Genomic DNA, 72,089 nt, shown 5'->3' on the forward strand with positions numbered 1-72,089 from the left:
GGGGGGGGGGGGGGATGACTTAAATTATGAGAAATTAAACGTCGGTTATTTTGATACATTAAAGTTGTAAGTATTTTATAAAATGATGCTACAGTAAGTTCAGAAGACTTTTAATGAGAAAAATGGTCCTAAACCACTATTTTGCGATACAGTAAATTTTTCTTCAATAAGAATCACTCGCAATGTTATATTTGCCAGAAAGTCTTCTGCCCCATTACAAGACTAAGATTCTACAGTGATTATGCTAAAGAACTTGCCCCCTTTCTATCAGCAATTTATCGTAGATCGCTGGAAGAACGTAAAGTACCTAGCGACTGGAAGAAAGCGCAGGTCGTTCCCATTTTCAAGAAGGGTCATAAATCAGATGCGAATAATTATAGGCTTACTTCGCTTACGTCAATCTGTTGTAGAATAATGGAACATGTTTTGTGTTCTCGTATTATGACGTTCTTAGATAATACAAATCTCCTTCATCATAACCAACATGGATTCCGCAAACAGAGATCATGTGAAACTCAGCTCACCCTATTTGCCCAAGAAATTCACAGTGCCGTAGACACTGGCGAGCAGATTGATGCCGTATTCCTGGACTTCAGGAAGGCATTTGATACGGTTCCGCACTTACGTTTAGTGAAAAAAATACGAGCTTACGGAATATCGGACCAGGTTTGTGATTGGATTCAGGATTTCCTAGAAGAAAGAACACAACATGTCATTCTTAACGGTTCAAAATCTGCAGATGTAGAGGTAATTTCGGGAGTACCGCAGGGAAGCGTGATAGGATCTTTATTGTTTACAATATACATAAATGACTTAGTTGACAACATCGGTAACTCCGTGAGGCTATTTGCAGATGACACGGTTGTCTACAAGAAAGTAGCAACATCGGAAGACTCGTACGTACTCCAGGAGGACCTGCAGAGGATTAATGCATGGTGCGACAGCTGGCAGCTTTCCCTAAACGTAGATAAATGTAATATAATGCGCATACATAGGGGCAGAAATCCATTCCAGTACGATTATGCCATAGGTGGTAAATCATTGGAAGCGGTAACGACCGTAAAATACTTAGGAGTTACTATCCGGAGCGATCTGAAGTGGAATGATCACATAAAACAAATAGTGGGAAAAGCAGGCGCCAGGTTGAGATTCATAGGAAGAATTCTAAGAAAATGTGACTCATCGACGAAAGAAGTAGCTTACAAAACGCTTGTTCGTCCGATTCTTGAGTATTGCTCATCAGTATGGGACCCTTACCAGGTTGGATTAATAGAAGAGATAGACATGATCCAGCGAAAAGCAGCGCGATTCGTCATGGGGACATTTAGTCAGCGCGAGAGCGTTACGGAGATGCTGAACAAGCTCCAGTGGCGGACACTTCAAGAAAGGCGTTACGCAATACGGAGAGGTTTATTATCGAAATTACGAGAGAGCACATTCCGGGAAGAGATGGGCAACATATTACTACCGCCCACATATATCTCGCGTAATGATCACAACGAAAAGATCCGAGAAATTAGAGCAAATACGGAGACTTACAAGCAGTCGTTCTTCCCACGCACAATTCGTGAATGGAACAGGGAAGGGGGGATCAGATAGTGGTACAATAAGTACCCTCCGCCACACACCGTAAGGTGGCTCGCGGAGTATAGATGTAGATGTAGATGTTGTGTACGCTCGTATTTCAGTGATTAGGCTACCGTATATACCTGCATGTAACGCCTTCGGCAAGTCAGGTCACCACATCAACGTGCGTGCTTCCAACTACTGCCTCCTGCTTCGCGTGGACGAACGGAGGATGGATTTTTTCACCGTAGTTATTTGCACATTCCATGTTGATTCATTATGAGGACATTTTCTATCTCCATAAATGACGCAAAATGATATGTAAAAGTGAAACGTGTTCTACAATTATACAGGACATCTAGCCATATTGCTCTGTAATTGTACTCTTCTGTTCGACGTCCATTCATGAAAAGGGTAGTGACGGTACACCTTTTTACAATCACTTGGAAAGCTTCACCGCTCGAGTGAACTACGATAGACTGCTATTAGAATAGGAGCAAGTTCCTTCGTATACTCTCTGTAGAACCATATGCCATCAGGTCAAGTCGGCGTTCCCTCTGCTGAGCTGTTTTAGTTGATTTTATATCCAACAGCCCCTTATTTCGATATGTATTTTAACCGTACGATGCCTGACAGAATGAACCGTAGTACGATCTTTCTCAGTGAAACGACCTTGGAAAACGGGATTTACTATTTTTGTCTTCCATTTCGGAGCCTGTGCGATCTTTCAGACACTAGACAGGAGGCTTTATCCGTTTACTGATTTACTTAGAACCAAAACTTCATAGGTACTTATGTCAGATTAGTAGGCACAATTTTACTTTTGAATTCGGTGAACGCTTCACCCATACGTTCGTTTAAGATTTTTCCAGTTGTTGTTGATCTACATTTTTCCAGCTGCATCACTGATGATGCTTTGTTTGCTTTTGGTCCGTAATTCTGATGGGCCTGCTAAACCACGGCGTGTATTCCCTCTTTTCGCGGCTTTTCTCGGCACGTATTTTCTTAAGGGCTATTGTACAATACTCTTGAACCTCCTTCATTTATATTCAACAGTTTCAATCGCAAAGATGAACACTTCAGTTTATCTATTCAGTTAATTCTTTAGTTTTCTATGTCGTAGGGGAATGTGTTGTATCTTCGAGCCGGCCGAAGTGGCCGTGCGGTTCTAGGCGCTAAAATCTGGAACCGAGCGACCGCTCCGGTCGCAGGTTCGAATCCTGCCTCGGGCATGGATGTGTGTGATGTCCTCAGATTAGTTAGGTTTCATTAGTTCTAAGTTCTAGGCGACTGATGACCTCAGAAGTTAAGTCGCATAGTGCTCAGAGCCATTTGAACCATTTTGTATCTTAGAACACTTTTCAGACTTTGACCTCTAGCCACCCCTGCAACACGAGGACGTACTGAGAAGTAATACCTTCGAATGTTTTATGTCAAAAGGCATAAAGATTTTTAAATAAAACGAATTTTATTAACATTTTACATCCTTATTCTTGATGTATACATATTTATTTCTCAACAGTCACTCTCGCGCGGAACACATTTTTCGCAACAAGAAACCAGTTTGTTGGTAGCGTTACAGTAAAATGTTTGACTTGGTTGATGGAATCCGATCATAGTGATCCTCGAAGGTGTTTTTTAAGTTTTGAAAAGCCATAAAAAATCCGGTGAAGCCAACCTGACTACATGGACGATGATCGATAACAATGAATCGAGGGCCTGTTGCAGGTGTTGCAGCGCTCGTGTGTAGTTAGGTATTGTCATGATGAAGGCGTGGGTTCTCCATGTGTGGACGAAATTTTCTGCTGTTAGAAAGTCGATCACGGCGAGACAAAACGTTAAGACTACCTACTTAAAGGCGTGTTGGTCCACTTCCAGGACGCCCATTAGCAGTGGTTCTGTGTGGCATGGATTCGACAAATATGTGATAAGTCTGGGCACCAGATGCCTACGGACACGTCTCACACTTCCCGTAATATACGGGCCGATGGTTTGTGGTGCGGAGCTGGCGCCCGATAGAGTCCCAGTTGGGTTTCATCGGAATCTGACGCCCAATACAACAACATGAGTTCACTATCATGCTCGTCAAACCATTGCAGCACGATTCTGGCCTTGCGACATGGATAGTTATCCTGCTGGAAGATGCCATCGCTGTTGGGAAAAAATCAAGCATAAGTGGTTAGTGGTGGTCCCCAATAATGACCATCGACCTGGTTTTACAATAAATGGAATTCATCCAACCAGGTGACACGATTCTATTGATCTGTGGACCAATCTCGATGATTCCAGCAAGCCCACTGTAATCATAACTGATGATGTTCTAGGGTCAAAATGCGAACACCTGGGGATCCTCTGCTGCGGAACACACACCCAGAACAGCGTGCCCACAAAGGCTTGTGCTTGCACCAGCACTGTACTCTTTCACCTCGTGCTTTCAGCATTCTTCAACCACTGCACATGGGTGTCCACGACAATAGCACTGAACAGCCGACCAACTTCACCGTTCCCGAGATGGTTGCTCCCACACACTGGGCTACAACGATCTGGCTTTCGTGAAAGTCGCTTAAGTCGACTGATTTCTGCCATTTATCGTCGCTAGAATGATTCTCCATTCGTCTCTGCTCCGCTCATATACTAGTACGATTCCTAATTCGTCTCTGCTCCACGCATATACTTCTCTCGCCACGACACGTGCCCTCAGCGCCAGCAGGCAGCATACGTCCTCGCGATGGGCAGTGGTCGTAATGTTCTGGCTCATGAGTGTGGTTACGTTACGCACTACCAAGTCACACGCTACAACTCGGACCGCTCTAGCGGCAGATGCTTGCAGCTTACGTCAGCGAAGCAGGGAAGTCGACCGTGTAATATGTATGACATGTAATAACCCCACCGTTTATATATTCTCTCTTTCATTTTAGAAACAATAGCATTCACTTTATATGTGTCGCAGTCTTTTTTCCGAAATTACAAAAATTAGTGCGAAAAAGTAAAGTTTTTCCAAATATAAAAAAAGGTTTCAAAGTACGACATGGTCAACACTAGGGAACGTGTACTCTATTCAAAGTTAAATGTGTTACAGTCGAGGAAACCTTGTCGATACTTAACTGTCCATCTTGCACATTATTAATATACGACACAAAGATAGCCAGTAACTGAAATCAAAGTAAGAAGAATCATCATCAAAAACCAGTTGAAAGTTAAAAACCGTTTTGTAATAGAATCTAATACCTCACAACAAGTCACGCCGCTGATCGTGGCTGTTGGAAAGCCCTTAACAATCCATAAGCCTTAATAAAATCCCTTAAGCAATAAAATACACAGTCCCCCCAGATTACAAGAAAAACTGGGAAGGTATACAGTTTAAATGTGACTCCCTGTGGTACACACCAGCAGTAACATTGTAAATGATCCTTAAATAAATATAAAATCCCCCAAAATGCAAGATAAGCTGGGAAGACATGAAATTTAAATGTGACTCCCAACTGGTACACACTAGCAGAAACAATAACAATGACCCTTAAATAAATATCCAGTCCCGCTAAATACAAGAAAATGTGGAAAATTGCAGCAGATGACTATTACAGCCAACAGACAACAAGCAGGTAAGTTTTACAATGAAGCGAATGACTGTGGGCAAAAAAAGGTAAAATCTCAATAGTTCATACACATAATTTAAGGGTTTTGAAACTTAACAATGTCTAGAACTACCAATAAGAGTGCAAGGTTTAAACAGGTAGTTCAAGAGCAAGCATGTGACTACAAAATTCAGCCTTGCAGAACACGCTTAAGACCTTAAGTGCTTGCTGAAGTCACAATATTGTGTAGATCATGAGTTCCGGAGTTAATAGGTGATTCTCCTCCGAGGCACGCATCAAACGATCAAATTTACTCAAGTTGAGCCAACACGAGTCGGCTAGTAGAGGAGCCAGATTGCGGGCCAACCTAGAAGTCGTGCGACGACAGACGTGTCGTCGCAGCAGAAAGAAAAAACGTCTCTGATCCGGGCCCAGGAAACAGGAAAGCGTCGTCCACTGCCAGAACCACCCTACCAACACACATCAGAAGGGAACAGTAATTTTCCCAAATAAACCTACAAACGGGAATGTCTAGGATGTACGCAATATTACCTCGTTACGGAAGTAACTACACATATAAGCTACAAGCCGAACACTCCTTAAAATTGAAAATTAACAAGGTAAAGTATCAACGCTTACAAATCCAGTCACTAGGGCATACGCATTTATAAAAGGTGCTTTGCCTTTGATACAAACTACTGTATGTTACAATTTCAATTTCACCAATTCAATTTACAACAGGGCATTCTTGTACACTTGCACGAAATATGGCCTGGAACAATAACTTCTAATCAGTTACGCTGAGCGATGATCACTCACACAATCACTCGGAGGCGCGTTAATATGAGAGGTCTAATTTCGCATTAACACAGACGTGGCCTTTCGGTAACAAGTACCAACAAAAAAGCAACACCTAACTCCACTCTGGTGTGCTGGAGCCTTGACCTCCAGTATTCCAAGCAGGGGTGTTATTGCCTCCAATCTGTTCAGGTGGTCTTCCGGATGCCGTAAAATTTAAGCTTGCCGAATTGCCCGTGAACTTGTCGACCAGGTTGCACGCGGCGTCCGCTGCTCTTCCTGCAATTCGCCGCGATCAGTCCTTAATCCAGCCGGCAAAGCCTACCTCCGACCAATTTAATCACTCGCTGCTTCTCGAGACCCATACCGGACAGCAGGAGTCCCCCAAAACCAACAACTATCAAGCCACGTGCCCTCCAGCTAACTGGCCTTACCAATGTCCTCCAAAAACCAACAACACACTCCTCGACCAAGGAGCCTATTTACCGACATATGGTAAGGAAGCCCACACGGTTCAGAAGCTATTGCAAGTTGACACAAATTTCCATTTCCTAGCCAGGAAAGAATAAAAGGCATTAAAGAAACTCAGTTCATATGCAAATATCACGAGATCTGTGATAGAAAACCGATTTCCGTTTCAGGGTATAAGATGTTGCACTACCTTCGAAGTATGGCTTAAACACTCACTCATTATGTAACTGGTTTTGGAAGTATACTGAATTTCATATATCTTAAAACTCTGCAGTTAAAGAATAAACAGTACTCTACAAACAACTTAAATATTATATACACTATTTAAACATTATTTATAAATCCTGCACAGAACACATCCTCATTTGTCACAGCTTATGGCTGTTTGTAGCGCGCATTCTTTCACGTGATTCTAAAATTAGTCACTAGATTGAAACACCGACCAGGAAAAATTATTTGTTCTTTTCGTTCACTATCAACGAGGTACAATATTGCCTCCCACTTACTAAGCAGCAGCATATTTTCTCTCTTCCTACACTCCTACTGAAACTCGTAATAAGTGATGCTATGAGGACCTTATGATCATTGATAAGTCTGCTTTAAATGAGGAGGAAATGTCGGCCCTGTTTCTAATCAGAAAGTGTAAGATGTTACCCTACCAAGTCCTTTCTCTCACTGCTCAAGGCTATTTTCGGATAAGGTCTTCGAAACGGATGAATCCTCGTCCACCTCAACATAATTTCGAACATCTTGCACCACTTTTCTCGAACGCTTTTTCCAGGTCGACAAATCGTACGAAAAATCTTCTTTAGTCTTGCTTCCATTATCAACCGCAACGTCAGAATTGCCTCTCTCGTGCCTTTGCCTTTCTACTCCAAAACTGATGGTCATCTAGGACATCCTCAATTTTCTTTTTCATTTTTTTGCATATTATTCTTTTCAGCAGCTTGGATGCATGCGCTGTTAAGCTGATTGTGCGATAATTCTCGCACTTGTCAGCTCTTGCAGTCGTCGGAATTGTGTGGATGATATTTTTCCGAAAGCCAGGTGGTATGTACCCAGACTCATACAGAGTACACATCAACGTGAATAGTCGTTTTATTGCCGCTTCTCCCAATGATTTTAGAAATTCTGATGGAATATTAGCTACCCCTTCTAAATGCGCATTTGTAAGGACACTTTCTGACGAACATTCTGCCGGTTATTATAGAAGAGGTACCAGTGGACTATCGGCAGTGTATGTGGCTGCAGCACGACGGTTTTCTAGCTCAGTCGTCACGTGCTGCAACGCAGATACTGAATGAGAAGTGCCCTGGACTTTGGATAGGACCAAATTCTGTTGTCAATTGGCCTGCGAGGTTAATCGATTTGAATCCTCTTGATTTCTTGTTTGGGGAGCACACAAAGATGCATTCTACGATGAAGCCCCAACTACGTCAGACGATATGTGTCGTCAGATCGCTAGTGCATGCTCTACCATATCGTCCGCTGTAATTACATCTGTTCATCGTTCTTTGGAAGGACGATTGCCAATATGCCTTTCTGTCCATGGTGAACAGCTTGAACACATACTTAAATAAAGGATGAATTTAATTTTTTGGAAGACAAAGTTGATGTTATGTGATTTGAGTGATTACCAAATCATTCTTTGCAAATGTTTATTATATATACATATTTACGAAACTGTGCACTGCAATGTAAAATATTTCGACAGCATGCATTACACGTAACTGGTAAGACAACGTTCAGCATGAAACGTCGATTAGTTAACCAGATTATTTATTTTGTTTGCGGTGCACGGGTGAACACCAAGTATTTTTAGAAAAGTGTTTAGTTCAACGAATGTATTCCGCGTGATATACACTGAAAAGCCAACGAAACTGATACCCTTGCCTAATATCGTGTAGGACCCCCGCGAGCACGCAGAAGCACCGCAACACGACGTGACATCGACTCGACTAATGGAGGGAACTGACACCATGAACCCTGCAGGGCTGTCCATAAGTCCCTACGAGTACGAGTGGGTGTAGATCTCATCTGAAAAGCCGTCGCAAGGCATCCCAGATGCTCAATAATGTTCATGCCTGGGGAGTCTGATGGCCAGCGGAAGTGCTTAAAATCAGAAGTATGTTCCTGGAACAACTCTGTAGCAATTCCGGACGTTCGGGGTGTCACATTGCCCAATTCCGTCGGAAAGCACAATGGAATTAATCGATACAGGTAATCACACATATGCGTACGTACGTGTCGCCTGTCAGAGTCGTATCTAGACATATCATGGGTCCCATATCACTCCAACTACACAAGCCCCACACCATTACAGGGCTTGCACCAGCTTGAAAAGTCCGCTGCTGACACGCAGGGCCCATGGATTCACGAGGCTCTATCCATACCTGTACATGTCCATCCGCTTGATAAATCTGAAACGAGACTCGTTCGACCAGGCAACATGTTTCCAGTCATCAACAGTCCGATGTTGTGGTTAACGGATGCAGGTTAGGCGTAGTGCTTTTTGTCGTGCAGTCATCAAGGGTACACGAGTGGGCCTTCGGCTCCGAAAGCCCATTCTAATGATGTTCCGTTCAATGGTTCGCATGCTGACGCTTGTTGACGGCCTAGCACTGAAATCTGCAGCTGTTTGCGAAGGGGTTGCACTTATGCCACGATTCTCTTCAGTCTTCAGTCGTTTTGGTCCCGTTCTTGCAGTGATGTCGGAGATTTGATGTCTTACCGGATTCCTGATATTCACGGTACACTCGCGAAATAGTCGTACAGGAAAATCGCCACTTCATCGCTACCTCGGAGGTGCTGTGTCCCATCGCTCGTGAGCCGACTGTAACAGCACATTCAAACTCACTTAAATCTTGATAACCTACTCTTGTAGCAGTAGTAACGGATGTAACAGCTGCGCCAGACACTTGTTTTATATAGGCGTTGCTGACCGCAGTGCCGTGTTCTGCATGTTTATCCACCTCTGTATTTCAGTATGCATGCTTTTTACAGTGTAAATGACCTCTTTATTTTGGAAAAATTGTTGATTCCTCTGTTTCAGCTCACGTAAATCTGGGAGGATACACAAACGTGAAATAGTTTTCCTAAGTTCTCTGTGATATGGTACATTCTAGCCCGTGTCGTATTCCCGTATACAACATTGTTAGATAAACCTGCATCTAGATCGTAATTTGGTTCAAGGTCTATCTTACGGTATACAACTTCGCACCATGGTTCGAGATGCCAGCTTGGCAGTGTCTGCACCGCAAATGCCGTTTCCGGTCATAGTGTTCTCGCATTCTAGGACATTTCAACGTCAGCATAAACGAAGACGATATCACTGTAATTGGCTTCTCGAGAGCTGTCAAATGCAGTTACAAAAAGCATCCGGTTCCGTTAAAAAAAAATTCTTACTTTGGTATCTCAGCTGATACCAGCGCTAAGAACATTAACGAGACAGGAACATACACATGTGTGAGTTATGGCTTTGCGTAAAGGTAAATAAATTGTTTTACTTGATTTCAGTGCAGAAATTCCTCCAGCCTTAATTAATCAGTGTGACTGTTGCACGTATGAGGCACTACAGTCACTTTGATAATGCCAGAGGTCTACCAAAGAAACTGTCTACACTACTTCTGGAACATTATGCTACGGTAAGGGATTTGTAACAGATGAGGTCCACACCGGATATCGAAAAAGTACAAAGATGGACAACCTTTTCTGTATTACAGGGAAATGAAAGAGGGAGTATCTCACCCATGGTACGTGAGTTGGGGGGGGGGGGGAGGCTTAAAACAAAGGTAGTTTTCGTTGCGGTGAGATCTTTACACGAAATTTCATACAGCTAACTTTTTCCTCTGAATGCGAAAATATTTCGTTGACCAACCTACATAGAGAGAAATGATCACATTGAAAAAGTAAGAGAAATCAGAGCTCGCACGGAAAGATATAAGTGTTCTTTTTTCCGATGGCTATTCGCTAGTAAAACGGTAGCGAAACAGTCTGAAAGTTGATTCTTCAATTTCTCCAAGCGTATTTCATGACGAAATAAATCTCGGGTGAACAGCCTGGTGTGAGTGTACAAAGGACACAATATTTCGGCAGTCGACCTTGTTGCCATCATCAGGTGCGCTGATGAAGACAACAAGATCGATTGCCGAAATATTGTGTCCATTGTACCCTCACACCAGGTTGTTCGCTCGAGATTTATTTCGTCAGTCTGAAAGTTGTTCAAGGAACCCTCTGTGAGCCACATTAAGTGTAGATTACACATTAGATGTGCAGATGTAGATGAAAGAAGAAAGAAATATTAAAGGTTTCGTCGATAGAGTGGTCATTAGAAACGGAAAATTTCTTTGTAAGCATACTCTGTGGACATTGGTCTTTCTTCCCTACGTACCTTCTACATCATCGATGCAAATGCAAGTATGCAGGCATAGCATCCCTTGTGTAAGTCATGGAGAAGAAGACAATCATGCAACCAACATCCGCATTTGACTTCCAACGAGAGATTCGCACTTCACCACTGCTCGTGTTTAACCCACGGGTGAGTGCGAGCTAGCCAGGTCAGGCGGTGATTGATCCCCAGGCAACACCAGGCAACAAATAAAGGTGACAGTCTTCACCACAGGTGCCTCAACGCTATCGCGACTTAGGGATGCAACCAGAAGCCTGTCGACTGTGACCAACGTAACTTCCGATTGGTTCCGAACAGTGGCTATTTGCCACTTCTGCTTTCGCTGTATTGCTTATACTTCTTGCTGTATTCCATGGAACTATACTGCACTGAATACGCACATTGCAATTACAGAGGCCATTGTTAATTGCTTCAGGGAACTTCCATTTCATCTCACTGTCTCCCCAAATTTTCACTGTTTCCTGTTTCGTTTGATAGCATAGTGTTATACCCTCTTGAATTTCAAACTGCTGTTTCTTACAAAAACTCAGTAACTCGTACTTTTTACAGTTCATCGTTTGAGTTATAGATATTTGTCTACACACGTGTCTCCTCGGTCTTCTTAATTTGTGGAGAGAGGCATTCACCACAACCAGCAAATTCTAAGAGTCTCTGCTCTCTCATCACTATACCCTATTCCATATTCTCCCGTAGACTACCTTCAGTTCCCTCTAGGTGTCCTTCATTAATCTCTTAAAATGTTCGAAATCCTTAAAAGAAGTGACTAACAAGTAGTAAAACCATTTACATACATCACAAACTTTCATCATCCCTTCATATAATCTTAAAGAACTTACGACAGTTCTGGAAGTTAAAGGGGTTTCCAAGAAGCCATTCACGTTGTTTTATACGGAAATAATTATAGATCACACCACTAACGAATTGTAGGTTTTGAAGAAAAGTTATAGCTTTCTTTCTCAATTAAAAGTCAGCTGAATACGTTACTTCAGCGTAATTGCGTATGAAACGACATGACTGATCAGACAGTTGATTTTCATTCACTCAATTAAAAAAAAAAGAATGTCTCCTGTATTTGTTTACTTACGTAATTATTCACGTTGTTGACTCGATGTGTCGGCTACAATACCGCAGAGCACCACTTGGTCTGTTTTTGATAATGTTATGCTTCACTGAAAAATATTTGAGCAAACACAATCGAATCTTGTTTACCAGAGCTGTTTTAAAATGAATCAATGCGAATGCATTTGCCACGTAGAGTAAATGTTTCTGTTTCGTCCACAAGGAAGGCAGGAACAGTGTGTTCACATGACGCGAAATAAATTTATTTGCCAAAATCATGGAAGTGGAGATCACGGAGAGACCACAGCCTTAGTAGGCAGCAGTTCTCCCGTTTCATTCAGAGGATGGTACAAACAGTGCTGATCTTATTTATTAAAGACTAGCTACTCGTGTATTCCCAGGGCTCCACACACTTCACACATATCATTCCATACATAAATCAGTTTCAGATATATTTAACATTTTTCGAAAGTATTTATACTCATTTTTCTTCTGCAGCTGTAGCGAATATTGGCTGGTAATTTTATCTGAATCCTGAAGAAACAGTTATTTTGGCTGGGTAAGAAGTAATCAAAAAGTCAGGGGTGGTAGCTTATGTAACAGTTTTGCTATAAATGTAACCGGGTTTTCTCTTTTGATGCTGTCAATTGTCAGGATAAGCATTCTAAAGCATTCTGTCAGGGTGAAAATATTAAATAAATTAACTTTTCTCTCTTAACAACATGTGGGCAGGGTGGGTTCTTCCTTGGCTCGGGTATGAGGTAGAATGAAACAGCATTTTTACATAAGACAACTTTTATTGAAAGTTTCGTACAACTGTATCTTACTGGATGTTCTGGTTCGGAGAACGGCAGCTGTGTCGTTTGCGTAGCCTTCTGCTGCGGCAGCGGCGGCGGCGGCGGCGTCTGATTACGCGTAGCGGTGTGTATCTCGTGTCGTCGTCTAGCCCAGCTGACTGGAGACGCGCATCGCGCTGTGGCCCGTTCAATTATTGCGAGCGAAGTCGTACATCGGATGGTGATACCTTGGATGTGGCGTCCCAGTGTTTCTCTTCTCTAAGCGGCCTCGTGTGTTGTCCGTCGGCCAGCGGAGCGGCGTGGCGGGGGAAGGCCAGGGTCGCGGACTCGAACCACGGACTCCCGCTTGCCAGTCTTCGGCTGTCAGATCTTCATCCCAGCTCACAGGTGACTGCTGATGTGAGGATGTCTCCTTCCCGTCCTCACGAGTCACCCGGGTACGTAAAAATCAGACTTCAAATACCTGTTAACTTCTTCTGGCGCCGTGGCTGCTGCTTGCTATTCCATTACAGCGGCGGACTTGGTGCGTCTGTGCATGATGTAGTCTCTTCTTGCATGACGGTCTTCAGCACCGAAACTGACTGAAAACTACTGCTATGCTTCTTCACTTCTTCGTCTTCTTCGTCTCTCGTCTTCGTCTCCGTCTCCGTCTGTCGGGCCCACTGCGTCTCGCGTATTTATTCACTTCAGTTTACTGGAGGTGAACGACTTCATGGTCATTGCCTCGTCTGTCACGTTGAAAAGCTTCTCGAAGAATCTTCTTAACGTCGGTCATTGGCTCTTGGAATGTAGGCGAGGGCCTTTGCTCACATGCGACAACTGAGAAACACATGAGCCGGTCGGGCGATGCCCTGACGCCTGAATCGACAGCGCCCGCTTATGTGGAACTTGCTGACTTCACGGTCATTGTCTCTTCTGTTCTGCTGTTTTGCCCGCTGTTTGCCAGTATGTAACTCTCTAAACTAAACCAAGTTTTTCATTTATATTCTAATTTCTACTTCACTTTGATTTCACTAATTTATTTACTTAAGTACCACTCAACACTTAACTTCTTATGTGTGAAACTGAAACAAATCCATGACAACTAAGTACAGAAAAAAAATACGAAGCTTGCAAGGTTCTGCTCCTTCAACTGCCATCAAGAATTTAATAAAATGGCAAAGCTAATGTTAATCAGAACACAGGGAGGAGTTGTGGTCTAAATAACAATAGAGTTTTCATTCTTAACGTCACATGGCAAAAAATATCTAAAGGAATGCCACCACAAACATTTTTATCTGACAAACACTTTCACTAATATGCAGTCTATGGTTAACGAAGTGATCAGCTGGGGATCAACACACCCTACTAACCAGAACTAATCGCTTCGTCTGACTTGATCAATGTGAATCCATGGTATGGCCCAAAAACTATGCTAGTATCAAGCATCTGTACTCTACTATTCCATAAAGAAAAATTTGGTTTCAGAGAACAGGGTGCTGAGAAGCATATATTGGAGCCCTACACCATAGCAGCCAATACGTTACCCTTCAGCAGGTGAGGGCAGCACAGCAATGTCACTTCGCTGACTGCAGTCACGGACAGCGACAATTTGTTATCAAGGGCGAGCCCGGGAAAATATGCAAATACGCGGTCTCGCGTTTGGCTGATTCAGATCGTAGGTCGCAGGTTCGAATCCTGTCTCGGGCATGGATGTGTGTCATGTCCTTAGGTTAGTTGATTTAAGTAGTTCTAAGTTGTAGGTGACTGATGACCTAAGATGTCCCATAGTGCTCAGAGCCATTTGAACCATTTTTTTTTAACGTAGGTACTTCCCTATGAGACTCTGAAACCTCGGTGGATTCCAGTGTGCAGCTGGAGCCGTTTGCTGGTCTGCCAAACCAATTTCACTCCGTGACGCGACTATGCATGACAGAATATCTCAAACGTTTAGACGGCCGACTCATAACATATAAGGACACCCATGCCTCACTCGTGTTCGTGATGCTAGATGCAGTACCTCTGACGATTCAGATGGTGACTAGCAAAGGCTCCAAGTGGTACACTACCAAAGGACACAAGTCTCACCATTTAGGCAAAGAACTGCCGTTCTTTACTTGCGAAGCGCTAGTACAAGAGTGAGTTTTTCTCTACAGCTTCCCTCCCAGCTCGGTAGCATAGCACATATACATGCTTAGACTACACACACTTTAGCACAAGCCAATCACGAACTGGGGCGCGGATTTCGAAGCTGGGTCCCCGCCCCCTGCTCTGCATACAAAGATGTGACCAACCAGTGACTGTACAAATTAATTGGGAGAAAAGGAAAAAGATTCAGCTTCGTGGCCTCTTTCCAAAGCGTTTACGCCGTGTCTTTGCTTAAAGCATGACCTGGATGGAACCATAGCCCTCCATAAAAAGATTGTTACATTTCCTGTTGCGTCCTTTCGAACTTTCCAAAGAACGGCCATGAACTCGCTACAAGCCTCATGCCTTCACAAATTCCACAGGTTCCACTGGCTTGTCCCGCGGAAATTCGCAGAAACTCACAGCTATCTCATCGAATTCCTACCTAACAATGGCCAATCTTCTGATTTATTGCTGGACATCCGTACGCACAAAGCCCTGCTCATAGCTGTAGCGACTCATCAGCGCTAATCAGCCTACTTTGACGTGGCCGCCGACCGACTGGCGCCACCCAATGTGTCTTCACAATGAGACCGAGGTACTCGGCAGTCTGCAAGCGTTTTCATCCGCGTTCCACAGAAGAAACGCTATCCTCGGCCCTCAGCCGCCGTATGCTTTTACTGCAGTCAATTAACTCGGCACCGTTGAAACACGTATGTATTCATTACCAGCGATGGCGAGGCATGACAGAATCTCTGACCAGAGAGTTATTTATCGTTGCTAGTCTGCGCTTGACCGCGCGAGAGTTCAGTTGCGTGTAACGAGTCCGCAGGAACAGTTGCGAGTTGCACTCTGTCTGCAGTAGTAGTCAGTCGGCAGCAGTGTGTGGCGAGTGGGCAGAGAGAGTAGTCAGTTGCATGTAGCGAGTGGACGGTTGTACTGAGCGGGCGTCGGCATGCATCGACGGCGTGCTGTTCTTCCGAATCTGGTCGGGATTGTGGTGGACGATGTGTATTATTGTAGAAGGTAATGAAGCAGCATTGCGCTCAGCTAATAATGTATGGTAATTGTAATTAATTTGTTCAAGAAATGCCCCAATAATAAGTTTTTATAAAGTAAATCTTTTAAAGAAAAGTAATCATTTCAATTTAAAGAATTTTTCCACCCTTTTGAAGAAAAAGCATTCATTTCAATTTAAAGAATATTTCCTATGCATTTCCTCCAAGAATGAAAATTAAATATACAAATTGCACGGAGCTGTGCCGAAAAATAAGAGCAGATATAGATGCAGTTTACTGGGGTAAGAATTTTGGTTTTTGTGTTCAGGTTTAATTATTTCACAGGGCCGAAGGTCAGCGCTGCTGCCCTTATAAAATTTATCAGGTTTAATTATTGCTGTTGAGATGTTACATTCAGTTCATAGATCATTATTTAATTAATATTATTGTGGGTTTAATGATCAATCATCTTAACGTTGATTTTGTGGGGAGTTTACATTTGGGCCTTTGTTATTCTTTAATTTTGCAAGGAGGTTACGTATGGCTCATTTTTTATTATTCAGTTTTGTGCGAAGACAACATCTGGCACATTCTTTTATAATCATTGACTTTCTAATTTCTTGCGGGGACTTTTTAATTTATTGCGGGGAAGTTACACCGTCTTCCTTTGAACACAGGTAAAGCTTACCTCTATTCCTTCACTAGAGCACACAAGCAAGAGCGTTAACTATTGCTAACAATTTCATCGTATGAATGAAGTCAGATTGTATCAGGTATAGCAACCAAGTAATTAAGGTCATCTTCCCTAAGAACATTAAGCAGCATGACACTATACCAAAAGTGAGAGTGCCCTGCAATCTATCAAGCTGTCGGTTTAGAACACATGTAACTCATTGTCATCCTCCCCCAACGCTACAGGAATTTAGGGTATCTTACTTCCACAGTACTTTTTTCATATAATGTCACATACACACTGAAGTAACAAAAGTCATACGATACTTCCTAACATTGTGTCAGACCTCTTTCAGCTGACATAGTGCAGCTCTGTGTGATGTGGACTCGAAAGGTAGTTGGAAGTACCTTTCGGAAATATTAGCCACGCTGACAACGGCCTTGCTGCAGTGGATACACCGGTTCCCGTGAGATCACCGAAGTTAAGCGCTGTCGGGCGTGGTCGGCACTTGGATGGGTGACCATCCAGGCCACCATGCGCTGTTGCCATTGTTCTCCCGGAACCCTTTCCTCTATTCCTTCGCATACAATAGCATTCCATTCTCCCATGACTATTAGATTTCCATCTCCCGTTTCATACTGAAATACCCGTTCTGTATCCCCATATACTTTCTTTGTCTCTTCTTCTTCTGCTTTCGACATCGAAATGTACGCTGGTACCATTGTTGACAGTGTTGGTTTCCTATCGATTATGATTAGAATAGTCCTATCACTGAACTGTTCACAGTAACCAACCTTCTTCCCTACCTTCCTATTCATAACGAATCTTACTTTAGTTATACCGTTTTCTGCTAGTGTTGACGTTGTCCTTTATTCATGTGACCAGAAATCCTTCTTTCCATTTCACTTCACCGTATCACGACTAAGCCTTAGCATTTCGCGTTTCAGATTTTGTATCTTCCCTATCACGTTCAGACTTGTGACATTCTACGCCCATACTCGTAGAACATTACCGTTTCGTTAGTTACTCAATCTTTTTCTCATGGTCAGCTCCCAATTGGCAGTCCCCTTTCGTAGATCGGAGTGAGGGATTAGTTCGGAGTCTTTCGCCAAACAGATCATCATGATACTTTCTCAACTGCACAGCACATCTGCTTTGCATACACGTTATGTGTCTTTACTTGAGTGGTTTCTACTGCCTTTTGAATCCTCATGCCGTTGATCATAGCTGATTCTTCCGCCTTTAACGACCTTCTTTCCACCCAGAAGCAAGAGAGTGCCCGGAACTTCTGTCCGTTCCTCCGCCCTCTTTGATAACGCCGTTGACAGAACAGGTTAAAAAAAGGGAGAAACGAAAGCGCCTTCATACAGAGTTAATTACCGACGATAATAGCTCATCTGTGGAGTGATGAATGGGCTTGTTGTTTTCTATGTCCCAGCATCTTCCTAAGACGATCACCAGGTCCTAAACCAGAACGACTGTAAGTGAGAGCTCTGGAAGAGGATTGCCGTTTCTTAATCACTTCGATCGATGTTAGCAGTTTACTCATGCTAATTCTCGATCACTATCAACACAGTTTTAAATTTTAAAAATTGGTTTAGCAACGGGGCCCATGCTTCGTGAGGTCGGAAAGGCTCTGTGTGCTTGCATCAGCGTAGTGAATGTACTGCAAGAAGTGAAAGTTGCGTGCCAGTAAGGTAAAGGGTCACAGGTATGTCTCTCGGAAACAGGACAGACTCAGTAGAAATAGGGAACATTGTCACACGGAGGCAGCTTGTGAGCCATTCAGTAATATTATTTGCAGTCCGCTCGTAAAGGCGAGCGTTCGATGTACTTAGTTTTAGTTTCTCAGGAAATGTTAGTCGTAAGTTGTTCTCTGTAAAAAGTAAAAGCCTGTTGTTTCACCAGCGTTCCTGACAGTGCGGGTAATCCTAACATTCCGTTATCTCATCTAAACTGGTACTAGCCTGCCAGTAGTCCGAAAGACTCGAAAGAAGAGCCTTTATGCAAATATAAGAGAATTCTAATTAATAAATGAGAAAAAGGCAAAAACTTCACTCCCTGCGAGAATCAGAGATAAGAAATTTCGACAAAGGTAGAACACTCTTTAAGACACTGGTCTACAATTTCGTAGCCCAAGAATGTCTCTTAGTATAACAGTGTTAGAAATTTAATAGCACTGAGGGTTGAGATCCTTTCAAGAGAGCTTCCAGACGGTGGGTCAAAATACATGGCAGTCCCAGAAAAAAATGGAGGAAATTGTTTAAAATGAAACATTCCTGAATCAAGTAAATCGAATGACGATGTAGGTTTTCGTAATAAGCTTCAGGTTTGTTTCTATCCAGAATTGCGATCTCCAGGACTGATTTAATAATATCCAGTATAGGAGAGAGGGCTGCATCGGTCGGAAAAATTATGATCTGCTTAATGCAGATCAATTTCAGCCACTGCATAGCTATCTTCAGTGCAATTATATCCACATCATGACTTGGATATAACAGCTCTGAAGATAGCTGCACAGTAGCTGAAATCGATCTGCATTAAGCAGATTAAAGTTTTTATACCGGTTCCTCTTCCTCCTACCTTTGGAATAAAGACACTGTCAGATTATTTCTCAATCCTTGCGTCATCAGAGTTTGTGCTCCGTGTCTAATGTCCTCGTTGTCTTCTCCGATTTTCTGTGTCGAGCTTCTTTTTTCTTTAGATAATAAGCTCTATAACAACACCTAACGATGATTTTCTATGTGAGGTGCTCAAAATCATGTTCATTATCTCTCTGACGAAAAGTCAATGTGCCATTCTCGTGCAGGGGTGTTTTGTGGAGGAGGTGAGAGAGTGGGGGGGGGGGGGGGGAGGCGGCGGCATGAGTAATTTTGAAGGCTGTACCTACACGTGGAGTAGCTTACAACGCTTGAAGTCCGTCTCCCCTCACCAGCACTTTTGGGATGAGGACTGACAGTTAACAAAATTTCTGACACCCTGTCATTGTCAGTGAGGCTGGATGTCTGATCTCCACTCAAACCGAGGGCTCCTCTAATGTCAGTATAGTAGACTCACATACCGAAAATTTTCTGGACAGAAGGCGGTACACCACAAGCTCCACACTGTCGAATCATCCTGCCGCAGCAGGAAACTGCATGTTAAATGACTATGTCGTACTCGCTTTCTGGTGAGAAGCACTTCCAATAAGGAAGTTGGAATGAAGTCTGCTATGCCCGTGTGATGGATCTGAGTGACCGCATTTTAGTTGCCGCCACCTCCAACCATTTAATTCCCCAGTGACGTGTGATTCGTCTGTCAGATAATGCGATTATGGCATGCAATTGGACGGTACATCAACGTAATACCCCTTCACGACGTAATTCTTTAGCTGCTTTCCCAGCTATGTCGTTTTCTCGTAACCCAACGAGTCCACGTAACCAGAAAAAGATTACTTCCTTGCCTCAGTGTTGGAGGCACTGTATGTAGTCTTGGATGAGCTGAATCAACTGGTCTACCAGGTACATTTGGTGGACTGCTTCTAATATACTGAGTGAGGCAGAACAGACGACAGACTTTGTACTATGATGCCAGTCCATCGCCATCATAACGCGATAAAGTGTCCCGGAAGATGTACTTTGAAAATCTTATCAGGGAAAACAACTGGACTGCCGAAGCACATCCTCCTGTTGGGATCCATGCGTATAGACAAATATAAATCTAAGGCATGTACCTAAAATTCAAGAAAACAGAGCTGTGAAAACCTAATTTGGACTAGGAGTTTTCTTGTACTGCGTCCAGATAAAATCACTTGGGGTCTCTGTAGACCCCAAGGCGTTAATTATTTCATTCTCTGGTTATGTATTCGGAGGTAATATGTCCAGATCCTGAATGGCTTGGTTGTATGAGGCAAATTCATGAACAGCCACTCAAATTTGTGGTGGACTGCTGCACTAAATGGTAATGACTGAGACAACGCTTAGATTTTCAAGACCTGTCGAACCATAAGGAGGAACCGCCGAATCCAAAGTTGTTCTTCACCAGTCTCCTTCTCTAGATTCTCAACAGTGCTCGTCCAGCACGCTCCAGTTGATATCCAAATGCGCTCCTGGTGAACAGCGTATAATTTCTTGAAGAAGGGAATACGGGCTAATCTACACTCCTGGAAATTGAAATAAGAACACCGTGAATTCATTGTCCCAGGAAGGGGAAACATTATTGACACATTCCTGGGGTCAGATACATCACATGATCCCACTGACAGAACCACAGGCACATAGACACAGGCAACAGAGCATGCACAATGTCGGCACTAGTACAGTGTATATCCACCTTTCGCAGCAATGCAGGCTGCTATTCTCCCATGGTGACGATCGTAGAGATGCTGGATGTAGTCCTGCGGAACGGCTTGCCATGCCATTTCCACCTGGCTCCTCAGTTGGACCAGCGTTCGTGCTGGACGTGCAGACCGCGTGAGACGACGCTTCATCCAGTCCCAAACATGCTCAATGGGGGACAGATCCGGAGATCTTGCTGGCCAGGGTAGTTGACTTACACCTTCTAGAGCAGGTTGGGTGGCACGGGATACATGCGGACGTGCATTGTCCTGTTGGAACAGCAAGTTCCCTTGCCGGTCTAGGAATGGTAGAACGATGGGTTCGATGACGGTTTGGATGTACCGTGCACTATTCAGTGTCCCCTCGACGATCACCAGTGGTGTACGGCCAGTGTAGGAGATCGCTCCCCACACCATGATGCCGGGTGTTGGCCCTGTGTGCCTCAGTCGTATGCAGTCCTGATTGTGGCGCTCACCTGCACGGCGCCAAACACGCATACGACCATCATTGGCACCAAGGCAGAAGCGACTCTCATCGCTGAAGACGACACGTCTCCATTCGTCCCTCCATTCACGCCTGTCGCGACACCACTGGAGGCGGGCTGCACGATGTTGGGGCGTGAGCGGAAGACGGCCTAACGGTGTGCGGGACCGTAGCCCAGCTTCATGGAGACGGTTGCGAATGGTCCTCGCCGATACCCCAGGAGCAACTGTGTCCCTAATTTGCTGGGAAGTGGCGGTGTGCTCCCCTACGGCACTGCGTAGGATCCTACGGTCTTGGCGTGCATCCGTGCGTCGCTGCGGTCCAGTCCCAGGTCGACGGGCACGTGCACCTTCCGCCGACCACTGGCGACAACATCGATGTACTGTGGAGACCTCACGCCCCACGTGTTGAGCAATTCGGCGGTACGTCCACCCGGCCTCCCGCATGCCCCTCTATACGCCCTCGCTCAAAGTCCGTCAACTGCACATACGGTTCACGTCCACGCTGTCGCGGCATGCTACCAGTGTTAAAGACTGCGATGGAGCTCCGTATGCCACGGCAAACTGGCTGACACTGACGGCGGCGGTGCACAAATGCTGCGCAGCTAGCGCCATTCGACGGCCAACACCGCGGTTCCTGGTGTGTCCGCTGTGCCGTGCGTGTAATCATTGCTTGTACAGCCCTCTCGCAGTGTCCGGAGCAAGTATGGTGGGTCTGACACACCGGTGTCAATGTGTTCTTTTTTCCATTTCCAGGAGTGTACAAGCATGCTGCTGCAAGTTAACCACGCTCTGGCAGATGCCCTACAAAACTACAATAGGAGGGACGTGTCAGTTCCCCACGCTATTCCGCTGAGACATCAAAAAATAACAAACAATGTGAAGCCACCGCGCGGGATTAGCCGAGCGGTCTCAGGCGCTGCAGTCATGGGCTGTGCGGCTGGGGTCCCGGCGGAGGTTCGAGTCCTCCCTCGGGCATGGGTGTGTGTGTTTGTCATTAGGATAATTTAGGTTAAGTAGTGTGTAAGCTTAGGGACTGATGAACTTAGCAGTTAAGTCCCATCAGATTTGAAACACATCTGAACATTTTTGATGTGAAGCCCACTGCTCGCGGGTCTTTCAGGTGTGGGTAGCAACTTAATTTCGATCCAAATAATGGGCCCTAAAATCTCATAGTGTCCTTAAAATGTAAAATAATTTCCCCCCCCATTGTGAGCTCTGGATGGTTAAACTTCGACGAGCATGGTTAACACCGAAGCACGTAGCCTTTTCTGGTGAGAATCTATGCCATTTTTGTTGGAACAAGCTTCCACCCACCTAATGGTCAGCTGTAATTGACCCGTTGTCTTTGTAAGATGAAATAAAGAGTAGAGGACTGTTAAGTCCTGCATAAAACAAAGAGCTGAGCCATGCACGGCTCATGTTCATGCCGTTTCTTGCTTGACAGCTTCTCTTTACGGAAATGTCGCCTCGTTTCTTATTCGATTTACAGGCGTCGCTAAGTTGCGGGCTTGCCTGCCTGTGAGTGGCAGAAGCAGCACGTTTCGATAAGAGCACGATCGTATTATCTTTGAAGCGATCGCTAGTACTTCCGGCTCGTCGTGTGCCGGGGGTTCAGTCGGGACGCAACGCCAGTGAGACCCGCACAGCCAGTACTCGCCGACCGCTTGAGACACACATGCACTGTCCGACGGAAGGACACTGGAGTGGGTACGACCGTTGGTAAATTTGAAAAGTCACTTGTTTAAAATTTTCTTCTCTGTCTGAAATTCTTGTTATTCATGCCTTAAGCCCTCAGTTGTTTTATCTGCAGTGTGTGGCCTTCAGCCGAGTTTTTATGTACAATTTTGTTACTAAGGCCTTCAACCGTGTGTTTTCCCTAAGGCAATATTAATAAGTGCTTTCAAGGGCATGTGTGATTAAGTGTTGTAGGAAACTAAAGTTTGTGTGTTTTGTGCAACTGACAGTAACTAATTTTGGCCCCTTTCCAGAACTGTAACCTGATCCACTCTGTCCTGTGAACCCAAATTTCAGAGCATTTAACATTGCTACTGACTGAGGAGGAAATGTCATTGATAGCGACTGCACACGATGTGATAGTATACTGCTCTGAGGGACACCTTTCTCTTGAACATAGCAATCAGAAAATGCATCACCAAAGCGATATCGAAAACACCGGTCCTCGAGAAATGTTTAGGTAATAACAGCAGACGACCGCGTAGTCCCCATTTATAAAGCTGGAGAAGGATGTTGCACCTCCCAGTAGTATCATACGCTTTTTCGATGTCAAAAACCACACGTGGTTCTAGCATAAGAAGGAATTCTATATCGTGGTCTCCAGCAGAATTACAACGTCAAGGGGTGAGCGGTAGGGCTTGAAACCTCACTGAGTCATGTACAGGTCACCTCAGGATTCGAGGAGCCAGACGAAGCGAACGGTAGACAATGCGCTCGAGTGTTTTACCCATGCAAATGGTGTGGGTTACACTGATAATTGTTAGGGTACATAGATTCTTGCCCAATCTATGGTGGTCAACACAGGATCCTGAAGAATATTCCAGAAGAGGGGTTGAAACGTCTATTGTTTGAAGAAATATGACGCTGCCTAACAACGCAGAAGATTTTGACTTCAGATCCTTGCGTTCTTTCTATAATGGAATTATTTTACCTCCTCCCAAGCCGTGGGGATGCTGTCCTCCAAACCAGATCTGACTTAAGTTAGAAAGAAGCTTGCCTCTGGCTACAGGCCACAGATGACAAAGGATGGCGTAATGAATCTGATCATGTCCTGAAGCATTGTTACTGGATGCATACAGAGCTGATTCCAATTCCCACAAGTGAAATGGACAATTGTAGACCTCCTCATTACACGAGAAGAAGTGGTGCCTTCTCATCTCCACAGTCCTACAGAACACATGGAATGCAAGTGTTTGTCTGGATGACGCAGTGACGCGAAAAAATTTGCCGGCTAAGACCTGAGCCGCGGTTTGGCGCCTCCAACAAGACTCCATTTCCTAAGAAGGCCACAAGGAGAGATCTACTGCCCTTGCCTGATATCTGCGTTATTGACGAATGTAGCGTATTCCTCTAGAAGTTCTTTTATCACTCTCTTCTCTTATGTTTTTGCTGGTTTGAAGGGTTTCTGTAGTTGGTTGGTGGCTGAATTTCCTCAAAGCTCCCCCCTTGTCATTCCACCAAGGGACAGGCTATCGTCTGTGGTGGTTTGTAGACTAAGCAATGGAATTTGCGGCAGCTGATTGGAGGTCATAGGTATATAATCCACCATCTCCTGGGCACAGCACTAATGTTCGAAACTGGCATGCTGACTGCGTCAAAACCAAATTGCCCTTTGAATCATCCATCTTTCCAGTCTCCTGTCGACCACCGTCCGAGTCACCAGACGAATCCACACCGGGAAAGTGGCCACTAGAATGCAAATCTGTATCCACTTTCCACTGAATCGAGTCTGCAATACCTAGGAAGCAAAATCAATAGTCAGTAGTTCAAAAGACTGATATCCTCTGAATGGACGAGACGCTCGATAATTAGACTCCTGGAGCAAGTGGTAGCCTTGCCGAGCCCCTTAGCACATTATGCGCCTTGAAGTCCCCCACAGGTAGGAACGGTCGTGGGCTGCGCAGAAGTGTTCTGTGAGTGCAACTGCAACGAGCGGATTGTGTGGTGGAAGATATAAAGAACACGCTATGATTTTATCAGGTCTGAAAATTCTATTGCAACTGCTTGTATGACCATTACAGGAGGGATCCTGTCTCCAGCAAGATGTAGGTGTGTTGGAAACTTTAAACTCTAAGCAGATGCAGAACGGTCTCTCGTCGACCAGGAGCTGTGATTCCCCCAAATGAAATCGGGGTCCATTTATGCTGCGCTGTAGAAGCTAGTTATTGGCGATGGTTAGCCTTGTCCTTCTCCCTCGGCAGCGGCGATTTACCCGAGAGGTCGGGGAGAATGTAAAACGGTGCTCGGCTCTCGATTCCTCCTTACGGATATCAATACCATCGACATTTTACTGTCGGAAGGGGAGGGTGCTCGCCGATGCGAATGTTTAGCTGCCACTTTCATAGATTTCGAACGATTTTTTATGTGACTTTTTCCTTACCCGTGGGAGACGTTGCCTGCATAGGAAGAGACGACATCTCAGTTACCTTCTGATGGTGTGCAGCGGTGTGTGGCTGATGTTCGAAAACCGTCGAAGGCTTCCGAATGATTTCTGGTTCAAGTGTTGCTTTTCTCCCAAAAATACACTGACAAATGTACGCACTTGAACGTGTGGTCTGCGTTTGTATGGGGACATCATACTTGGCGACTAGTTTCTTAAGCGTCAATGCAAACGAAGTAGTAAATACCAGAGGTAGCACAGCATTGAAAGCTTTCTGACACCCAAACCTTCAGACGTTACCAAACGTCGTGCGTCGATAGATTATCAACGAAAACACCGATTTATTTCGTGCTATATACTGTCATATAGTAGAACATGTATAATCTATAGTAAAAAGTAACACCAAAACTACGGAGCACATGAAAAGGGTATTTGTGAGCAATTATTTTGTTGATCTCGCTTAGGTGGATTGGTTAAGCTTCAGCTCCTCGTATCAGGGGTTCTCCTTTCAAATTCCACTGGAGACTTTTCTTTAACTTTTTATGCGCAAAACGTACGGGAGAGTACTTTCCTGACATGTAAAAGGACTTTTCGGAGCCTGTAGCGAAGTTCTTTCGAAAGAAAACCACTCCCATATATGCACATGTACTCTACAGGTTTGCTGCTTTCAGGTAACGAAACGAAAGCAGACCGTCAACAGAACATTGCCACAGACTCCGAAATGTCCTTTTGCGTAGGATATTGTTCTCCCGTACGAGAGTTTCACGTATATACAGTCAAAAAAGCCTTCAGTGAGATTTCAACGTGGAACCTCTGATACGATGATCTGGCGTTGTAGCAACCCAACTACGCGGGATCAACAAAGTAATTGCTCAAGGATACCTTTTTTATGTTCGCTGTAGTTCTGGTGTTACTTTTAAATACAGTTTACGCATGTTCTAGTATACGGTAGCACATAGCATGAACTAAATGGGTGTCTTCGTTGATTGTCGACATAGAACGTTTGGTACCGATCTGAGTGTCTGACACCTAAAGGTCCACCGAGCGAGGTGGCGCAGTGGTTAGCACACTGGACTCGCATTCGGGAGGACGACGGTTCAATCCCGCGTCCGGCCATCCTAATTTAGGTTTTCCGTGATTTCCCTAAATCGCTCCAGGCAAATGCCGGGATGGTTCCTTTCAAAGGGCACGGCCGACTTCCTTCCCCATCCGCCCCTAATCCGAAGAGACCGATGACCTGGCTGTCTGGTCTCCTCCCCCAAAAACCAACCAACCAACCTAAAGGTCCGGGTGTGAACTACAAGCTAGCGTACTCATGAATTTTCCTTTCCTCGTTATAAACCCAAAACTTCCTGCTCCATACTGGATGATCCCCAGAGCTGTTTATACTCTTCAGAGAAAGTGTACAAGAATCGTCTGAATCTTGGGCTGAGCCTCCGCAATCTACACATACAGCCATCCCATTATATGACTTCGTGGTATGTCCAAATCTTTGACATTTAAAGCATCTCATTGGTTTGGAAACAAACGGTCGAACCTTAAGACGGGTACAGACTGCGAGATAATTTTCCGATGATTCCAGAATGTTGTATGTCAGAATGAGTATTGCAGTTTTCCAATGTTCCTCTGGTTCTCCTCATATAGTTCTGCACTTTCAAGATACGCATATTTTTCCATTGTTCACGTAACTCCTCAGGGTCTAATTCCATCACATCGGAGTAGGTAACCACGCTTTTACGGGTGTAAAGGGTAATATGGAAGGATTCGAAATCCAGAAGCATAGATACTTGATATGTTATCAATTCCAACTTGAAGTGTTAAATTACGAAGTCTTTTAAGAGTTTTTAATGACCCAGTAACACCCTTGAGTACCTGGTGAATATACACTGAAGCACCAAAGAAACCGGTATAGGAATGCATATTCAAACACAGAGTCATGTAAACAGGCAGAATATTGCGCTGCGGTGGGAACACCTATGTAAGACAACAAGTGTGTGGCGCAGTTGTTAGATGTGTTACTGCTGCTACAATGTCAGGTTACCGAGATCTTATGAGTTTGAACGTGGTGTTATAGTCGGCGCACGAGCGATGACACACAGCGTCTCCGAAGTAGCGAGGATGTGGGGATTTTCCCGTACGACCTTTTCACGAGCGTAGAGTGAATATCATGAATCCGGTAAAGCATCAAATTTCCGACATTGCTGCTGCCGGAAAAAGGTCCTGTAAGAACGGGACCAATGACGACTGAAGAGAATCGTTCAACGTGACAGACGTGCAACCCTGCTGCCGATTTCAATGCTGGGCCATCAACAGGTGTCAGCGTGCGAACCATTCAACGAAACATCATCGATATGGGCTTTCAAATTGTATCGAGCGGATGGATGTGTACAAGTATGGAGACAACCTCATGAATCTATGGACGTTGCATGTCAGCAAGGGGACTGTTCAAACTGGTGGAGGGTCTGTAATGGTGAGGGGAGTTCGCAGTTGGAGTGATACAGGATCCCTGATACGTCTAGATGCGACTCTGACAGCTGACAAGTATGCAAGCATCCTGTCTGATCACCTGCATCCATTCATGGCCGTTGTGCATTCTGAGGGACTTGGGCAAATCCAGCACGACAATGCGACGCCCCACAGGTCCGGAATTGCTACAGAGTGACCCCAGAAACACTCGTCTGAGTTTAAACACTTCCAGGGCCACCACACTCCCCAGACATGAAGGTTATTGAGCATATCTGTGATACCTTGCAAAGTGCTGTTCAGAAGAGATCTCCACCTTCTCACACTCTTACGGATTCATGGACAGTCATGAAGGTTTCATGGTGTCATTTCCCTCCAGCACTGCTTCAAACGTTAGTCTAATCCATGGCACGTCATGTTGCTGCACTTCTGCGTGCTTGTGGAAGCCCTACACGGTAGTAGGCAGGTGTACCCGTTCCTTTGGCTCACCACTGTAAAAAGGCGATACATTCTGAGAGGTTTCCTCTACTCTCAAAATGGTTCAAATGGCTTTGAGCACTATGGGACTTATCATCGCAGGTCATCAGTCCCCTAGAACGTAGAACTACTTAAACCTAACTAACCTAAGGACATGAAACACATCCATGCGCGAGGCAGGATTCGAACCTGCGACCGTAGCGGTCATGCGGTTCCAGACTGAAGAGCCTAGAACCGCACGGCCACACCGGCCGGCTCCTTCTACTTTTCTGATGACATTGAAAGTATTATGGCAGACTAGTGCCCAGTTACTATAATTCTGATTCTGAGACTTATATTCTCAGGAAGACTGTCCCACCGAGCTCTCTTAATTGAGTGGCCGAACGTACTACCCGATGGTACACCCTTAGTGTGAGTATTATAGACGAATTCGGGTCGCCCCGTAGGAAATCAGCGAGCTGCTAGGGAAACAAATGTGACCCAGACAGAGCCGCACGTGCCTGGGAAGGCCTTATAAAGTGAGGGGGGGGGGGGTTGAGCTGGAAGGTACCCTAGAGTTTGCCTGGTAGAGACTGTTTTACACAACGGCCACTCACCTCGGCAGCACGTAGCACGCCATGGGTTGACGCTTTTATATGGGTTTTATATAGGTTGAGTCTTTCAAAGCAGGCGCTATTGATAACAGAACTGGTTTAGAACCCGAAGGTTCATCTTCAGACGACTATTCGTGTCAAGATAGACATAAGTTTTTGGCTCTTCATACCCTCTCCTCTCCCCTCTTCCCTGTGTGAAAGGTTCTTGGGATGATGGTTCCCTGAGGTAAGAACTTGTTAGAAACGATATATATTTCGCAACGATCGAACACAATTAAAACAAATATTTAATACTGAGTAATGCAGCTGTATTTTACTTATGTCAGAAGTCCCACTTAATTTTGTTGGAATGTGGTTGGCTAGTATGATACACGAAATACTGTAAGAGTATATGCAACATTTATATGATTTCCATACAAATACATATCGTAAGGCAACCCCCCCCCCCCTCCCCTCGCCCCCCGCCAAAGACACATACACACGAAATAGTGCGTACTGCACGGGAAATGAACACAAAGGTAGTGTATTACAAATATAACTGCACCGAAGAAATTCTCTTTGAGAGATATTACATTATACCAATTATTTGATAGTAGAACATTGACGTAGAATAACCGTTACAGTACGTGCATTTTACATTCAATGAGCATCAATGACAAACAAAGTCAACACATGTAGCAATCAATTTGCTACGAAACTTTACGTAAACGGTATTATGTAAATATTGTGTGTACACATCGAACAAAATGAGTGGTGTGAAGTAAATAAATATTAAGACGCTGTAAATACTATTATTAGTGATGACTGGGTGAAAAGTTTAAATTAATTTAACAGTTGTATTAATGCGTGGCTGAACATGCTGTAATGTTTTAGTGTAGCGTTTATTTTGAATTGCCGACTGCATGTTGTTTAAAGGAGTACAACTTATGTTTTAAACTGGTGTGTAAATGAGTGAAATTTTGCAGAAAGGTTGCTTCACTTAGCTCTATCCTTTCAATGAGGAGACGATGTGGTGATTTGCTTTTAGGTACAAATATTACTACCTTTTCGGGTAGATTCATAAGGGTATCTTTCTCAGTATGATGCAATATCTGGATGTGGTCTTCAGTGTTTTTTTTACTTTATGTCTGCATACATTGCAAATGCCGATGTTGATGGAAGGTTCAAACCACCCTGGCAGTACCCAGCGTAACACCGTTGGCTATGAGCCTCGCTATGTCGACATGTAGGTTCAAATGGTTCAAATGGTTCAAATGGCTCTGAGCACTATGGAACTTCTGAGGTCATCAGTCCCCTAGAACGTAGAACTACTTAAACCTAACTAACTTAAGGACATCACACACATCCATGCCCGAGGCAGGATTCGAACCTGCGACCGTAGCGGTCGCGCGGTTCCAGACTGTAGCGCCTAGAACCGCTCGACCACCCCGGCCGGCCGACATGTAGGGCACAATAACAGATGAGCAAATGAGTTGTGAAGCTGAGCGCAGAGGTAAACTGCCCCTTGCAGCAAAGAACTAGAGCGAGCCAATTGGTTACGGGCGACGTGACTAGACACAAAGCTTTAGAGAAACAAATGGGCAGTAACGGATTGTAAACGAGGTAGAATTTGAGTACAGGACGTCATTCACTTCGGGCACTTGGTCATCGCTGCACAGCCTCACCACGACGCCGGAGCACCACTAGACCTCGAGACGACTGAACACGGCCAGTGGCAGCCCCAGCGGCAGCCCCCGGTTCGAGACCGTATTGCGTCTGCCAACGCGCTGATTCCTTCACGGGCAGTTGTCCTTCGCCGTCGGGTTGGAACATTTCCGGGCACCGTCGTAGCAGCCTACGTCAGCTACACCGTCCGGCTCTCATTAGGAGTGGCGAGCCTGCCTCATATAGAATTGAAGCTGTAATAAAGCTATGTTGTTAAATTGTCCACAGCGTTTGCATTGGTTCCCCACCGCCTACGGTAACGCCATACAAGCACCACATGTTACAGAGGTACCACTACAGAGTGGTCCATTTAGAATGGCGTCACGAGTGGCATGGTCCTAGAGCAGCTTTTCTGCATCAACATCATGCCATAATTGACCTTTTGTAAGTAGGCTATTTAGGTTTTTATTTTGGTAACGTCACCTACCGCTCTGTATGAAAATCACGGGCTGTGCTGTGTGCAGTCTGTGGCTGGTGGGCATTGTTAAAATAGTCGCTATTGTAGTGTGGGGCTGTTGGCTGTTAACAGCGTGTAGCGTTGCGCAGTTGGAGGTGAGCCACCAGCAGTGGTGGATGTGGGGAGAGAGATTGCGGAGTTTTGACAGCGGATGATCTGGACGTGTGTCCATCACAGACAGTAAATTTGTAATACTGGATATCATGAACTGATATATATATATATATATATATATATATATATATATATATATATATATATATATATATATATATATATATATAATGACTTTTGAACACTATTAAGGTAAATACATTGTTTGTTCTCTATCGAAATCTTTCATTTGCTAACTAGGCCTATCAGTAGTCAATGCCTTCAGTAGTTTGAATCTTTTACTTAGCTGGCAGTAGTGGCGCTCGCTGTACTGCAGTAGTTCGAGTAAGGAAGATTTTTCTGAGGTAAGTGATTTGTGAAAGGTACAGGTTAATGTTAGTCAGGGCCACTCTTTTGTAGGGATTATTGAAAGTCAGACTGCGTTGTGCTAAAAATATTGTGTGTCAGTTTAGTGTTGATCAGAATAGGTAAAGAGCGAAATGTCTGAGTACGTTCAGTTCTGCTCAGCTGTTCGAAAATCAAATAATGTAAGAGATTTAGCAGCACAGTCGTTCGTAAATTTTTTGAAGGAGACGTTTCACTTTGATGACTGTGGCGGAATCGTTTTATGGTATTTCGTGATTTTTATTACTTACAAATGATATTTCAGGTATATTGTCAGCGTAACAAATCGTTTTATCTCAAAAATGATTATCCCGGCTAATGTTTGTCACTCTGCTAAAGAAATCTCCACTTGACGTTATGTAGAAATGTTGTCTGTAAAGCCATGTGAGTGGCACTAAATTACATATCATTTTTCAGATTTTACACAGCTGTTACCTAAGATGGAAGCACTTTTCTCTAGCAAAAGGAACATTTAGTCACAAAATACTACCCGCGCACAACACTGACGTATGTCTCCTATAAAAATATTTCATGTAAATCGTCCGAAATAATTAGGCTTCATACATCAGCAAATAAGAAATTGATATTACGTAACGTGCTGCGAGCATTATTTTTAAAGATTCCATCTGATTTGAATTGTGGCTTTTGAAGCAGATTCGGGACCACCGGTGCACATTTATTTCCATTCATTTATATTTAACTACATTTATGTTTGCGCTGGAGATATTTTTGCTAAGCTGGTGACATACAGACGATAGTCAATTTGTCTATTGATATTCTCGATTCCTTTTATATCAAGTAAATATATTCAGATAAAAGTCTTTAAGCATTTTGTTCTCTATTCTTTACATTTAAAATTATTCTCAATGAAAAATGTTTCATATTTTTTATACCAGCTACTAGTAAGCCCCGCTGTAAGTTACTAGCGCTAATAGCTGCGCTCCTAACTGCTGAGCTGAAAATTAACTCTTAAAAACATTAATTAGATTGGATTACAATTGAAATAAATACAAATCCACGTCTAGACAGTAGCGACTCTATTTTTCAAATAATAATTAACAGTATTGTTACAGGTTTTCTCTTTACAGACCTCAGCCGTCTCACGTCCTAACAGTTCATCCGTTAGCACAGGAAGAACAACTGAACCACAATTATCACAGATAACAATAAGATTATAACTGTCGTTGTCTATGAATGTAGTTCTCTGATAATAGTTTTAATTCACACAGATATTAAATTATTACAGAAATGCCGGTGTGGCCAAGCGGTTCTAGGCGCTCCAGTCTGGAACCGCGCGACTGCTACGGCCGCAAGTTCGAATCCTGCCTCGGACATGGATGTGTGTGCTGTCCTTAGGTTAGTTAGGTTTAAGTAGTTCTAAGTTCTAGGGGACTGATGACCTCAGATGTTGAGTCCCATAGTGCTCAGAGCCATTTTTTATTAGAGAAATAATGAAATAATTATCGTCATTTTTACACGATACAGTCTTTTTTATACGTAGAATCGATAATATTTGTTGAAGTTTGACAGTTCATTTTAACATATTGTGGCTAGACCATAGTGACGTGGACATTACGTGACGTATAGTGGAACTGAGTGGGAAGATATTCGGCCTAGGGGAAACTATCATCAATGTTAATCTGCCGCGAGAAATGCCACTAGACCTCGAGACGGTCCAGTTAAACGGCGAGAAATAGCCTTACAGATTGATTTGCAAGATCGTGAATCGAAAGGCACCGGAAAATCACTACGGGCGAATGTGGAACCGAACTTACCAGTAGGTGTGATACGTGAAATAGAACCACTGGAGGGTGGTGACGTATTGGACGCAACGTGTTGTTCGGTGAAATACAGTACTGTACGTGTACAGGAAAGGGATGGAGGAATGTGGATAATTTTGGCGTTGAAGATGTACAGTAGTTGAAGAGAACGTTATTAGCTAAACTAGTGATTCCAGATGAGGAATATTGCCACACAGGAGGTAGGAGCTATAAGGGGGCAGAGGACGCTGGTAAGTCAGAATTTCGTGAGGTGTTGAAGCATCTGAAAAGAGCAGAAGGAGCACAGTTGGAGGATATGTTGCTAGAATTCTAGGATTTGTTTTTTTCCCGAGAGGGCCGTTGACTGCCATGCCAGTAACACGACACGGGGTCCCAACAGGAAATGGAGCACTGGTATAATGAGGCCATACAACTATCACTGGAAACATTTTCAAAAGAGTTCATAGATCAACAATAAGCTGACGGAATAGTAAAGTAACAGTGCATGGCAACTAGCTCTGGAAAACTCCTTAAACCAAATGGTAGTGGCCCAAGAAGGGCTACAACTGTGGAACACTTGCTATAACACGAAGAGCAGACGTCAATTAAAGTGACTTTAAGTATCACAATTTATAGCAACACTGTGATTCTGATTTTGCTCTGGCCAGAATTTCCTTATATTTGAGGTACCACTACAGAGTGGTCCACAAAAGACTTGTGGCATCTAAATGCTCTAATAGGATCAATTACAGCAAATGAGTTTATTTTTCTTTTGTATGGGCGATTGTTATTCCTTAAGTTATTAATAACTAGCTGCTGCAGTTTGTGTTTGCGTGGAAGCTTATATTTACATTTGACATTTTAAACAAATTATGTATTTTGTAGGATACGCTCCTTAAAACAGAAAGTGAAACACATTTCCTGCTACTTTCTACTGCCCTTTGTGTCAACTGTATATGTGCCAGTGTCTGTTGTCTGATGTTTACTGGACTTTTTGGGATAGTTTTTGAGTCATGCGAGGGCCATATCATATCCGTTGTTTGAAGCTTTGATTTTGATTTTATTGTTTTGTGTGTGTTGTTCAACTGGTTCGAATGGAATTTTACGTAGGCAGTTCATCGTGGACCTAAAATACATCATGTTGTGCTCGTTCGAAGGGCTAGGTGAGCTGTGTGTGCACACATCCGTGGATGTTTACTTTCTTAAACTGAAAACGATGTTTCTTCTTTTTGCTGTAAATTTTCAAGTCTAAGAAGTTGATGCTTAACAGTGAACTTAATGCTATTGTGTATGAAAGTTTCGTTGCCAACCTGTCACTTTGGCGTTAGTGCCGTCAAAAAGAATAGTTCTATCATCCACATACCATTTATAGTAAATGATTTTGCTATTTATGTGACTGTTAGCTTTGAATGATTTTCATTCTAAGTTTATCTAAACAATCTGCACTGCCTGTTAATTAGCTGCAATGGAGTGGTAATCAGACATGCGACGTGGCACGAAGTGAAAACATATTAACAAAAATGTGAGAGTTTGGTGAAGAAGACATCATTTTTGACATGGATGGTAACATTCCGCGTAACGAGCCTGTTCCATCAGACAATGTGATTCGAACTGGATCGGCACCAAGAACTTGAGGCTACAAGACACACACCGAAAAAAATGTCAGTGAATACCCTGAATGCTTTGTTTCCAGGTCCTGATATCTGTTGTAACTGAGATATCCGTTTGCCTTCTCGCTCACTTGATTTAATACACTCTGACTATTCTGATGGAGGTACCTAGGAAAGTGCCATAGTCAGATAAACCCACAGCATCTTGAACCATCAGACAATGTATTGTGTACGACAGTACTGCAATAGTTCCCAATGTGTTGTGAAAGGTCACGCTAAACTTTCGGGCCATCCTCCAGCAAAGTCTTACTTTCAGTTGAGGATATTTACCGGATGTCGCGATTAAAAAATAGTTTTCTATTGTGCCCTTAAAGAATACTCCCTTAGTGTCGATTTACGTAAAACAAAATATTAAAAATAATCCGTCTATACATTTTTTAAAATATTCTTAATGGACCTTTGCATAAAACGGGAAAAAGAAATCTGTCAGTGGAACAAGAAGACTAGAAACTCATTAGATGCAAAGTTATTGGAGTAACGTACTGTGGATCCCTAAAGCGATTTTGGAAAGTAACGCATAACTTTCCGTAGGTCTGAAGCATCCCGCAGCGGGCTGTTGTAACTACTCGTATTGCTAGCTGTGCCTCCAGTGATTTTCTTCTCTTCTCCACACACTTCGATCTCCAATAAGGGATTCCAGGAGGCCCTCTTCCAAAGCTGCGAAGCAGAAATGAACTAATGTATTTTGTGAGAATGGTTTTGTAGCTATCAGAGAGAAAATATTGGATAAGGTGCCATTCATCAGCGCAGAAAAATCTGAGACTGACACAAGACTAGTATCTGTGGAGCAGTGAATTTAATAGATTTAGTGTATTTAGAATGTGGGAAGTGAAAAGTGAAAGATAAACAGTGCAAAGAAGAATAGAAATGCTTTTCATGTGACATTAGACTACCATACGCAACGTTTTAAAAACTTGAATTATACTCTACATACTCTTATACCGTCAGGAATTATCCCACTTGAATGACCCATCCAAATATTGTATTTCACAGCATTTTTTTCAACCACCCTTTCTTTTCTTCAATGTAAATTTTTCGACAGACTTCCTGAATCATCTCTGCCTTGTTCATTTCGTATTTACCATCCTACTCCAGCGTTTCAAACGCTTCCTCTTCACAGCTTTTTGTCTGAATCTCCTTTCTCTATCTCTTCTACCTGACGCCACGTTTTTGTAAATTGTATGTCCACCTAATATTTCTTTACCCAGCTCAACATCGAATTTCATATTCTTTTATTTCGCCCTTTTCCTATCTGTACTTTTTCTATGCTTGTTGCATCTGCAAATGTACAGTTGCAGAAACAGCTTCGTCAGTTTTAGGCTAACAGTGATATCATCAATGTCCACTGCAGATGGAGACCTGATATTGTTTTGCCCTGACAACTTTCTTCTTCCTCCGTTTCTTGTGGCCTTGTTTCATTTAATTATTCTGCTAGAGCCTCTCCTCTTCTGACATTGAGTTCAATCACCTATCATATTGTCTGACGTGTCTTTGGATGTATTAGGTAAACAGCTGATAGATTTGAGATTAAGCGAGGAGGTACCTGCACAAGAGATACTTTTGCCACTGTGGAAATAGTATTAGTAAATATGTAGACTAGTGCTTAAAAACTAAATAAATGGTAGAAAGCGTAAGGTTTTGTCGTAAATGTAATGCTTAACGAAGAGAAGAGATAATTATCATTTAAAATTACAATTAATGATTACTGTAAATGATAATGCTTTCATGAATTCTTTTACACACATCAAAAAAAGTTCTCCGGACATGAACCGTATAGAACATGCCTGGGATAGATTGAAAAGGGCTGTTTATGGGCGGCGTGACCTATCAACTACTTTGAGGGATCTGCACCGAACAGCCGTTGGGGAGTGGGACAGTCTGGACAAACAGTGCCTTGATGAACTTGTGGATTGTATGCCACGACGAATACAGGCGTGCATCAATGCAAGAGGCTATGTTACTGGGTACCAGAGGTACTGGCGTGTACAGCAATCTGGATCACCACCTCTGAAGGTCGCACTGTATGGTGGTATAACATGCAACGTGTGTTTTTCATGAGCAATAAAAGGGGCGGCAATGATGTTTATGTTGGTCTCTATTCCAATTTTCGGTACAGGTTCCGGAACTCTCGGAACCGAGGTGATGCAAAAGATTTTTTTGATGTGTGTATTTCACTTCCTTTCCTGCACTCTAGTTGGAATTTTCAAGTGAATCATTATTATCCTTTAGGAATTAGTGACATTGTAAGTCTTAGTACATGTAAGTGACATATTGTTGTAGTCGTCAGTCTAGGGACTGGTTAAATACATCTTTCCACGTTAGACTATACCCTGCAAGTCTCTTTACCTCTGCTTAGCATCTGAAACCGCTACGCATTTAAGACTGCTTAATCTCCCTCTGCAATTTTAGTCCTTATACTTCGCTACATTGTCACACTGACGAGCCCCTTGACCCCACAGGATGCGTCCCGTTAACCAGTCTACCACCTAATTTTCATTATGTTTCCGCAGCACCAAATGTTCGAAAGCTTCTTATCTGAATTACTTGTGGCCCACGTTTCACTTCCATACAAGCTTACACTCCAAATAACTTAAATCTATATCATATGACAATTTTCTCGGTTTTAGAAATACTTTTCTTGTAAATTATAGATTGCAGCGATCTGTCGTCCTTTTTAAATTTCATTGTGCAGATCCAGATTTCGGCTACAAGCCAGCCCTTCTCAATGCACTATTATTTCCACTCAATGAGTGTAATGCCAGTTGCTCGGGCTTCATCCACAGGTAACCTGAATACTTTACTTGCTTTTTTCAGTCTGAATTTATATTCTCTCTACTTCGAGCATCATGTTAGTTTCCTGTCCCAAAAACGCACTATCATTTTCCCACGTAACCAACTTTGATTCCATAAGGAACTGTTGTGCACAGGGACCTAATGCCACAAGGAAAGAGAGGCACACAGCAATCAGTCGCAATTCCATTAGCTTTTTTTAGCCCTGCATATCTATCTTTCGGCTATAAATGGCCATCTTCAGTGCATTTGACTTACAAACGTGAGGCAGTATATGTCACAATACGATCTCACTGGTGTATAGCATACAACAGTAAGATCGCATAGTGAGATGTAATGCCACAAGTTTGTTGGACAGTAACTCACATCCACTGAAAATGTCTATTTATAGCCGAAATCTAGATATGCTAGAGTAATAAAAACTAATGGGATTGTGACTGATTGGTGCGCCTCTCCTTAGATTCTTTCACTGCAGTTGACGTTCGTTTCATTATTTTTTTAAGATAGTGTCCGTTCCGTTCAACTTTTCTTCCATATTCTTTGCCGTCTCTGACAGAATTGCAGTGTTATTTAGAAATATCAAAGTTTTTATTTCTTCTTCACAATACTACACAGGGATCGTTATGTTAACACCACTTGTGTGGTACGTCACAGTGTAAAATTGTTGACGAAATATATGATACTTTAAATTCGTACAGTGACATATGTATGTGGTATGGTCAAATAATGCATAAGGAGTTCTTGACACAACCTATTACAATAAATGTAACTAATTTCTATAGGACAGGACTGTATCACGATAATCGAATTACTAAATAGTGAGGCGTCTGTAAGTGTTTGTACTAAAATTACTATAATTTCCATAAAATCTTAAAAGAAATTTCTGCATATAAATCAAGGGAAGCTCAAGAATATAAGGTGAACGTACAAGGCAAACGACCTACTACAGTCAGCATTACAAGCACAGTTTGGAAAAAGTGACAGCAGGCTACAGCTGCAGAATCCAGTTACGGAGTTCATTCCAGTATTAGCTTCTAACACATCTTCCTCTTACTTCTTTTTTGTAACTTTGTCACGCCTGACTTTCACATTTCTTAAAGAAGCAAAACTACGCTTTGGGATCGCAACATGTCCTCAGTGGAAGCATATGTCTCTGCTGTAGCTACCATCTTTTTTCTTTTTTTCCGAGTGGATTCGCAGGAGGGGGGGGGGGGGGTTCTTCTCCTGAGGCAGGCAACAAAATTTTAATTTTGTTATTCGATTATGAAAGTAATTTCACGGGTTTTCCTGTCGCGCACAATACTGGGCTAACGAAGTTTCAGAAGAGTTCTGAAGGGTAAAGTGGGGCCGAGCGGCGGCGTCAACTCGCCAACTTGCTGTGCGAGGGGGAGGGATTGGGGGGGGGGGGGGTGCGAGGAGCAGAGCAGGGCAGCGCACTAATTACGCGAGTGTTGCGGGCGATTTCGCAAAGTGCCCGCAGAGCGGCGCGCAGGTCGCCGGCAGCGCCCCTGCCACTGCTGGGGGCGGGGGCGGAGCTAATTGTCGTGAAAGCGCAAAAGGGCTCGCCACACTGGATGAAGGCCTCCACTAGCCCCTAGTAGCCCGGTGTTCTCGCCTTGCCTCAGATCTTGACCAGAGGCCAGAGTTATATGTTGATTTCCAGTGTCCGAGTGAAGGCCTGGTGAAATGTTATCCTCATTTAATTTAGAGATACTTGTCCGTGTCTCAATGCAAAACACTCTCTTTTTTTTCGCAAATTTGTCCGAGAGCGCTTTCCTTTACCCTACGTCATCCCGGAATCTTCTTCTGGAATGTCTTCAGATGCCACTGTTGAATGCTCAGCGTCATCTATGGTGCCAAATAACACTTTTTATATTTTTGCACGAGATTAGTTCTGAGAAGAAGAAAACGTGAAGTTGGTATGTATGCGGAAAGTAAGACTTTGGGTGGAGGATGGTTTTCAGATTACCATAAGCGCTTTGACGATAAACAGACTATGTATCGTCTTGCCATTACCGTGTCTCCTTTTTGCAAAATTTCAAAACACGGCCATATTACTGATAAATCAGTGCTTCACCTTGAGACTAAAATTGGAAACGCACAATTTCATTGATACCGAAAGAAAACAGTGAGGATCACTTACAAGTATTCAACTGTTGCGACCTCCTTTATTTATTTGTTTTTTTTCCCCTCATAAACTTTTCTCCAGCTCACTGTGATGATTTATTTTTGTAGTTGTTTGGCTCCATACCCTACACTTATGTCTTTTAATGATTCTTTGAAGCCATGTGCCGTTATCGTTAGCTTCTAAAAAGGGTTACCTGCGAACTTCAGTATAAATTCTGTTCACCGGTCATTAAACCAGTAAGAAACTTTGCAGCAACTTTCATAATAGCAAGTCATTGAGATCCAAACTATTCTGTATATTCCCCAACAAATGTCGATTCATGATCACCAGATCCTTGATTTTCCGAATGCCAACGCGCCTGCCACTGCTAGAGGTAGGGGCGAAGCTAACTGTCGAGAAAGCGCAAAAGGGTTCGCCACACTGGATGAAGGGCTCCTCAAGCCCACAGTAGCCCGGTGTTCTCGCCTTGCCCTGCAGATCTTCGTCTGAGGCCAGTCAGGTGAATGAAAAACCTTTATAGTCGAGCTTGATATTCAGTTGTTTGGCGGCCGCTTTTGAATACAAATAACCATTTGTATTACCGTTCCCGACAAAGAGAATGGTCTCAGTAGCCTTGCTGAATAAATTATAATGTTCTTGTATTTTTCCCCCAATTTCCAAGCGACATTTCGGGTTTCATCGTCAATCCTGTAAATCGGGCACTGAAAAATTTCGCTCCTAATACTACACAGTTTCATTGTGGAAGTGCAACCTAAAATTGAACTGTTCAAGTCACTTCTGTGGAGTCACGAACAGTGCATTCCGGAGGAATATCAACTGATGACGACCAGCCATGGACCAGAAACGTTCGGTGGGTGGCATGTCAGTGGAAAGTGCGACTGTCGAAGAAGTTTTGCAGGTTCCTTCCCTCATGTGGTACAGCTTTCTTTGACATGAATATGATGTGTATCGGTGCCTGGTGGAGTTCAGATTCTCAGTCCAACAGGATATTTCGCTAGGTGCTGAGATGACTATCACTTGTTAGGAATCGTTGCTATAATCATAAACATGATTTGAGTGACTCACTTGTTCGACCAAATTTACTCTGCTCATTTCTCTAGCTAAACTGTGATTGAGGATAAAAGAAAGGTCTGTGTCAGAAGAGTCCGTATCTACACTACTGGCCATTAAAATTGCTACACCACGAAGATGACGTGCTACAGACGCGAAATTTAACCGACAGGAAGAAGATGCTGTGATATGCAAATGATTCGCTTTTCAGAGCATTCACACAAGGCTGGCACCGGTAGCGAAACTTTCAACGTGCTGACATGAGGAAAGTTTCCAACCGATTTCTCATACACAAACAGCAGTTGACCGGCGTTGCCTGGCGAAACGTTGTTGTGTTGCCTCGTGTAAGGAGAATAAATGCGCATCATCACGTTTCCGACTTTGATGAAGGTCGGATTGTAGCCTATCGCGATTGCGGTTTATCGTATAGCGACATTACTGCTCGCGTTGGTCGAGATCCTATAACCGTTAGCAGAATATAGAATCGGTGGGTTCAGGAGGGTAATACGGAACGCCGTGCTGGATCCCAACGGCGTCGTATCACTAGCAGTCGAGATGACAGGCATCTTATCCGCATGGCTGTAACGGATCGTGCAGCCACGTCTCGATCCCCGAGTCAGCAGATGGGGACGTTTGCAAGACAACAACCATCTGCACGAACAGTTCGACGACGTTTGCAGCAGCATGGACTAACAGCTCGGAGACCATGGCTGCGATTACTCCTGACGCTGCATCACAGACAGGAGCGCCTGCGATGGTGTACTCAACGACGAACCTGGGTGCACGAATGGCAAAACGCCATTTTTGTGGATGAATCCAGGTTCTGTTTACAGCATCATGATGGTCGCATCCATGTTTGGCGACATCGCGGTGAACGCACATGAGATGCGTGTATCCGTCATCGCCATACTGGCGTATCACCCAGCGTGATGGTATGGGGTGCCATTGGTTACACGTCTCAGTCACCTCTTGTTCGCATTGACGGCACTCTGAACAGTGGACGTTACAAAAATGGTTCAAATGGCTCTGAGCACTATGGGACTTAACTGCTGTGGTCATCAGTCCCCTAGAACTTAGAACTACTTAAACCTAACTAACCTAAGGACATCACACACATCCATGCCCGAGGCAGGATTCGAATCTGCGATCGTAGCGGTCACGCGGTTCCAGACTGTAGCGCCTATAACCGCACGGCCACTCCGGCTGGCATGTGGACGTTACATTTCAGACGTGTTACGACACGTGGATCTATCCTTCATTCGATCCCTGCCAAACCCTACATTTCAGCAGGATAATGCACGACCGCATTTTGCTGGTACTGTACGGGCCTTTCTGGATACAGAAAATGTTCGAATGCTGCCCTGGCCAGCACATTCTCCAGATTTCTCACCAACTGAAAACGTCTGGTTGATGGTGGCTGAGCAACTGGCTCGTCACAATACGCCAGTCACTACTCTTGATGAGCTGTGGTACCGTGTCGGAGGTGCATGGGCAGCTGTACCTGTGCACGCCATCCAAGCCCTGTTTGACTCAATGCCCAGGCGTATCAAGGCCGTTATTACGGTTCAAATGGCTCTGAGCACTATGGGACTCAACTGCTGTGGTCATAAGTCCCCTAGAACTTAGAACTACTTAAACCTAACTAACCTAAGGACATCACACACATCCATGCCCGAGGCAAGATTCGAACCTGCGACCGTAGCGGTCGTGCGGTTCCAGACTGTAGCGCCTTTAACCGCTCGGCCACTCCGGCCGGCCTGTTATTACGGCCAGAGGTGGTTGTTCTGGGTACTGATTTCTCAGGATCTATGCACCCAAATTGCGTGAAACTGTAATCACATGTCAGTTCTAGTATAATATATCTGTCCAATGAATACCCGTTAATCATCTATATTTCTTCTTGGTGTAGCAATTGTAATGGCCAGTACTGTACAATCCATAATCCTGTAGTTTTTGTTACATTCTGGTTGGTATTTCGTTTTTCACTGCAAAACTTGTCGAATGTCCACTTGTGCAGTTACCCCACTCGCCAATCTTCTGTTTCCTTCCGACCTGTAGCGGTTCTGAAATACTGTGTGCCGTATTACCTCTACGCAGCTGTGTATGGTTATTCTCGTGAAGCTTACGAACTTTGCCTTTTGAAAGCCAATCAGAAGACTTAGTTAGAGGAAGCCTGATCTGCCAGAAAGGGCTCCGTGTTAAGTTTCGGTGTTTGGGCAGACGCTGGCGTGCCATTTCGCCATGCTGTGCACCTGTCTGAGTGTTATCGCTGTATGCTGTTGCCTTTAACGGAGTTTTGCATGCGTGTCTGAGTTATGTTTCTTGCAGGACGTATTATTTTTTAATTATGTTTCTCAGGGGATTTCTAACGTTGCATATTTATTTTCATTCCAATGGAACACGGAAGCCGTTTGTTTTGGCTTATGTAACGTGAAGCCACGTGTCTAAACATATCCAGTTGTGTTTCTCATACCTGTGAGCCCCCGTAAATATCAGTAAGTATTAGTAAGCACGATTTATTGACCATTTTATTTCTTTGCTTCCGTACAATAGTTAGGAATCTGATGACATTAGTATTACATGTGAGCTTGTTTGCTGTCATTCATTTATGGCTGGCTAATATTACATGAATATAAGACCGCCTTTTTAAAAACTGTCATCATTCGTCTTCTCATTATATTAAAACCTCCCTTCTGTGAACATGAAATCACGTGGGTTTGCTTACTCAGTATTGGCTTTCTCATGGTTTTTTTCATATTTAACGGTTCTTTTGCAGCAAGTAATTCATACGCTTTGTGTATCGCCGCCCACTATGCCACTTCTTACGTAATATTTTCAGCTCCACGACGATTACTGTTTCATTTTGTCGCTGAACGCAATTTCCGACGGACGTCACTGTTCAGGCCCATATTCTCCGTCATTTTGTCGATAACTGTTAGGGCTTAGTATTTCATTTTCTAGGATATTTAAATTCACATCACACAAGCTGCAAAAGCAATTGCACTCCACCGGTCTTCTCTGTAAGATGGGATTCGTTACAGTAAGCATTCATAAGTGTTGCATAATTTGCTGGGTAGATTAATTAAAAAGTGCCTTCAGAAAATATTTATAAAAACTTACGTTGCGTTTGCAGAAGTTTAACCATTAATCGCTCAACTTTCCGAGCTATGTAACATTATCACAGCGTCCTGTCAGAAAAATGCGATGAATCATTATAAACGCCGTTTCAAAGTTTTCTTCGGGGCCTGTAAGTAAAGCTTGACTTGTTATTTATTTCTTACCCATGGCGTAGAGAATGTCTTCAGTGCCTACCTGCTCCTCTGGCCTTCAGTTAACAAGGTGTGTTACTGCCGCGGTGGCCGAGCGGTTCTAGGCGCTACGGTCTGGAACCGCGCCACCGCTACGGTCGCAGGTTCGAATCCTGCCTCGGGTATGGGTGTGTGTGATATCCTTAGGTTAGTTAGATTTAAGTAGCTCTAAGTTCTAGGGGACTGATGACCTCCGAAATTAAGTCCCATAGTGCTCAGAGCCTTTTTAACAAGGTGTGTACTGTTGACACTTGCTGCCTGTTTAGACCAAGCGGCTGTTGCAATGTCCTATTTGGTCACAGGCCACACCGTTCTTATCAGGTGATAGGGTGACTGCAGAAACAAAACGTTAAACGGCAATTTACTGCGTACTGAACAATCAGACGTGAACGTCATATAGAGACCATGGCGAGCTCACACTTCAACAACAAAACCTCTATGAGCAACTGCTTACCACCAGCATAGGGACAAGAAAAACTTATACAATAAGTAGGGGCCAAAATGACTCGTCAATAATTTCATACCTAATTTTACGTTAGAGGCATAAGAGCTGTTTCGAGGTTTTTCTGTGTTTGTTGTAGATGATTACATACTTAAAGTCCCTGAAGGACACTAATTAGCTATCACAGTTACCAGAATGCAGGACAAGTTATTGCCGGCTTTCGAGGTTGCGAGTAACGTATGCTAGTTTCAGAAAGTAGATGCCATGAGTCTTGACCAGCAGCAGAAACCGACCTCTATCGGGCTTTCTCTTTTCTTGAGATAATGAGTTCTCTTTCACCAAAAAATTCGACGTCTCGCCTAACATGCTGCTCACGAGGCACCCCCGAAAGCCAGGACCGGTGTGCTCACCAAGGTCTTAGCTACCATATCAGACATATACACACATTAAAAAAAGTTTTGCACTACCTCGGTTCCAAGAATTATGGAACCTATACAGAAAATTGGAACAGAGACCAACATCAACATCACTTCCGCCCTTTATATTGCTCATGAAAACCACACATTGCATGTTGTACCACCATACAGCTAGACCTTCAGAGGTGGTGGTCCACATTGCCTGTACTCACCGGTACCTCTAATATCCATTAGCACGTCTCCTTGCATTGATGCATGCCTGTATTCGTCGTGCCATACTGTGCACAATTTTGTTGGTCCAGACTGCCCCACACATCAACCAGCGATTCGGTGAAGATCCCTCAAAGAGGTTGATGGGTCGCATCGTTCATACACAGTTCTTTTCAATCTATCCAAGGCATGTTCGATAGGGTTCATGTCTGGAGAACATGCTGGCCACTCTAGTCGAGAGATGTCGTTATCCTGAAGGAAGTCATTCACAAGATGTGCACGATGGGGGCGCGAATTATCGTCCAAGAAGACGAATACTTCGCCAATATGTTGCCGATATGGTTTCATTATCGGTCGAAGGATGGCATTCACGTACCGTATATCAGTTAAGACGCCTTCCATGACCACCAGCGGCGTACGTTTGCCCAACATAATGCCACCCCAAAGTGGTTCAAATTGCTCTGAGCACTATGGGACTTAACATCTGAGGACATCAGTCCCCTAGAACGTAGAACTACTTAAGCCGAACTAATCTAAGGACATTACACACACTCATGCCCGAGGCAGGATTCGAACCTGTGACCGTAGCGGTCGCGCAGTTCCACACTGAAGCGCCTAGAACCCCTCGAATGCCACCCCAAAACAGCAAGGAACCTCCACCTTGCTGCACTCGCTGAACAGTGTGTCTAAGGCGTTCAGCCCAACGGGTTACCTCCAAACACGTCTCCGACGATTATCTGGTTCAAGGCATACGCCACACTCATCGGTGAAGGGAAGGTGATGCAAATCCTGAGCGGTCCATTCGGCATATTGTTGGGCCCATCCGCACAGCGCTGCATGGTGTTGTAGTTGTAGAGATGGACCTCGCCATGGACGTTGGGAGCGAAGTTGCGCATCATTCAGCCTATTGCGCACAGCTTGAGTAGTAACATGACGTCCTGTGGCTGCACGAAAAGCATTATTGAAAGTTTCAAGCTAAAATAATAAAATGCCTCAACAACGGTAACTTCCTTTTCACTAAGAATGAAGTACGAGACCTTACTTTGATGATCCCAACAGCCCCCAAACTCAGTGCACAACCAAAAGTCTATAAAACTAACACACCTATCGGGCTTATTCTGAACTCAATTAATAGCCCAGCCTACAAATTAATGAGAGAACTAAATGACATTCTTGTAGAAAAATACCCATTTGAAAAATCATATTCCATAAAAAACAGCTATGAACTTATTAACAGTTTAAAGATATGACAGTACCACCTCAAGCCAAGCTTCTATCCCTCGATGTTGTATACCTTTACAGCAGTATACGTGTAGATGAAACAGATGAAATAATAAGAATGAACCTACTGAGAAGCAAGACAATGAGGAAACCAGAAGTCTGAGAACTTGTAGATGTACTTAATTTAGTGTTCTAACATAATTACTTCTCTTTCAACAATAAAATTTATAAGCAGGACCCAGGAGTAGCAATGGGAAGCTGTCTCAGTGGCCTAACAGCTGAAATATTTATCAACCATATAGAAAATAAAATTCTAAAACTAAATGATAACATCACAAGCAAAGTTAAATTCTATAAGAGAAATGTAGATGACACCCTCATTCTATTTGAAGGCACAGAGGATGAAGTAACTAACCTTTTTAACAAATTCAACAGCCTACATAAAAATACTCAATTCACCCCTGAACAGGAAGAAAACTACATCATACCTTTTCTTGACATAAAAATATCAAAACAGAACCAAAAGGTAGCTTTCAATGTTTACAGAAAACCTATTGCCACTGACACCACTATTCCAAACTCCTCTACACATCCCTCTGCCCACAAAAAAAGCTGCTTATAGATCAATGCTGTACAGAGCACACATATTTCCACTTCAACATACAGAACTTCTACAAGAAATAGAAACCATAACATATACTGCAATAAACAATGTATATGATCCTTCTCTAATTAATTCCATGTCACAAAAGATAAAAAAATAAACTGAACAAACAACATCAAACTACACTGACAGTGCCCCAGCGGTCAAATATGTAAAAATGCCATATCTTGGAATAGTCTTTGACAAATTAACAAGAATATTCAAAAGTACAGAAGTAAAAACCAGCTTCAGCACCAACAACAACCTAAGTAGGAAGCTTATTCACAATACAAAACCACCAGATACAAGTCTTGATGCATCTGGCATTTACAAAATTACCTGCAGCCAGTGTAATAAATATTATATCGGCCAAACAGGCAGAAATTTCAGAAGCCGATTCAAAGAACATTTACACTAATACAGGCTTGATAAATGTAACAAATCAGCAGTAGCAACTCACATCAAAGACACAGGCCACCCTTTGAAAATCGAAGACAACCTAGAAATTTTACACAAAATAGGAAAAAGTAAGAGAATGGATATAATGGAAGAAATGGAAATTTTCGTACATAATACAAAGCATGGAGATAACATTTTTAATGAAATAACCGAATTCAAAAACTCAAAATTCTTCAACAGTCATAAGCCAGTTCTAACTCAATAGATTTAAGATATGTCAGTGTAAATAACTGACTACAAATCTGTCAGTACCAAGAATATCGATACAAAACCTCGATAATCGATACAGACTCACATGCTACAGTCCACCATCTTGTGTTGTGTGCATAACGTCGAAGCGGTTTGTGCAGTGAATTACGTTGGCAGTCATCGACAAAATACAATGTGCAATAGTATAATGTCAATCAACAGCTCCGCCATTACACCAGTGATCCAAATAAAGCAGCAAAATGATGAATTCGTAGGTGATCAACTGTCATATAAAAGCCCTTCACACTATTTTCGTAACACGTAAGTGATGCAAACCTATCTGCATCCTATAATGGCTGTGATATCATACATAGTCAACCACAAGGAAGAAAACCAGCAGAAGACATCACTAATCTCGATTTCTAGCCATACGCTGCCCCCCCTCTCCTTCGCCCTCCCCCCCCCCCCACCCCCACCAAATGCCACACCAGCCTCTGCAGTGACAAACAGTAGATAAAGAGTTCTATATTAATGTAGTTTAAGGCTGTTTATTTTTAAGTAACATTTCTCTGTATGTATGTATGTATAAACGCCTGAAGGTGAACAGAACACGTTCGAAACGCGTTGTATTATGTTACATTAAAGATAAAGTAAAAAAATGACTGGTAGCAGAAACTAGAAATAAATAATTATCCCACACAGTCACGGTTCGCAAGCATAGCCATTACGGACGAAAATAATTATTCAACATGTTGGCGTGGCTGTTAGGGTTCATCCGTGCCTTAATCCGTAGGTAGTGGTCATCCACTGCAGTAGCAGCCATAGGGTGGCCTGAGCGCGGCATGTCATCGATTGTTCCTGTCTCTATCTCCTCCATGTCCGATCAAGATCGCTTTGGTTCACTTTGAGACGCCTGAGAGCTCTTCCTGGCACAAGGTAACAATGCGGATGCGATCGAACAGCGGTATTGACCATCTAGGCATGGTTGAACTACAGACCACACGAACCGTGTATCCCCTTGCTGGTGGAACGACTGGAACTGAATGGCTGTCGCACCCCCTCCATCTAATAGGCATTGTCCATGCATGGTTGTTTACATCTTCGGGTGGGCTTAGTGACATCTCTTAAGAGTCAAAGGGAGTATGTCTGTGATACAATATCCACAGGTACGTCTTTCTTCGGGAGTTTGGGAACCGGAGTGATGCAAAACTTTTTTGATGTTCGTATTACGGCAGCCAATAAATCCGTTAATAAGCAAAGTTCCTCTTTTTCAGCTTAAGTAGCCGGTGTGAGTTTTTCGCTGGGTGGTGGGATCTACTGGATCACGACATTTGTAACGACGGCATTGTTACAATTCTAGACATCGTGCGTGGTATCATAATCAGTCACTACTGTCATTCCGTATCCGTGATGATCATCATCCACTAAAGCTACACATCCCTGCTGTAGTCACCTTTCACCTTTTTTGACGTCTGCATCATATTTTGTCCTTATTTCTGGTATTTCATGAACAACAAATACACTGAGACAGAGATACATTGTTTCTGACAAATTTGTTCGAGGTATAAATATACAGGATAGCAGCTGGTATTATTAGTTTCTTGAGGAGCCCTATGAACTATACTCTTGAATTCACACCACAAGTATTTCGTATTAAACATCTTCGTACTCAGAGCATGAGTGACGTATAACAGATATTTCTCCAGTGATAAAAATGTATTCTCCATACGGACAGCGTTTCCGGCCTATGCGATTCTAGTCCCTAGCAGCGGAGTACACCCTGTGATACAGCCCCGTGTGCGCGGGTCCTTTTGAACAATTCATGCTCATTTGCAAAGCTAACGCTGTCGGTAATGTAAAAGCTAATTGGAACTGCAAGTACGAGCTCATTGAGTTGAATTGATGAGAGCTGCAAAAAGGCCCACCCCGTCGCGGAGGCATCACATTCTTTTTGTGCTGTGTTACTTCGATAATTAGCTTTCCAGCTGCACATAAAGTATAGCTTTTTCCGAACATCAGAAGTTGCTTTCATTACTTCGTTTGTCCCAAAATTCATAGCGCGTTGTATATCTGATATATAGAATTTTTCGTCCTATGGTCCACCTGGGGACCCTTTAACGCTCAATTGCATAAAGTTAAGTTGTTGGTCACGCCACTTGATAGTACAGTTCTCTATACGAATAAGATATTCATTTCTGATTATTATTCCGTTCTTTTACTTTCACAGAACGAAAACTTGCAAGACAAAAGTCATAATAACTGATTAAAACTTACAGTGGAAATCTAATTACGTGGGGAGCATACGGTAAATAAAATAAGGAGCAACAGTGGTAGATGCATGAAGTTATTCACCAGCTTACAACACCTAACCTTTCTAAAAGAGCGAAAAACAAGAAAAATACAGGGTCAGTGTTAATAAAACCGACAAACTGAAGGGACGGATTCCTGACAGGAAATGTAGGGAAAAAGTGCCAATGAACACGTGGGCGCAAATGCGTCGTTGCCACGGTAGAAGGAGCTGACGAATGAAAGTTCCTCTGACCATGTCCCACGCAGCGTACTGTAAGCAGCAGAATGGCCCAGTATGCATGTGGGGAACAAGCCGATAATGTGTTTGTGTACGGCCGAGCAGATACAAATGGTCGAACTCGTAGGGTGGCGGTGGACTCTGCCTACATCAGACCTCAAGTACCGAGTTCTTCAGGTTACTGAGAGGAACCGTAATTCAAGCTCCCGGCAAGTGGCCTGGGAACATTGTGTAACCGAAGGTACGACGTCATGACAACCGCCACTATCCCTATCAGCTGTAACGAGTGCATGAATTATCAGCATCGGACTTCCTTCTATGGGAAGATTTTTGTCGGTGGTTTTTGCACCAATCGATCACAATTATGGGATATCTGTCAGTAGCCCTCTCAACCGACAAACCAGTCGATACCAGAAGTGGCATCATCAATCTGCATAATCCCATGGAGGTCACTTTGAACACTTGTTGTGGCGTGGATGCAATGCAGTTCTGCACTGTGTTAAGGATTATTTGTTGTTCCACACACACCGTCCATTTCCAGACATAGGTTCATAGGACCTTTCTGCCTCCATTTCAGGTCAGGTATCCCGCCTTGCAGTGTGCCGGTTTTATTAATGTTCACTCTGTATAAACGGTGATACAACAGAAACGTTCACGCAGGTAGCTAAACTGTACACTGAGCCCGCATCTCGTGGTCGTGCGGTAGCGTTCTCGCTTCCCAAGCCCGGGTTCCCGGGTTCGATTCCCGGCGGGGTCAGGGATTTTCTCTGCCTCGTGATGGCAGGGTGTTGTGTGCTGTCCTTAGGTTAGTTAGGTTTAAGTAGTTCTAAGTTCTAGGGGACTGATGACCATAGATGTTAAGTCCCATAGTGCTCAGAGCCATTTGAACCATTTGAACTGTACACTGAAGAGAATCTAGTGCACCTCTCTAATGTCTGAAGTAGTGCTGCAGGGAAATGACACCATGAGTCCTGCAGGGCTGTCTATAAATCGGTACGAGTAAGAGAGGGTAGTGCTCCCTCCTGAAAAGCACGTTGCGAGGCATCTTAGATCTGCTCAATAATGTTCATGTGAGTTTGGTGGCCAGCGGAAGCGTTTAACCTCAGAAGAGCGTTCCTGGAGCCACTCTATAGCAATTCTGGACGTGTGGGGTGTCGCACTGTCCTGCTGGTATTGCCCAAGTCCATAGGAATGCACAATTGACATGAATGGATGCAGGTGATTAGACAGGATGCTTACGTACGTGTCACCTGTCAAAGTCGTATCTAGATGTATCAGGGGTCCCATATCACTCAAACTGCACACGCCCAACACAATTACAGAGCCTCCACCAGCTTGAACAGTCCCCTGCTCACATGCAGGTTCCATAGATTCATGAGATTGTCTCCGTACCCGTACACGTCCATCCGCTCGATACAATTCGAAACGAGACTGGTCGGACCAGGCAACATGTTTCCTGTCATCAACAGTCCAATGCCGGTGTTGAAGGGCTCAGGCGAGGCGTAAAGTTTTGTGTCGTGCAGTTATCAAGGATACACAAGTGGGCTTTAGGCTCCGAAACCCCATATCGATGATGCTTCTTTGAATGGATCGCACTCTGACATTTGTTGATGGCCCATGTAACATCATAGATTAAGGGTCGACCTGCGACAGCAATCGTACAATTTGCGTACGGGCCGCTAGACGCCGCCGCGAGCGCTAAGAGTGCATTGCGATCGCAGGCGCGCGTGTTGCGTACGGGCCGCGAGGTACCGCCATGAGCGCAACCGTATACAAGTGCCGACGGTGTTCGGCCAGCTCGATCTAGAGGGTTGGATCCCCTCCTTCGAAAGCGTCAGATTGCAAAGCCTGGGCTACTCTCAGGGTGGGATCTCCGACTTCGAAGATTGTGTTTGTTTGTCTGTCTGTCTGTCTGCCCGCCGCTTGCTGCTATCGCTGTTTGTTTGTTCGTTCGTTCGTCCGTCCGCCTGCCTGCCTGCCTGCTCGCTGTCCATCGCTGTCGTCGTAACCACTGCCGCCGCCACCGCCGCTGCCGCCGCCGCCTTCTGTTCGTCCGTCTGTTCGCCGCCGACTATCGCCGCCGCCGCCGCCGCCGCCGCCTGCTGCACGTCCGTCTGTCCGTCGCCGTTCGTCTGCAATGAGTACTCCCACCTCCACTGTCATCTACACCTCCCCCTCCCCCTCTCCCACAGTCACTTCCTGGAGTGCCGCCCCTGGCCTCCCTCCTTACATCTCCCCTTCCCTTCCCCCACTCACCCATCCCCCTATCTCCTCCCCTGCTGTATACCCACACCTCAACACCCTTCCTCCAGCCTCTACACCCTCAACAGCTCCCACTACTACCCCCGCCCTCACGTACGCCTCTGTTGCCGCCTCTGCTGCCGCCCCTCAGGTGGTTGGCTTCCCCTCTCTCACCGACCCCGTCGCTTCATCTCTGCATCTCCCGCACGCATCACGTCGCGCTGAGCCACCATCGCCACCACTGAACCAGCTGCTTCTCCCAGTGCCTCCACTACGCTGCAGGGATCTGCCACCCGCCACCTCCCTCTTCTCCCCGTCCCTCTCCCCTCCTCCCAGCCTCCAGTCTCCAAAAAACCCCAAAAGCGCGTCCTTACCGACTCTGCTCCCACCACTTCCCACAAAAAATCAACACCACCTCCCCCTCCCCCTGCCGTCACCATGGACACCACCCCTCCTCCTGCCACCCATACCTTGGCCCACACCCTCCACACCTTTGTCCTGTCAACTCCCGATCCTAAGTTCCTCGACACTCGTACCCTCACCAAGGAAATACGAAAGTACTTACCTGGTGCTCCCATCTCCCAACTCATTCCCCGCAGGGACTCAGTCCTTATCAAGTCCCCGTCCCCATCCTTTCACACAGACCTCCTGCGAAAACTCCCACGAGTTATGTTTGGCCCCCACGCCTCTCTGACACCCTTCCTTTCTGCTTCCACTCCTCGTCAGCCCCAGCCTCCCCGTCGCCCCCCCCCCCCACCTACACCGCTGTGATCACCAAGCTCAGCCCATCACAGAGGATAAGGTGCTGGTAGAACTGAACTCCCACCCCAACTTGGAAATCCGCTCTGCCCGCCGTATCCACAATGCCTCTGGTCCCACCTACCTCATGCGGGTATTCTCTGAGTCCGCCACATCCATAGACCATCTCCTCACCCAGGGTGCCCTGATATACCACCGTCGCCACTCTGTTGAATCCTCCAAATCCCCACCCCGATCCTAGCCAGCAGTGCCTGATGTACAATGACCACCTGACTCCCAACTGCAAAAACCCCCCCACCTGTCCCCATTGCACTGCCTCCCACTTTCTTAAGAACTGCCCCAACCTCGCTGCTCCTCCTTCCTGTAATACCTGCAATCGCCCCCATCCCACATACTCCCACAAGTGTAAAGCTAAACCCCCTCCAGCCACCCCTGAACTTACAGTCCCAGTTCGTCCCATCGATCCCCCTGTCCATCCCAACAATTCCCTCCGTCCACCCCCCGTGGCTGAGGACGTCATCCGGTTCATTACCGTTGTACTCCAAAACATTCACCCTTTTCAGCGCCTCCACACCTTCCAACAAATATCTCTTGCTGCTCGCTCTGTTTTCCACCTGAACACCTTCGCCACTTACTCCCACAACCAAGCCCACTTCACCTTCACCCGCCTCGACACCCTAGTTTAAGTCTCTTTCCTTCCCTCTCTTCCCCCCCCCCCCTTCCCGTCATGGCGCGGCACGAGTCTCGCATCCTCTTCCAGAACATTCGCTCCTTCCGCTCCAACAAATACCTCCTCATGCACACCCTCTCCCACCACCAGGTCGACACCTTCCTCTTGAACGAAACCTTTCTCCAGCCCCACCATTCTATCCGCACCTCCCCCTATATCCTCCACCGCACTGACGCTCCTGGTCCTCGTGCGCAGGGTGGAGTCACGATTGGCCACCTTAAGCATATCCCCATCCGGCCACAACCTCTCCTCAATGACCCCACTGAACACCTTATCCTTAGCGTCTTCTTCCCCTCCCTCACCATTACCTGTGCCACCATCTATGTCCGCTCCACTGCTCCTCTTCCTTATGACTTCATCTCACACATTGACCACACCTTCTCCACCTATGTGATTGCCGCCGACCTCAACATCCATAGCCGCACTCCTGCTGCCCTTCGGCGGTGGCATCAGTTCCTCTCCACAATCCAAGGTGACCTCGTTCCCCTTCCCCAGCACACCCGACCCGAAAGTAACACCACCCCCGATGTTGTCATTGCCTCCGCCAACCTCCTTGGGCGTATCGCTGTCGCCATCCTTGACCCCACAGGTAGCGATCACCTCCCTGTCCTTCTCACCATAACGTCTGCAAACCGCCCCCCTCCGGCTCCGCACCCTGCACCCCCTCCCAAGATCTTCCATGACTGTCGCCGTGCCAACTGGGATGCCTACCGGGACTCCATCTCCACCCGGGTCGAAAGCCACCCTCTTACCTATCACCATCCTGACGACATCATCCACGCCTCGTCCTTCCTTCAGAAGGTAATTACTGACGCCATGGAGGCCCATGTTCCTACTAAAACCAAACGCCCACACCATCCCACTCTCCCTCTGCGGGCTGTCCTCCTCCTCCGTGAATCCCGCCGCCTCTATCGCTCCTTCCTGTGCACTCGTGACAGGGATACACTCCAACGCCACCGGAAAATACAGCGACACGTATGGAACCTTATTACAGCAACGAAACGCCGAGACTGGCGCCAGACCTGCACATGACTCACCGCCACCCTCCCTATCAACTCCTCCAAGTACTGGTCTGCCTTCCATCGTCTTACTGGTTCCCTTTCCGCTCCCCACTGCCCCCTTCTCCATAACGATCGCCCCCTTCCTGACAACCTCAGTAAGGCCAACCACTTCGCCTCCCACCTTTCTGAGGTCTTCTCCATCCCCGCTGATCCCCACTTTGATTATTCTCTTTTCCCCACCATCATGGAACGTGCCGACAGCTCGGTCGCTCCCCTTCCTCCTCGTCTCCGGTACTTGGGGCAGTTGCCCCCTCTGACATCAACACTCCCATCACAGCACAAGACATTAAACTTATCCTCCAGTCCAAACGCAACACGGCCCCTGGTCACGACTGTGTCACCTACCGTCACCTTCGAGAAAGCCCCTATTCCTTCCTGACTGTCCTCGCCCATCTCTATAATGTCATCCTCTCTACTGGCTTGTACCCTGACCTGTGGAAGACCTCCCGCGTCCTCTTATTCCTCAAACCCAACAAACCCCCTTCTGCCGCCTCTTCCTATCGTCCCATCTGCCTCACCTCCGTCTTCAGTAAGGTCTTTGAATCCATCCTCTCCCGCCGTATCCATCAGCACCTTGCTCAACACCGCCTCCTCCCCCTTACCCAGTGTGGCTTCCGACCCTCCTTCTCTGCTGAAGACCAACTCCTCAATCCTGTTCACCTTCTGTCCCTCCAGCTCAACTCTCGTCGCTCCGCCATTTTTGTTTCCCTTGACCTCCAAAATGCTTATGACCGTGTATGGCATCCCGGTCTCCTCTTTAAACTCCAAACCTACGCCCTGCCTATCAATTTTGTCCGTCTGGTCACTTCCTTCCTCTCGCACCGTCGTTCCTATGTCACCCTCCACAACACCAACTCCCATATCTTTTATCCCATGGCTGGCGTCCCCCAGAGTTCTGTCCTCTCCCCTCTCCTTTATCTTTTGTATACAGCTGATATGCCCAAGCCACCCCCACCGGTCCACCTTCTCCAGTATGCTGATGACACCACCTTCCTGGCTCTCTATCCTACCCTTCAACGGTCTCAACGTATCCTCCAAACCCACCTTAACCAGTTCACCACTTGGTGTAACCAGTGGTTCCTCCGTCTCAACCCCTCCAAAACCCAGGTGATCATCATAGGCTGCACCACTCGCTCCTTTCGCCTCCATGATTTCTGCCTCATCCTTTATGGTCATCCTATTCAGCTCACCTCCACCCTCAAATACCTTGGCCTCACCCTCGACCGACACCTCACCTGGACCCCTCATCTCCAGACCATCCAGCAGAAATCCCATTCCTGCCTCCGCTTTCTGAAACTCCTGTCTGGCCGGACATGGGGAATTGCATCCTTCTACCATCCTCCACACTTACAAATCCCTCATCCGTCCTACGTTATGCCAGTGTTGCCTGGATCTCTGCCCCCACCCACTTTTACAAGGCCCTCCAAATCCTTGAACGCCATGTGCTCCGCCTTGCCTTCCGTATCCGCCTTCCTTGCCTGACACGGCTCCTGTATGAACTGATCCCCTTCCCCCACCTCCTCCTGTTCCTCCAACATCTCCGCATCCTTTACATTGTTTGCAGGCTTGATCCCCTCCACCCTCTGGTTTCCTCCTTCCTCTCCACCCCCCGCCCGTTGCTGCGCCTCTATCGCTGTATCCCTCCATCTTTCCACCTCCACACCCTCCATATCCTTCATCAGGGCAATTTCCTACACCTCCCCCTCCCAGATGACGAACTTCGCCGTGACATCTACCCTTCCTTCCAACTGTAACCTGGCCTTGTCCCCCCCCCCTCCCCAGGGCCCCCTTTCTTCCTCTTCCTTCCTTCTCCCAGAGCGGATTTTCCTCCATTCCCCTCTCCCCTGAGGCCCTGCACCTCATACTTGCCTCTTTCCTTCCCACATCCCTCCCTACCTGGCCCTCCTCCATGTGCCCCCCGCTCATCTCCCCCATCTCTTCCCCTCCCTCTCTTCTTCAGGTCTCCCTCATCTCCTTGCGCCTGGCAGATCCTCTGTATTGACCATCATCAGTGTGCCACATCAGTGTTGTGTTTAGTGCTGTTTCTCCTGTGTGTCAAGAGGTGTGATTTTAAATGTGTATTGCCTTGAGGTCTGCCGTCAGTGTTACGCTATGTGCTACGCCATCCATCGATACCTTATGCTCCAGTCATACTGTGCCTTGTGTTCTTTTAATCGTCGCATTGTGTGGCTTTTTGTGTGTGCTACTTTTAAATATTTTTTTATCTCCATTTTACAGTCACCCCGTTTTTTATCTATTGCCTTCCATGATGTTCCCCCTTTGTTGTATCTATGTTCACCTTATTCTCTCCTTTGCTGTTTTTAAATGTCTTCTATTGTTTTGTTCTATGTCTTTCGGCTGAAGAGCAGCGCATATGCTGCTGCCAGCCCGCCCCGATCGGGAATTGAAATACAATAAAGAAAAAAAGAAAAACAATCGGCCAGCTCTCATTTTGTTGGCATCTCATTTTTGTCTATTCTCTTATTTGCTTAGTTGCTTAGCTCTTATTCGCTTATGGCTCATGTTATTGTGATCTCTGTCAGCCATTCTGATTGTTTTGATTTACTCCCAATTGTGAAGTGCTCATTTTGGCATTTCACTTTTACATAATTCTCATTTTGCTAATCTTATGCTCCGTAGCTTCTTACAGTTGAATTGATTAACATAGTCTCATATACTGTTTGTTCATTTCAGCCTGTTCATATTTTGGTGTTCTTTAAATACTGTAATATTTATTGGAAGCATTTCTCCACTTAAATTTGTCTAAAGTATTCTCGATGTAGGATTTGTTATGTGACACAGGTGTAAGGTTTTGAATATAAATTATATACGAAACTGTGCTTTAACAGGAATTTATTTTTCAGTTTGTACTACATCAGACGACGATTTTTTGATACGAGGGAGAAATTTGAGGGGCGAATCCATGGAAATAGTCTTAAGTGATCCCCTTTAAAAATAAAAATTTGTGTAACACTGAAAGACGTGACACTTTAGGCACCGAAAATTTATAAATATAAAATTATACGTCACACTGGAGGCACCGGAGGGATTTCTCTGAAGCCTGTTTCTAAAGTAAGTTCACAATTTATTCATCACAATGGGAGTTATATGTATATCTCTATTTTTCTCGTAAAAACTGGCATTCTGCTAATCGTTGACTGTTTTCTTTTTCACGTAAACGAGTTTATGAGCAATTGTAATTATAAATGGATTCTTCAAAATCGACGGTTCAGCTGGTTAACCGAAGTATTTGGTGAGCAACATGCTTTATTTTGTCCCAATGGTGTATCTACCTGTAGAACACCCAAGTGTAGTGAATAGTTTCCAACCGGTACTTAGTGATCAATTTTCCTTTCCTAGGGTACGTAGCGTAGCGGGTAGTGCTGTGCATAAGTGGAACCACGGCCAGGTGTAATCAAAACAGGCCGCCGCGTAAGCGTGAGGGACATACGTACCAGAATATTAATCCGTGTTTCGTGTGACGACTAGCCTAAGATTTGAAATTGACGTGTGTAATCATGGATTTAAAGTAAGTAGGTGAAGTACAACTGGAGACTAGTGGGACTGAGGAATTAGAAGTTGCTGAAAATCTTTCCAGTATATAAAAGCACTTACGAATCATAACGAGTACCATCTCTGCTATATTTTTTCAAGTAGGTGAGATGAATAAAAAACAGGAAACTATGTCGATACGAGTAGATGACATACATACACGAGTAAATGACATACATAAAAGTCAGGAATCAGTGTCGGCACAAGTAGGCGAAATGTCTCGTAAGATAGGGCAAATTTCTCAAAATCAAACACAAATGGCTCAAGAAATAATAAATCTCAGACGTGAACACGAGGACGCGGTCAGAGAATTAAATTCGGATGTAAAACACTTAAAAGTAAATCAAGGCGCTATCGAAGTCATAGTAAATCAATTGTCTACGACACTCGACGAATTGTAATTAGAGCATACAGAAATATCTGTAGAAATAGATTCTCGGGTAAAGGAAGCCGTAAATTCCATTTCAAAAGAACAAGAAAGACGATCGATAGATCCAACTGCTCAGATTTCTGAAGAAAAAATGCAAATTACTCAGGAATTATCTCAATGGCGCAGGGGAGTAAATGAGCAATTAAACAAATTTGATAATGAGCTTACCGATATTAAAGAGGGAGTCAAGAGCGATGTTTCCACGCCGACACGTGGAGATAACGTAGTAGATGCTAGTACACAAAAGCGGGGGCAAGCCACCAAGGTAAATTCTGAGGTAACTCGGGATCCGGATTCATATTCATTACAGGGGTCTACGACACCTGATGTAAATGTCATCATGGAGGAAAACATTATCAAACACAGGAGGGGTCAGTCATTCTCACCTGACATGAGTGGGTTGCATCCAGTAGTATTTATTCGTTCTTTTAGTGGCGTGTTACCCACAAAATGGACGGAATTACAAAAGATGCGTTACGTAAGTGGATTCATGTTAAATGATGCGGCCTTGTGGGCCACTGAAGTCATTGAAAAATGTTCCACATATGACGAGTTTGAAGAAAGGTTTCTGCGAAATATTGGTCTTTAGGGGTACAGCAAAGACTTCGTGAGGCTGTATTGAACCCCGAACAGTTTAGTTATAGCAAAGGAACGCTCCGAAAGTATTTCGAGAAGTATCTGAATAAAACGAAATACTGGGACGAGCCAGTTTCGCATAAAGGTTTGTTGTGCGTTCTTAAGAGTAAGATGCCTATTGATATACGCGAAAAATTAATTCACACCCCAGACGCAAACATTGATGAGTTTATGTCCATCCTAGATGCAATTGATTTGATGCAGGAGGATGTGCGGGCAAGATCTCTAAATCACAGTCAGTCGTGGAGGAATGGAAATATTCAGCGTTGCGTGCCGGCTGGCAGAGAACTCATCTCGGCGTACCAAAGCGAAGACAATAACAACGCGTACGGCTACGGTAGAACAGGCCGGTGGGAACGAGGTACTGCGGATAGGAGGCAGGAACATAGATTCACTCCAGGATACTACAATAATAACGAAACGACACAAAACAGAAATCAAGGGAGACAGAATACCCAGACCCAAAACCCGATAAATCAAAACTGGCGACAGCATCCGCCATCAACAGTAATCGATGAAGTAAATGATAACGAAATGCGGCCGATTTCTCAGCCAGCAGAAAACAAATTACCGCCGCATTAAGTCCCGAAGTGTAGGCGGGTGGGCGAGATGGGGACGATTCTGATTTAAGATTAAAAATGTTAATGTACAATGATTACACTGACATGAGAAATGAATTGTATAACGAGGACACTAAATACAGCACCAATCATCCGGCAGTTATAAAAACTGCCGTTAAAATATTAATGGAAGGTATTTCAGTGAACGCAATATTTGATACTGGGTCTGATATTAATGTGATTTCTATGGACTTATTCAGAGAGCACTAAAGCAAATCGGGTGCCAATATTGCCGGATAGCAATTGTAAGGATTTGGGAGCGACTGGAGGAAGAAGTAGAATCGTGAAAATACAAGCCTAATTAGAGATAGAATTTGGAAATGTAGCGATTGAATGCACGATCCTCATAACTGATGCGCTGATAGTGGACTGTACTTTAGGATTTTATTTTTTGCAAGAAAAGGACGCTAAGATCGACTTTTCTAACGGGATATGTGAGTTGAAGGTCAAACAGAAAATCGTCTCTCTAAAACTACTGAGGATAACCGACACACATGGAAGGTTTTGCCCAGGTATACAAATGAAGTTCATTTCAAAAAATAAAACTACAGGCTCAGTGAATCAGGTTCAAGAAATAAAATCTGACCGACATGAACAAATGTTAAAAATAGTCTCTGAATCTGCTCAGCTGCCGGCCGGTGTGGCCATCCGGTTCTAGGCGCTTCAGTCTGGAACCGCGTGACTGCAACGGTCGCTGGTTCGAATCCTGCCTCGGTCATGAATGTGTGTGATGTCCTTAAGTTAGCTAGTTCTAGGGGACTGATGACCTCAGGTGTTAAGTCCCATAGTGCTCAGAGCCATTTGAACCATTTGATCCAATCTGTTCGGCTGTCCTCAGAGCAGTGTTCTGAATTGCTTAAGTTTCTCGTGAAATACGAACAAGTATTCGAAGAAAAACCTGGTGCGATTAGGGGATATTAGTATAGGATGAATGTCATGCCACACAAAACCTTCTGTCATAGTTCGTACCAGGTACCATGGACAAAAAGAAACGCAGTTAGTAATGAAATTCAAAAGATGCATGGAACATCATAGAACCATCTGACATCCCTATTCAAGCCCCTTACTTGCTGTAGACAAATCAAATGGACAATTACGACTAGTTCTCGACGCGAGAGAAATCAACAATATTATAATACCGGTGAGAATAAGGCCCGAGAGTATAGACGAGTTGATACAGAGATATCATGGCGTAAAATATTTTTCTAGCCTCGATCTCCGAGATTCCTACTGGCAAATTCCTATTGCGGCACAATCTAGGAAATATACAGCCTACACCATGCAGGAAGAACTTATAAATTCAAGGTTTTACCATTCGGTTTAAATATAAGCTCAGGTGTCTTTATTGCGGCACTTGCTGAAGCGTTGTGTCCCGAACTTGTGAGTAAGATATCACTGTTTGTAGACGACATTTTAATCGCCACAAATAGTTGGGAGGAACATATGGAAATGCTGCAGAATGTATTAAATAAGTTTTTGCATGCTGATATTACAGATAATATGTGTAAATCGAAGTTTGCACTAGAGAAAGTTAAATTTTTGGGCCATATGATTGATTCGTATGGTATCCTCCCAGATACTGAAAAACTGAATGCCATAGCGAAATTTCCAGTGCCCAGAACAAAACGGCAATAAAAGCTTTTCTGGGACTGGCGTCATTCTATCATTGACATGTTCCAAATCCAATACTGAATGCGGAGCTGGTGTCACGTCTTCTCAAAAAGAATACGTACTGGAATTGGTCTCTGGAATGCCAGTCGGATTTTGAAAATATCAAAGAGGCTTTATTAAATGCAAAATTACTCTATCAGCCTGATATGAGTATTGAATTTTGTTTGTATGCAGACTCATCCAGTGTGGGATTAGGATCATGTCTGTTCCAAGTTCAAAATATTGATGGACAACCCACCTTTTGCACAACTGCATTCGTGAATAGGACTTTAACCTCATGTGAACGATCTTACTATACTACAGAATTGGAACTACTTACCATTCTGTGGTCGTTCCGAAAATTCCATTATTATTTAGCTGGTGCACATACCAAAGTCTATTGCGATCATAAGGCGCTAAGCTTTTTGCATAGTTGCAAACTCCTACATGCACGACTTCCCAGGTGGTCTCTTGCTTTGCAAAAATACAGTTACGAGATAGTGTATATCAGTGGTAAGGACAACAATGTTGCTGACGCCCTACCTCGGTAGCCCCAAGGACTATCCCCATCCTCAGATCTAAGATTGGAATTTAACGTGTTTCTAATGAAAGATGAGGCAAATAGACAGTATTTTGTTGACTTGGGTAAAAATATAGCAGCATTGCAAGATGCCGACCCGCGGTGGAACTCGGTTAAACAGGAGCTATTGAGAGGGCGTAATCCAAAAATCAGCAACCATTATAGACTTGAAAAACAGGTGCTATTTTATAGGAAGAATCCTGTATCTGAAAAGTGGTACGTATGTATTGCGGTTGATTGTCTAGACCGATTAATATGGTATACCCATAAAACCTGGGGGCACTTTGAGGTTATTGTTGTTGTGTTGTTGTTGTTGTTGTTGTCTTCAGTCCTGAGACTGGTTTGATGCAGCTCTCCATGCTACTCTATCCTGTGCAAGCTTCTTCATCTTCCAGTACTTACTGCAACCTACATCCTTCTGAATCTGCTTAGTGTATTCACCTCTTGGTCTCCCTCTACAATTTTTACCCTCCACGCTGCCCTCCAATGCTAAATTTTTGATCCCTTGATGCTTCAGAACATGTCCTACCAACCGGTCCCTTCTTTTTGTCAAGTTGTGCCACAAACTCCTCTTCTCCCCAATACTATTCAATACCTCCTCATTAGTTATGTGATCTACCCATCTAATCTTCAGCATTCTTCCGTAGCACCACATTTCCAAAGCTTCTATTCTCTTCTTCTCCAAACTATTTATCGTCCATGTTTCACTTACATACATGGCTACACTCCATACAAATACTTTCAGAAACGACTTCCTGACACTTAAATCTATACTCGATGTTAACAAATTCCTCTTCTTCAGAAACGCTTTCCTTGCCATTGCCAGTCTACATTTTATATACTCTCTACTTCGACCATCATCAGTTATTTTGCTCCCCAAATAGCAAAACTCCTTTACTACTGTAAGTGTCTCATTTCCTAATCTAATTCCCCCAGCATCAACCGACTTAATTCGACTTCATTCCTTTATCCTCATTTTGCTTTTGTTGATGTTCATCTTATATCCTCCTTTTAAGACAGTGTCCATTCCGTTCAACAGCTCTTCCAAGTCCTTTGCTGTCTCTGACAGAATTACAATGTCATCGGCGCACCTCAACGTTTTTATTTTTTCTCCATGGATTTTAATACCTACACCGAATTTTTCTTTTGTTTCCCTTACTGCTTGCTCAATATACAGATTGAATAACATCGGGGACAGGCTACAACCCTGTCTCACTCATTTCCCAACCACTGCTTCCCTTTCATGTCCCTAGACTCTTATAACTGCCATCTGGTTTCTGTACAAATTGTAAGTAGCCTTTCGCCCCCTGTATTTTACCCCTGCCACCTTTAGAATTTGAAAGAGAGTATTCCAGTCAACATTGTCAAAAGCTTTCTCTAAGTCTACAAATGCTAGAAATGTAGGTTTGCCTTTCCTTAATCCATTTTCTAAGATAAGTCGTAGGGTCAGTATTGCCTCACGTGTTCCAACACTTCTACGGAATCGAAACTCATCTTCGCCGAGGTCGGCTTCTACCAGTTTTTCCATTCGCCTGTAAAGAATTCGTGTCAGTATTTTGCAGCCGTGACTTATCAAACTGACAGTTCGGTAATTTTCACATCTGTCAACACCTGCTTTCTTTGGGATTGGAATTATTATATTCTTATTGAAGTCTGAGGGTATTTCGCCTGTCTCATACATCTTGCTCACCAGATGGTAGAGTTTTGTCAGGACTGGCTCTCCCAAGGCTGTCAGTAGTTCTAATGGAATGTTGTCCCCTCCGGGGCCTTGTTGCGACTCAGGTCTATCAGTGCTCTGTCAAAATCTTCACGCAGTATCGTATCTCCCATTTCATCTTCATCTACATCCTCTTCCATTTCCATAATACTGTCCTCAAGTACATCGCCCTTGTATAGACCCTCTATATACTCCTTCCACCTTTCTGGTTTCCCTTCTTTGCTTAGAATTGGGTTTCCATCTGAGCTCTTGATATTCATACAAGTGGCTCTCTTTTCTCCAAAGGTCTCTTTAATTTTCCTGTAGGCGGTATCTATCTTACCCCTAGTGAGATAGGCCTCTACATCCTTACATTTGTCCTCTAGCCATCCCTGCTTAGCCATTTTTCACTTCCTGTCGATCTCATTTTTGAGACGTCTGTATCCCTTTTTGCAGCGTCATTTACTGCGTTTTTATATTTTCTCCTTTCATCAATTAAATTCAATATTTCTTCTGTTACTACTGTTTCCACTAGCCCTCGTCTTTTTACCTACTTGATCCCCTGCTGCCTTCACTACTTCATCCCTCAGAGCTACCCATTCTTCTTCCTTCCCTCATTCCTGTCAATTGTTCCACCTTTTTGCGGTTTCTTCAATTTTAATCGACAGTTCATAAACAATAGATTGTGGTCAGAGTCCACATCTGCCCCTGGAAATGTCTTACAATTTAAAACCTGGTTCCTAAATCTCTGTCTTACCGTTATATAATCTATCTGATGCCTTCTAGTATCTCCACGATTCTTCCATGTATACAACCTTCCTTTATGATTCTTGAACCAAATGTTAGCTATGATTAAGTTATGCTCTGTGCAAAATTCTACCAGACGGCTCCTTTTTTCATTTCTCTTCCCCAATCCATTTTGACCCACTATGTTTCCTTCTCTCCCTTTTCCTACTCTCGAATTCCAGTCACCCATGACTATTAAAGTTTCGTCTCCCTTCACCACCTGAATAATTTATTTTCTCTCATCAAACATTTCATCAATTTCTTCATCATCTGCAGAGTTAGTTCGCATATAAACATGTACTGCTGTAACAGGCATGGGCTTCGTGTCTATCTTTGCCACAATAATGCGTTCAATATGCTGTTGGTAGTAGCTTACCTGCACTCCTAATTTTTTATTCATTATTAAACCTACTCCTGCATTACCCCCATTTGATTTTGTATTTATAACTCTGTATTAACCTGGGGTTATTAAGTGTGCTAATAAAATTGGGACATGTTGTTATTTCCCTAATCTTAGAAAGAAAGCCAGAACTTGATTCGCACTTGTGTAATTTGTCAAAAGGCGAAAGCCATAAATATATGTAGAAAAGGTGAACTACACCCAATTTTACCAGACTCTCCATTGCCTATTTTAGTGGTCGATGTTTGCGAGCCATTCCCAGTAGCGAGGGGTGGTGCAAAAGTCTCAGTGGCATTTTGTGATGTTTTTACGAAGTACCTCAGAATTTATGTTCTTAAGTCGGCGAAAAGTTCTTCCATACTTCGAAAATTAATTGTTGATTTTATACAGCACGTGGGAAAACCGCAAGCGATACTGTCAGACAATGCGACCACATTTACCTCACCCACGTGGCCGCTATACAAATTAGGCAAATACTTGTGTCCAAATATCATCCGGAAGCGAACCCCGTAGGAAGCGTATTTCGTGAGTTTAATAGATTTGTAAGGATGTTTTTCCATAACAACCATACTGCTTGGGTCAGTTATGTAAAACCCTTTCAGGAAATTGTAAATAATCTTGCGCATTCGGCGAGAAACCACACTCCAGAAGAGCTCATGTTTAAAACGCCCAAACAAAATGAGTGGATAGAAATTTGGCCGAAATTTGCAAATCAAAGCATGTCTTTCGATGGAGAGATCAGGCAGGCGACCATTTTTCTACATCACCAAGCACAATTGAGGAAGAAATATTTTGATAATAGACTAACTGGGTTAAAGAACATTCGTAGTCGGTGATAAAGTTCTCATTAGAACTCATGTGAAATCGTCAGTATTGTCAAAAAAGAATAAAAAGTGGCAGCTATTATATACTGGGCCTTTTTTAATAGAGAATATACCCCATCCCGTCGTGTATCTATTAGTGTAGCCCGGTACCCAAAACAAAAGGGACTATATCCTCATCAAGACGTTAAAAAGTATTTGGAAAAAGAACAGAATAACTGTACAGCTAACCATCTTGGACTGAACATCGTATGTTGCTACTAATAAATTTGCTTTTTCACTGTTTTATTCAAAATTTTCAGCTAAACAAGTTAACTGTGTAAAGATGTTTACTACACCCGTAAGAAAAAAAAGTTTTTTGAAGTACAACACCTAAAAATTGATTATATTATGTGATACATGAAAGTATAGGAAGTAATAATGAAATAATGCAGGATCGAGGTAGCACATTTTCTATATAAAATGTAAGTGTGTCAAGTGGAGTTTTGTAAAGATGCTTCCGGTAAAATGTTGATAAAACTAATATTTCTAATGCAAAGGAATGAGGGTAATGTAGTGTAAGGGACAACATAAAATGTTTTTTTTCTTTAAAATAAGTACTAAATAAATGTAAGACCAATTGTAAAATTGTTCCTAATATAACAGGACAATTAGGTCACAAATAGTGGAAACATGGTTCTCTATATGCACATCAATACAAGAAAAGACTCGGAAGAGTAAAGTCCTTTCAACGTGTAATTCACGAAAGATAAGTTACTTGCACTCATTCAGGAATACTTTTCTCTCCTTTTTTTCTTTTAATAGATATAAATATGTACTATTTTGTATATATATCGATTGAGACTGGATATGAGGTGCAAAAAAAAATACAAAACAAACAAAATGGAGTCGTGTGAATATAAACTTGAAAACAAGAGTGATGTTGACTATAGCTAATAGTTTTGTGAAGACAAGCAAAACAACACGATAGCCGTCGCACGAAATTCGTAGCGCCTATAATTGGTAGTACTTACATTCTGAGTAGTGATAAGTCCTAAAAGGGCAAAGAAACAAGAAAATATGTATAATGTGCATAAATGCAAATCTTGTTTTTATATTTTTATGTCCAAACAAAGGAAAATACCGTACCCATAGGACAGGTAAACAACGTAGCCTATCAACAGTGAGTGATTTACCATTGCTTGACATGAGGACCTTAACAAAAAGGGCAATATTCAAAATTTCTAGGTCCTATTGGACTACTTCTTTAACACACTCAAACTATGTCAATAGCCAGTAAATTGGAAAGGATAAGCATATACGAATGTTACCTTATATATTTGAAATATATGTCTGTTGAACATCATTACTCGAAGGACTCGGATAATTTGGGGTCTTTCGAGCCAACCTGACATATATTCTTTTTGAAAAATAACTTCTCGATTCAAAAGGTTGGACAGATATATATGTGTGTGCTATATATTTCTATACGCGTTTTTAAAGTAGTACCTTCGAAGTTAACGAAGTACACTACAGAAAAACTTCATCTACATAAACGATTTCCAGACGTTTCCATGTACAGCAGATGTCAAAACCATATACAATGAATTTTCAAACAGTGTAAATGCATGTTAATCATTACATCTTTTATAGTTGAATAAAACCTATAAAATAATGAAATATTTACACCAAAGCATCAACTGAAATATTGTTCAATACCTTCTATTCAATAGATGTAGAAGAATATACCTATTCAACAGATGTTGAAGAATATATGATCAAATGTTTTGTACTACTATGACATACTTTTGAAATATGACGAAAATGTTTTGTATTTATATAATTATATGTGATAACCAATGATTATGTTGTGAACCGCTGAATGTAAAGGTGGTAGAAAAAAGGATAGTACTTCGAAAATTTAAAGTAAAATTTTGCGATCGGAGTAAACTGTCCAAATGTGTCAGGCATTTAAGAAATTAACCGCCTTCCAAATTGGGAGCCATGTAACATCATAGATTAAGGGTCGACCTGCGACAGCAATCGCACAACTTGCGTACGGGCCGCTAGACGCCACCGCGACCACTAAGAGAGTATTGCGATCGCAGGCGCGCGTGTTGTGTACGGGCCGCGAGGTGCCGCCACGAGCGCAACCGTATATTCGGCCAGCTCTCATTTTGTTGGGATCTCATTTTTGCCTATTCTCTTATTTGCTTAGTTGCTTAGCTCTTATTCGTTTATGGATCATGTTATTGTGATCCCTTTCAGCCATTCTGATTGTTTTAATTTACTCCTAATTGAGAATTGCTCATTTTGGCATTTCACTTTCCCATATTTCTCATTTTGCTAATAATATGCTCCTTAGCTTTTTACAGTTGAGCTGACTAACATAGTCTCATGTACTGTTTGTTCATTTCAGCCTGTTCATATTTTGATGTTCTTTAAATACTGTAATGTTTATCGGAAGAATTTCTTCCCTTAAACTTGTGTAAAGTATTCTCGATGTATGATTTGTTCTGTGATACAGGTGTAAGGTTTTGAATATAAATTATATACGAAACTGTGCTTTAAAAGGAATTTATTTTTTCAGTTTGTACTACATCAGACGACAATTTTGTGATATGAGGGAGAAATTTGAGGGGCGAACCCATGGAAATAGTCTTAAGTGATACCCTTTAAAAATAAAAATTTGTGTTCCACTGAAAGACGTGACACTGTAGGCACCGAAAATTTATATATAAAAAATTATACGTCACACACAGCATTGAAATCTGCCGTAATTTTCGGAAGGGTTGCACCTCTGTCAATTTGAATGATTCTCTTCAGACGTCGTTGGTTACGTTCTTGCAGGATCTTTTTCTATCCGCGGCAAGGTCGGAGATTTGATGTTTTACCGCATTCCTGATATACGCGGTACACTCATGAGATCATCGTACGGAAAAATCCCCATTTCGTCGCTACCTCGGTAATGCTGTGTCCCATCGCTCATGCGCCACGTTCAAACTCACTGAAATCTCGATAATCTGCCATCGTAACAGCGGGAACCGACCTAACAACTGCCCCTGACATTTGTCTTTATATAGGCGTGGCCGACCGCAGCGGCATATTCTTCCTGTTTAACTGTTTACACATCTCTGTATTTGAATACACGTGCCAACACCATTTTCTGTGGCTCTTCAGTGTAAAAACATAACAAATTGATGTTGACGTTGTATCATTGAGAAGCATCCGGCATTATCACTTTAATGCTGTATGTAGGCCATTAAAGTAACAAAAACAAGAGAGAATCGTCATTTTATAAAGCTGTCTCAATTAACAGGGTACTATACGCGAGCGAGTTACCAACTACAAACGAGTGTAATGATAACCTAACCAGACATAATTTACACTCCTGAAAATTGAAATAAGAACACCGTGAATTCATTGTCCCAGGAAGAGGAAACTTTATTGACACATTCCTGGGGTCAGATACATCACATGATCACACTGACAGAACCACAGGCACATAGACACAGGCAACAGAGCATGCACAATGTCGGCACTAGTACAGTGTATATCCACCTTTCGCAGCAATGCAGGCTGCTATTCTCCCATGGAGACGATCGTAGAGATGCTGGATGTAGTCCTGTGGAACGGCTTGCCATGCCATTTCCACCTGGCGCCTCAGTTGGACCAGTGTTCGTGCTGGACGTGCAGACCGCGTGAGACGACGCTTCATCCAGTCCCAAACATGCTCAATGGGGGACAGATCCGGAGATCTTGCTGGCCAGGGTAGTTGACTTACACCTTCTAGAGCACGTTGGGTGGCACGGGATACATGAGGACGTGCATTGTCCTGTTGGAACAGCAAGTTCCCTTGCCGGTCTAGGAATGGTAGAACGATGGGTTCGATGACGGTTTGGATGTACCGTGCACTATTCAGTGTCCCCTCGACGATCACCAGTGGTGTACGGCCAGTGTAGAGATCGCTTCCCACACCATGATGCCGAGTGTTGGCCCTGTGTGCCTCGGTCGTATGCAGTCCTGATTGTGGCGCTCACCTGCACGGCGCCAAACACGCATACGACCATCATTGGCACCAAGGCAGAAGCGACTCTCATCGCTGAAGACGACACGTCTCCATTCGTCCCTCCATTCACGCCTGTCGCGACACCACTGGAGGCGGGCTGCACGATGTTGGGGCGTGAGCGGAAGACGGCCTAACGGTGTGCGGGACCGTAGCCCAGCTTCATGGAGACGGTTGCGAATGGTCCTCGCCGATACCCCAGGAGCAACAGTGTCCCTAATTTGCTGGGAAGTGGCGGTGCGGTCCCCTACGGCACTGCGTAGGATCCTACGGTCTTGGCGTGCATCCGTGCGTCGCTGCGGTCCGGTCCCAGGTCGACGGGCACGTGCACCTTCCGCCGACCACTGGCGACAACATCGATGTACTGTGGAGACCTCACGCCCCACGTGTTGAGCAATTCGGCGGTACGTCCACCCGGCCTCCCGCATGCCCACTATACGCCCTCGCTCAAAGTCCGTCAACTGCACATACGGTTCACGTCCACACTGTCGCGGCATTCTACCAGTGTTAAAGACTGCGATGGAGCTCCGTATGCCACGGCAAACTGGCTGACACTGACGGCGGCGGTGCACAAATGCTGCGCAGCTAGCGCCATTCGACGGCCAACACCGCGGTTCCTGGTGTGTCCACTGTGCCGTGCGTGTGATCATTGCTTGTACAGCCCTCTCGCAGTGTCCGGAGCAAGTATGGTGGGTCTGACACACCGGAGTCAATGTGTTCTTTTTTCCATTTCCAGGAGTGTAAAAAATTAACGTGCATGACAATAAAAAATATGCATTACAATTTTTTACAGAGAAATCTCACGTCTCACAGTTTAAAGACATGAAGAAGCGACGATTACGCTAACAAATTTATTAAAGCCATTGGTTCTCACACCCTATCGAAATTGTTGCTCCTTTTCAGTGTCGATCTACGAAAATTTCTTAATAATTCTTTACCTTTCTGAGCCCTGTCCCGAATCGACCTATCGCGCCAGGTTTTTGTGCTGCGCGCTTATCTTTGACAAGAGGGCGTCAACGCGCTGTTTATAAGAGGTTTCTGCGACCTCGCTCTCTCGCAGACAGTCTGTAGAGGAGACAGGTGGTGCCTACCTGGAAAACTTGTGGGGTGCGCGGAGCACATAGCGGTCTGGGGTTGGCGGCTGCGCTTTCGAGACAGGCGTGTGGCCGCGTTTCGCTGGTGGTATGGCGGGAAGGGGGGCCTTTCCCGCCGCGAACTAAGGACTGCTGCTGCAAACCGCCATCTGTGCCGGAGTTCAATTCTACGTGCCACCACGGGACCGCCAACTGCATTAATAACCGGTGAGACACTTTGAAGTAGTTGCTTGCATTTATCAGGGTAGCTCAGCTGTTGTAACTGCAATTACATGTTATACAAGCTGAGTGTCTTGGAAGGTGGGCTAACTTGGGTAATCCCCGTTAAAAGGGCGGATCTCTGAGAGAAGCTGATACCAGCTAATGATTATCGTACTATTTGACTCATTTCAGTTGTTTGGCAAGGTTCAACCTCCTGATATAAACTTCCTTCTAATTAAATGCTTACCGTTTATTGCATTGGTCATTTGGTGGGACAGGTGGATGAGGATATATGATCTTACATTCAGTGAATTTTACATTGTGAACTGCGTAAAGGTTTGGTGTTAACTTTTAAAGTTCCACCTTTGTTCTTGTGTCCATCCCTACGGAATTGGCCCAAACTTTGATCACTTACT

The 72,089-nt window shown here is 44.0% G+C and overlaps 1 pseudogene; it reads left to right on the forward strand.

The window, feature by feature from the left end:
- The first annotated feature begins 16,881 nt into the window (after positions 1-16,881).
- On the forward strand, positions 16,882-16,999 carry LOC124796871 (annotated as a pseudogene).
- The last annotated feature ends 55,090 nt before the right edge of the window (positions 17,000-72,089 follow it).

The sequence above is a fragment of the Schistocerca piceifrons genome, chromosome 4, assembly GCF_021461385.2.
Source record: "Schistocerca piceifrons isolate TAMUIC-IGC-003096 chromosome 4, iqSchPice1.1, whole genome shotgun sequence".
In the NCBI taxonomy this organism is placed as follows: Eukaryota; Metazoa; Arthropoda; class Insecta; order Orthoptera; family Acrididae; genus Schistocerca; species Schistocerca piceifrons.